Genomic DNA, 60948 nt, shown 5'->3' with positions numbered 1-60948 from the left:
TTGACATATAATTCACATACCATAAAGTTCATCATTTTAAAGTGTACAATTCAATATATTCTCTCAGAGCATTAATGTCTTCATCTGTAAAGAGAACAATTCCATCTCAAGAAATTGTCATTGGGACTAAATGGTATTTTAAAGGTACTTTTGAATAAAAGGACATTGTTAATTGTTAGATAAAGATATCTTTACTTGAAATGAAGATAAGTCATATATTGCCCTAAAAAAAAATAAAAGTGTACAATTCCATGGTTTTTAGTATATTCAGCCATCACCACTATTTAACACCAAAACATTTTCATCACCTCAAAAAGACACGCTGTACTTATTTGCAGTAACTGCCCCCTGCACCCACTGCCATTCCGTTCTCTTCTCCCCTCAACCCCTGGCAACCACGAATTAACTTTCTATCTCCATGGATTTGCCTATTCTGGGCATTTCACATAAACGGAATCATGCAATATGTGGCTTTTTGTGTCTGGCTTTTTTCACTTGGCATATTTTCAAGTCTCATCCATATTGTAGCACGTATCAGTACTTCATTTCTTTTTATGGACAAGTAATATTCCATTGTATGGATGTACCTCATTTTGTCTGTCCATTCATCAGTTGGTAGACATTTGAGTTGTTTCTATTTGGGGGCTATTGTGAAAAATGCTGCTTTGAACATTCATGTATAAGCTTTGTGTGGACTCTTTATATACATTTTGAAATGTTTTATTGATTTTCTTTAAAATATTCAGCTGGGATTTAAATTAAGATTATATTGAAATTATATATTAATTTGGGTATAATTGAAATATTTATAATATGAAATAGTCTCATCCAAGAGCATGAAATGTGTCTTCATTTATTCAGATCATCTTTTATAACTATTAGTGAAGTTTAACATTTTCTCTATAGAAGTCTTTTTTTTTTGGCCACACTGTGCAGCATGTGGGATCTTAGTTCCCCAACTGGGGGTTGAACCCGTGCCCCCTGCATTGGAAGCATGGAGTCTTAACCACTGGACCGCCAGGGAAGTCCCTCTATAGAAGTCTTATTATCCCATTTATACTAGTTTTCTATTGCTGTGTAACAATATTACCATAAGCTTCTTAACTTGAAAAAACATTAACTCACAGTTTCTGTGGGTCAGGAGTCAGGGTGTGGCTTAACTTGGTTCTCTGATTAGGGTCTCACAAGATTGAAATCAAGGTGTTTACCAGGGCTGCAATCTCATCTGATGCTCGACTGGGGAAGGATCTGTTTCCAAGCTCACTCAGGTTGTTGGCAGAATTCAATTCCTTGAAGTCATAGGACTGAAGGCTTCAATTTCTTGCTGGCAGTCAGCTGGAGGCCACCCTAGGTTCCTAAAGGCCACCCTCTGTTTCTTGCTATGTGAGGTTCCCCATAGTGGCCACTTGTTTCATTAAAGCCAGCAAGGGAGTGGGAGTTGCCTCACAAGTTGATCATTTCAACCTCATTTTTAACATAATTATCTACATGTAATCATGTACATCTGGTCACCTTTGGACACACATACACACACACACACACACACACACTCAAAGGGAGGGGATTACCCAAGGATGTGAACATCAGAAGGCAAGGATCATGGGAGTCATCTTAATTGCATGTCCAATACATCATCCCTGGGTATACTCTTCAGGTCCAAAGGGGATGTGTATAACGATTTTCACTGTAAAGTTGTTTGTAATACTGAGGAGATAGAGGCAGTTAGAATAAATGGATTAGATATATTCACAACATAAATGGATCTTTCTTTTCCTCACTTTTGATTTATGTCGTTACCATACTTTGTATTAATTCCAACCAAAATGAAAATATCTTTATTTTTATCTGATTATAATAGTAATACCTATTCATTGAATCTTTTTTTCCCAGACAACTGAGAAAAGTGTAATGGAGAACGTGACAAACCATCAGTTATCTCTCCCTGCCCCCAGTGACATGCCCTTCCATACCACTGACATGCCCTTCCTAACATTTTTCCCCCTATGGATACACAAATTTTACCAAAGTTGTTTCCTTTGATGAAGGAATGCAAAGAAATACTTTGAATCCTTTTGATGCTTGAAATCCTTTTGGAACAATATATGAGTAAAATCTATCAATGTATCTATCTATATATCTATGGAAAAACAAGTAGATACAGACAACAAAATAAAGACAGACAGGAGGAGTGTTGTGGAGATGAAGGGAGAGAAAGAATCAGAGGCAGGGAGAGACAGATGGGAGGGGAAGACAGAGAGAGCTATGGACACATAGGGTCAGAGAGAGAAACACAAAGCCATGGAGAGATGAAGATACTGGCAAACAGACAAGGAGAGGATAGAAAGGAACTTTTATTGAGCTCCTGCTGAATGTCATTAAACCTTCAAAGTCACTCTGGGAAGCAGCTACCAGTAACCCCTTTATGCAGGTAAGGGGCTGCACATTAGAATGGTGAACTGACCTATGTATGGTCACATCACCTGGAATGAACTCATCACCCTGTAAAGGCCCTGGTCCGTAGGGCATCCGTAACTGTTCATCCAATGAACAAAGTCATATATCTCCTCCCCAAGGAGGGAGAGGCGAACACCAGACCCCCATTCCCCTCCACTGCGTCATTTTTTCCTGCCTGTCTGCTGAGGCGACAGCAAGGTCTGTTGCCCTGGCAACTGCCCTCCGACCGCCATGGTAACCGCCATCGCAGTCTCCAGCTCGCCACCTTGCCCCTTGGGCATCTCCATGGCAACGGGCGGGATGGAGGGGCTGCGGGAGCTCCTAGGCTGCGCCTGCGTAGGGTGGCGGGAGGGGTGGGCAGGGTTCCCCGGCGTGCGCAGCCGCAGAGCACCGCATCTGTGTCCCGCTAGCCCAGGCGCTGCGCACTTGCCAGCCAGTCCGCCCGTCCGGAGCCCGGCTCGCTGGGGCAGCATGGCGGGGTCGCCGCTGCTCCGCGGGCCGCGGGCCGGGGGCGTCGGCCTTTTGGTGCTGCTGCTTTTGGGCTTACTCGAGCCGCCCCCCGCGCTCTGCGCAAGGCCGGTAAAGGTGCGACCCGGGTCGGGCGCGGGGTGGCGGTGGGGTGGAGGATGCTACCAGCGAGGGTCGGTGCCCGGCCTCTGGCTCTTCTTCTCGCTGGTCCTGCTCCCGGGACGTGCGGAGAGATCGGCCCGGGTGGCCGGGGGTCCAGACGCCAGTCTGCACCCAGGCCATGCCGGGGTTGGTCTCTTGGGTGTGCGGGTGGCAGTGTGCGGGGCTAGTCGGGCCACCGCACTCTGCTGGTCCGCCCGGGCTCGGCCCGCCCGCCGCCTGTGGCGCTGTCCATGGGACTAGCGCGATTTAAGGCAGGGGCATCGGTTTGTGTGCGCATGGTTTGTGTGCGCATGATGTGATGATAGGGACGTGAGGGTGTGCTCTCCCTGTGTGTGTCTTTTCATGTAAGGGCTTCCGAGCGTCCATACAAAGGTGCCAGTGTGGGTCTGGGTGTGCAGTGTGTGATGCTTCTGCGTGTGACTTTTCTCAGTGACACTCTGTGCTTGTGAATTCTATGGTAATGGCGTGACTTATGGGCGTGTCTCTCTGTGTGTCTGTATGATCTTGTTTTTGTTTGGGAGAGAGTGGTCTTTGCACCCCTGAGTGCATATCCCATTTTGGTTCTGTTGAACTGAGTGACTAGGATTTTGTATGTGTGTTCACGAGGCTGTTCCTCCCTGCTTCTTTGTGGAGCTGTGTCATTGTGGGGAGAGGAGCCATGATGTCTCTTTCTGTGCTGCGTTATGTCTTTAAGGGTGGTGCTTGTTCTTGCATCTGGATGGCTTGGCGATTGTAACCGCGTGAGCATCAGTGTGCATGAACATGTGCAGTTCCTTGCGTGTGGATGTGGCAGTGTTGAGTTGCATATGTGACATCTCAAGGCCTGTCAGTCCAAATGAGTGTGTGTGAGGCCATGATTGTGTGTGATTCCCCGGGGTGTCTGAGGGGTGGTGGGCATCAAGGGCACTTGGAGTACATCCTCTTCATGAAGAGTTCAAGGCTGTCTGTGTCAAGGATGGTGTTTTTCTTAATTAAATATTTTTTATATATGACATAATACATTTAAACATATGTATGTACAATGTAAGAAATAATGATAACCCTCTTGTGTACCCATTACTCAGCTTAAGAAATCGAGCATGACCAATCGTTAGAAGCCCCTGGGTGCCTCTCCCTAAGGCAGCCCCTCTCCTCCATAAGTATTTTCTGTTAATTGATCCCTTACATTTGTTTGCAGCTTATCACATATGTATGTATCGCTAAACAATATCTTGTCTAGTTTTTCCTCACAGAGATGGAATCATACTGGGTGTGTGGCTCCTGGTAGTCACTAGGGGTCACTAGGAAGTCATCAGGGTGTCTAGTAGTCGCAGGCAGTCTGCAGTGGAATTCTGTAACTTTTTTTTTTTTTTTTTCTCTCTACATTGGTTGTGAGATTCATCGCATTGAAGTATGTGGCTATAATTCATTTATTTTTATTGCTGCATATATATATATTTTTTTTTTGCGGTACGCAGGCCTCTCACTGTTGTGACCTCTCCCATTGCGGAGCACAGGCTCCGGACGCGCATGCTCAGCGGCCATGGCTCACGGGCCCAGCCGCTCTGCGGCATGTGGGATCTTCCCGGACCAGGGCACGAACCCGTGTCCCCTGCATCGGCAGGTGGACTGTCAACCACTGCGCCACCAGGGAAGCCCATGCTGCATAATGTTTTATCCCATGAGTATATCATGGTTTATAGATACATTCTCAATACGTCAGCAACAACATTTGGGTTGTTTCCAGCTTTTCTTTTTTTTTTTCCTCCCTTCACTTTTATGTTATTACAAACAGTGCTGCTGTAGTTCTTCATACACTTGTGTCCAGCAGTATATGTGCAAAAGCTAGTCTGAGGTGTAACACCCCAGGAGTGGGGCATAGGATATGTGCATCTTTTAAGACATTGCCAAATTGTTCCTCAAAGTTATCTTAACAATTGAGTTCGCAGCAGCAATGTATAAGAGCTTCCATTTTTTCTATATCCATGTCAACATTTGACATCATCAGACTTTAATTTTGGCAATCTTTTGGACGTATTCTGCATAGTGTATCTCACTGGTGTTTTAATTTGCATTTTTCCTGATTACTAATGATGTTCACTATTTTTCATTTGTTTAGTAACTTTTGTTTTTTTTTCTTTAAAATTTATTTATTTATTTATTTATTTTTGTCTGTGTTGGGTCTTCGTTTCTGTGCGAGGGCTTTCGCTAGTTGCGGTGAGCAGGGGCCACTCTTCACCACGGTGCATGGGCCTCTCACTATCGCGGCCTCTCTTGTTGCAGAGCACAGGCTCCAGACGCGCAGGCTCAGTAGTTGTGGCTCACAGGTCCAGTTGCTCCGCGGCATGTGGGATCCTCCCAGACCAGGGCTCGAACCTGTGTCCCCTGCATTGGCAGGCAGATTCTCAACCACTGCGCCACCAGGGAAGCCCTAGTAACTGTTTTTGGTTCCTCTTTTGTGAAATACTTCATCATCAATTTTGCCTATTTTTATATTAGTTTGCTTTTCTCCTACTGCTTTTTAGGCATTCTCTGTTTATTGGACATTAATCCTTTACTGACTGTGCTACAAGCATCTTCTCCCACTCTGGTTTTACTTTTCGTTCTTTTTAGGATGTCTTGGGATAAAAAGAGATCCTTAATTTGAGTGTAGTTAAGTTTACTTGTCTTTTCCTTTCCATTGTTCCCAAATTTGGATCACTTGTTCTTCCTGCACAGTTTATTGAAGGAGTTGGTCCTGTCCCCACTGCTCTGCAGTGTCTCCTCTGTTGTAGCAAGTGTCAGTGTGTGTAGATCTGTTTCCAAGCTCTGTTCAATCCTATTCCTTCCGCTGCAATCGAATCTGCGGCTTAACTTGCCCATTTAATTTTTGATTTCATTAAAAGTATTTTTCTAGATGTTTCTTTTTCAAATCTTCATGGTTATTTTAATGGTCATTAGTTCCCCTCTCATACTTTTTTTTTTTTTTTTGCGATACGTGGGCCTCTCACTGTTGTGGCCTCTCCCGTTGTGGAGCACAGGCTCCGGATGCGCATGCTCAGCGGCCATGGCTCACGGGCCCAGCCGCTCCGCGGCATGTGGGATCTTCCCGGACCGGGGCACGAACCCGTGTCCCCTGCATTGGCAGGCGGATTCTTAACCACTGCGCCACCAGGGAAGCCCTCTCTCTCATACTTTTGATAGTCTTTTATTTCTTTAAACTTATTGAAATTGTTTCAAAACTGCCTGAACTGAAAATTAGTCACTGGGTAATTTATTTTACAGATAGACTTGCACACATGCCAGATGATATATGGACACGGTTATTCATCCCAACATTATTTATGAGAATAGCAAATGATTGGAAACACCCTAAATGTTCATCAATTGGGGTGGTTAAATAAGCTATTATACATCCATACAAAAGAGAATCAATACAGAAGAAAGGAAGGAAGAGAGAAAGGATGCTCTTAAGGTACTGATCTAAATATAGATTCCAAAAAGCAAGGTGCAGAACAGTCTGCTACCTTTTGGGTAAAACAAGTGGACAATAGGAATCTATAAAATGCAAATATAGGTTCCTGTTGTCCACAGCATTGATACAGAAAAATCCATAGCTGTCATATCTACCATCGCTACTCCTATGAAACAAACAAACAAACAAACAAAAAAACCCAGGTCTTGGGCTTCCCTGGTGGCGCAGTGGTTGAGCGTCCGCCTGCCGATGCAGGGGACACGGGTTCGTGCCCCAGTCCGGGAAGATCCCACATGCCGCGGAGCGGCTAGGCTCGTGAGCCATGGCAGCTGAGCCTGCGCGTCCAGAGCCTGTGCTCCGCAGCGGGAGAGGCCACAACAGTGAGAGGCCCGCGTACAGGAAAAAAAAAAAAAAAAACAATAAAAAACCCTGGTCTTCAACAGCCCTGGGGCAAGTTCTGAGTCACTAGGAAATCGTTAGGGGTGGTGAATCTAGGGGTCTTTGGTGGTCCTAAGAGTGTCCAGAGATATTTGGGGGCCTCCATTGACCTTAGGGGTGTCTACTCATATTTGAGGGGCCACAGCGCCTTTGTTGGCATGTTGGCATCTAGGGATATTTGAGATCCACGGAGTCCCTCGGGTTGGGGGTCCCTGGCCTGACGGGCGCTGACGACCTCTCGCTCCCCACCTGTCTTCCCGCAGGAGCCCCGCAGCCTGGGCGCAGCCTCTCCGCCCAAGGCTGAGGCCAGCGCTCCCCGCCGCTTCCGGCGGGCAGCGACTCGAGGAGAGGCGGCGGGGGCTGTGCAGGAGCTGGCGCGGGCGCTGGCGCACCTGCTGGAGGCCGAACGGCAGGAGCGGGCGCGGGCCGAGGCGCAAGAGGCTGAGGATCAGCAAGCGCGCACCCTGGCGCAGCTGCTGCGCGTCTGGGGCGCACCCCGCACCAACGACCCGGCGCTGGGCCTGGAGGACGACCCCGACGCGCCAGCCGCGCAGCTCGCCCGAGCCCTGCTCCGCGCCCGCCTGGACCCCGCCGCCCTCGCAGCCCAGCTTGTTCCCGCCCCTGCCCCCGCCCCGGCACTCAGACCCCGGCCCCCAGTCTACGACGACGGCCCCACGGGCCCAGATGCCGAGGACGCCGGCGACGAGAAGCCGGACCTGGATCCGGAGCTGCTGAGGTCCCCCCCACAAGGGGTGGTCGGGGCGGGTGGGGGCGCCTATATCCCGGGAGGAGGAGGGCGAGGAGCGGCGGGGGCCTGCTTCACGGGGTGGAGGTGCGAACACCCAGGTCCTGGAACCCTGGGAGGGAATTTTCTAGTCCCGGACCTAGGGTGTGGAGGCAGAGGTGCCTGGCCGGCTTCCTTCGTCCGAATGGGAGGGGGGTAAACTATAGTTTCAGGGATGGAAGGCGGAGACATCTGGCTCCAGGAAGCAGTGGGATGCCTGGGTGGGAGGAGGCTACCAGGTCCCCAGGCGGTCAGGGGTAGCGACGCTGTCCAGGTCCTAGGGCCGGGGCGTTGACGCACGGACACGTCCTCACTGCATTCCACTCTGCTCCCCTGCAGGTATTTGTTGGGGCGGATCCTCGCGGGAAGCGCAGACCCCGAAGCTGTGGCTGCCCCGCGTCGCCTCCGCCGAGCCGCTGACCAGGACCTGGGCCCTGAGGTCCCCCCTGAGGGCGTGCTGGGGGCCCTGCTGCGCGTAAAGCGTCTGGAGACCCCCGCACCCCAGGCCCCAGCGCGCCGCCTCCTACCCTGAGCACCGCCTGGATCCTGCGCATACTCCAGCGGCCCAGGACCGCCCCGCCCCTGACACCCCAACAGCCACTGTTGCTGCCCTGGAACCCCAAGATCCCCACCCCTGACCCCACAATAAATATGATCTGAAGCAACTATGTGCTTGTTTGAGTGGCAGTGTCTAGGGGACCGGTGGACTGGGTGGAGATTGCTGCCCTCAGATGAGGGAAAAGGGGCCCCTGCCCTCCATCCTGCACTTTTGAGACAACCCCTGCCTCAGTCTTCGCCTCTCCTCACTGGGGAGATATCCATATGGACAATGGCAGTGCCCACCCAGATTCTGTGCCGTTTCTAGGCCTCGCTTGGGAATGGGGAGCCCAGAAGGCTTTGAAGCCACTTTCAGCGGCATCTTCTGGGGGTCCATCCTCCTGGGGACCAAGTGGTGGTCAAGGGGTGGCTGTTTGTGAGGCATGTGAATAGAGCTTGGGCGGTGCTGGCACGGCCACTTGCACACATGAGCCCCTGCCTCCTGATACGGGGAGGGGCTACCCGCAGGAAGAGAAACAGAGTGGGCTGCCACTCCCGGCCAGGGGTCAGCCCTCCCAACACTATCACCTCCGGGCATGGAACTCTCTGGGCCTTGAGAAAGTGTATTAGTCAAGGTAGGAAGATAGGATGTATTTTGTTAGTTTGATATGTAATGTTTAGTTATATAGTATAGAAGCTACTCTATCTGTACTCTTACCCCAGCCCTGAAGGTATTGGGAGTTGGTGTGGTAACTGGTTTGTGGTCATGGCCTGTGCACTGGCTATTCCCTCTGTCCCTAGTTATCCACAAGTTTTTGCCCAAATGTCACCTTTTCAGTAAGGCTTTCCTTGACCTCCCTGTCACTCTATTCCTTTGCGTGCCTTTAATACATAGCCTTATGTTGTATCTACAAGTGCAGGGATTTTTAGTGTCTTGCTTGCCTCTGTATCTTTTGTACCCTAAGCAGGGCCCAGTACACAGGGGTCTCCCCCACACTTCTTGAATGAAATAATTCTCACAATTCAAGTAACATTCTCCCCAGTCTCATTCCCACCCACACAACACTTGGCATGGAGGCAGGTTTGAAACCTAAGAACACTATTTAATTTTGCACAAAATCAACTTGACATAATATATAACCAACGCTACGGCCCCACATTGCCAAAAAGCCCATCACCAAAAGAAAACCTCCCCAGGAGAAGGGCCCATCTATCCCCAGTACACCGACAGTGTCCCACACAGCTAGTTGCTGGGGTCGGGGAGCGGGGTGGGGGGGGGCGGGCGGGGGGCGGGTCTCAAGTGAAGGAACCACCACCCTGGTCTGGGGGAGGGTCCACTTTTCTAGACCAAGAACTTCAGGCCACGGAGCAGCCACAGCGGCACATGGCCTTCTGGTGCCGGCCTTTATCCCCACCTGGCCCTGCCATGGCCTCCTTTGCCATGGCCTCCCGGACTCTTTGGATCTCATGGATGAGCAGGGAAAAGGCCTCCTCCACACCTTGGCGTGTCTTGGCTGAGGTCTCCACAAAAGGGGCCCCCCAGCTCTTTGCGAGGGCTGCAGCAGCAGCACGGGCATCTCCGGTGGTGGTCACAAGGTCACACTTGTTGCCCACAAGGACGAGGGGCTGGGTGTGGTGCGGGCCCCAGGTGGCCCGCATCTGCTGCAGCTGGGCTAGAGACGAGGGGTCATCGAGGGCGAAGACACCCAGCACACCATCCCCAATCGCCACACACTGGTCACGCAGGGCCCGATGAGTGGCCTGCCCCGCCGTGTCCAGCACATTCAGAATGCAGCCTCCGTGGTCCAGGGCCATCTCCTTCCAGTAGGAATCCTGGATGGTAGGGTCGTGGTCTTCCACGAAGCACTGGTGGTTCAGCTGGATGGTCAGCGCGCTCTTTCCCACGCCACTCGCGCCCACTACCACGGCCTTGTACTCAGGCAGCTGCTTGCCAACACCCCTGGAGGGTGCCTGAGCCCTGTGGCTCTGCTCCTGGGAGCTAGGGCTCCAGGTGCCCAGGCCCAGATCAATCATGCTAGGCTTTGTTGGCAGCGCCATGGCCCCAAGCGGGCAGCTCAGGGAAGAGATGTGGACAGCAGGCCCTGCAGGTGGAAAGAGAAGACAATGGGGGTGGGGGGTTTGGAGGTTAGGTGAGACCATTTAGGGGCAAGGGGACAGCCGGGTGTCATCGAATCAACATTTATTGAGTGCCTAGTGTGTGCTAACCACCTAATATACTATAATACATTATTTATGTTGTTTATTCTCTCTCACTCCCTTTTACAACATAAACGCTGTGAGATTTTAAAAACAGCTTAAATAATTTATATACCGTAAAGTTAACCTAGCTAAAGTGTACAATTCAATGTTTTTTAGTACATTCACAGAGTTGTGTGACCATCGCCACAGTCTAATTTTAGAACATTTCCAGTCACCCGGAAAAGACACCCCCTGCCCATTAGCAGTCCCTCCCCATTCCGGAGGGAGGGCAGGGATTTCGTCTGTTTTGGTTTCGGATTGTGTCACCATTGGACCCCAACCTGGCACACTGCTAGTCATAGTTTGTGCCGAGCAACATTCCTGCCCCCAGGAGTTTACGTTTTAAAAGATGGAGACAACAAACCAAATAGGTAAGCAAATGATGAGGTCTGTTAGCCATTGTCATTGGAATTTAGTCTTTATTACTTATTCAACATACAGCTGTTGAGAACCTACTGTGGGGCAAGGACAAAGAGGTGGGGAAAAAAACAGATTAAGAAACCCCTGGCCCTCATGAACGTGACATTCTAGTCAGGAAGACAGACAACAACAAAGATAAATCAGTAAAAAATGTTTCAGCAATAGGTGATAAGCAGGCAGAAGGTGCTTGGTTAATGTTAGGTATTTCTATTATAATTTAATTTTCATTCATTAATTCGAGGACATTCCTGCGTGCCAGGCATTGTGATGGGTGCGGGGATGGGGGGTGGGGTGGGGGGCGGGGATATGGCTGAGAACAAAATAAAGTCCCTGCCCTTGGGAGGGTTAGATTCTGAAAGCGAGAAAGAGACAATAAACAAGATAAGCAAGTAAATTACCATGTAGTTAGAAGAGGATGGGCACACAGCAGGTACTCAATTAGCGTTCACTATTAATACTAAGTCACCATTAACCCATTCAATACACATCCTGGTCTTGGTTCGGTGTGTGGCCTCAGGAAATGCATCATAATGGCTGCGGCCCCAAGTATCCCAGGAAGCCCTGGGACAGTGGCAGCTGGGGGGCAGGTGGTGGGTTTGAGGGATCCACAGGGGGTAGGGGTGGAGGGAGTTCTGTGGAGTTTGGGATCCGGGGGTCAGGGCTGGGGGGCTAGGTCCCAGGTGGGGATCCAGCTGTGGGGCCCTCAGCCCAGAGAGGATCCCTGAAAAGAGTTGTGGAATGTGCTCGCCCAGGAAGAAGGGGGCCATGATGAGGAGATGTAAGCAGAGGACAGAGCTGAGGGGAGGGGGGCAGCAAGGAGGCCAGGGCAGTAGTGCGGGCCAGCAGTGGGGGATTTGGACAAGCCGGGTGAGATTCAGAGATGTTCCGAAGGCAGGCCTGACAAGATTTGCTGAGGGACTGGGAAGAAGGGGAGGGAGTCCAGGCGACTGGAGAGGTGGGTGCCGTCACCAGAGGCAGGGCCTGGTGAGGGGGCCCTCGCTCTGGCCGGGGGGTCGCTGGGGCTGACACCGAGAGCACCGGACACTGGCAGCGGAGCGCCGGCCGACCTCCCGACACCTGGCGGGGCGCTAGGCCGACGGTGCCATGGCCGCTTCGTCAACAAGGAGCCGTGAGGCTCGGGGAAGTGAGCCGCGGTGACTGGCCCGAGGTCACACAGCCCATGGCAGGGCGACACGGGAATACAGAAGCACCGCAGTGCCAAGTGCCGTACCCCTTCCTTTGTGTCACCTCCCTGACCTGAGGGGAGCAGGGGGCGCTCCCCCAAGCGCAGTCCCACCTCCTTCCAGGCTGGCCCGGGCCCCATACACGTATCCCCTAAGCCGGGGTGGCTGGCCAGCGTGGGGCTGGGAGGTGGGACCCCCAGTTTCACCCCAAAGCCGTGACCCCGTGCTCGGCCTGGACCTCCCCGCTCAGCTCCCGGCTCCCCGCTCGGCGCCCACACCCTCACCCAGGCCCGTCCTTACAAAGGCAGCCCAGGGTTGCTGGACCCTGAGGATGGGAGGAGACAGGGGAGGGTCCCCGACACCCGACCTCGGCCATACCCCCACAGCCCTAAGTGGAAGGACCTCTCAGGTCGGTGCTGGGGGGCCTGGGCGGCCCGGCTCACCTGTGTCCCGGGAAGGCCGGTGGCGCTGGGACCCGAACCCTCTGCTGCTCTGACAGGACTGACAGGGAATGAGACGTTGGTCCCAGCTGGGGGTATGGGGCGAGGTGGGGATGGGCGGGGAGGGAGTGCGCATGCGCAGCCAGCCGCCCTTGGGCCCCTCCGCCGGCTCACCTCTGTCCCCCGCCCTGGGGTGAGTGCTGGGTCACTGCCCGCCAGGCAAGTGTGCGCAAAGGAGGTCTTCTTGGGGTGCGCTGTGAGCGCTGACCCCCGCTGTGTGCCCCGTGCATCCTGCTGCACCTCTTCCTTACCTTATCCCCACCTGGGACGTGATTTTGTGTTTTTACTGCGTGGGGGGTGTGTCAGATTTTTGACCTGAATGTCCAGACTTTGCCAAATGTTTTGTGAGGGCCTAAGGCCCTGGAGCTTGTGCTGCCTCAAGTGGGCTTTTTGGTAGCATGGGAGAGAGTTGCGTCCGGTCCTGGAGGGAGAGAGTTGCAGAGGAGGGGTTATTTTGTAAAGGCAGAAAGAACCTGATTTGAGGTGGATATGTTCCAAGCGACGCCATTTTGTAGACTCCCTTGCAGCTATGGCGGTCATGTGACACAATTCTGACCAATAAAATGTAAGCAGGAGTTGTGGGGGCAGGGGCAACCACAATGCTCCTTCAAAGAGGATGACTGAGCTGACCCTTCCCTGTCCCATTCTCTTCTTCTTGATTGGGTGGGGCTCTGGTGGCCATCTTGGGGTCAGAGGGTGGCCATGAAGAAAAGTTCAGGAAACCTCAGCCCAGAGTCCTTTGAGTTGCCGAAGCAATTCTCATTATGTGGGAGAAATAAAACCCTAAAACTATCCCACAATTCCCCACCCTTGGTCAGTGGTAGACACTCCTTCCCCCAGGAAGCTACCCATGACCACCAAATCCAAGTATGTTAAACCTGGACCCCCCCACCCCCCAATCAAGACAAAGACAGATGAAGACACTGAGGCCTAATGAAGACACCTCATGATAGTTTTCTTGCCTTCCCAGCCCAGGGTGTAGCTGGGACTGGCTGCGAGGCTCCTATTTCTAAGGCAGGAGCTCATTTTCTCACAGATTCCCACCATTTAATCTCTTATGGAGCCAGCCAAGCTGCTTGCTCTATTTCCAGTTAGTTTTTGGATGAGCAGGGGGTAGACCTGATAAAGATCCACACCCTCATTCCTTCATTACTCATCAGCCCTGTTGGCCAGGAGGGTGGGCTTCTTTACCCACTCAAGATTAAAAGCTTTCTCCAAGTTTTGTAATAGCTTGTACTTTATTACATATGCAACCCCGCCATACCTGCCAGTTGATCCCCCTCCCCTCCAAAGTATCATCATTATATCAGCCCCCTCTTGGGGTCACTGAGCTGCTCCCCTTGCCTTCTGGAGCAGAGTAGATGGAGTCCCTTGAGCAGGCAGTGGGAGATCTATAATTGATCACAGTCCTCTTACAAATATATACACTTAAATCAGCACCCTGGGGGAGCTGTAAAGGGTCTTCAGGATGGGATGGAGTGAGGCTACCCCTCATCAAAGGTATAGCTTGGAATGAACTAAGGCTGGTCTATCTTGGGTCTCAGAAGGTGAAGAAGAGGAGCACACTCTGGGATTTAGTGTGAGTGAAGCATGTTCTCGCCAAACTTGTTCTGGTGGGCGATGTTCTTCACAGCTACAAGAGCCTGAGGAGGAGGCAAGAGAGGGGAGGTAAGAGTGAGCACCCCTCTACCTCAGCCAGGAGGCTGCCCCCACTCCAGCCCTCAACCGCCCTGTCTCTTGGCCTGTCCCACATGCAGAAGGGTCTCCATTCGCCCCTTATGCAATCACAAAAGGTGTGGGGGGGCAGGGGGGAGTGTGAGTGAGTGTGCACACATCAGAGGGTCTGCCCAGGGCCCACCTTGTGGTGAACGTAGGCCTGACAGTGGTAACACCAGGTAGACAGGTCGGCGTAGCTGAGTACCAGCGGGTGTCCCGATCCTTCATGGTGTTGGAGCATATGGGCATTGATGTAACGACTGCAGTAGACCTGAGGTTGGGGAGCGAGCATTGGGTGGGGAATCAGCACCCACCTGTGGTTTGCTCCTGGGCCAACCTCCACCCTATCCCTTTCCTCGGCTGCATACCTGATAGCAAGACAGACACACCCAGTTCTCCTGGAGGGCTCCACAGTCCTGACAAGGTTGGGTCACATCCAGGCCTGCTTCAGGTACAGGGCATACTGCCACCAAATGGGGACACCAGGGCAGTGGTGTTACAGCGTAAAACATGGCCTGGGGGTGGGTGAAACTGAGTAAGGTAGGGACTCCACCTCCCCATTATATGTCCCTATAGCCCATGCTCCTACGTGGAGGCACAAATGGGCATGAGAAGGAAGCCACTGTTCTAGCCTCTCCCAGAACTCACTTGGTCAGTGTCAGCATGGTCTCCAGTGACATGCATCAGTACTGACTCATTCATGTCCTGACCTCCAGCTGCCTCTCCTAGTAGCTCCTCCTCTTCTGGGGGTTCCTATACACACAGAGATAAGAGATGAATCCGGGAGGCCTGATTCTTGTCCCTTCTTCCCCCTACCTGGGCGTGGTGGGCCTTACCTGTGCCTTGTCTAGTTCCAAGGTGCTGAGATTTCCAGTCAGTTTACTGGGGGATATCTGGGTTGTGGCTCCTTGCATGGGTGACGCTGGAGGAGTCTGATTGTCAGTGCATGAGGCTGGAGGGCTTTGGATCAGCTCAGCTCCCCCCACAGCCTCCTCCGAGGTGGTCTGGTCCAGCGTGGCATCCCCTGTGGCTGCCTCTGAGGTGGCCTGGTTCAGCGCAGCAGCTCCTCCCATGGCTGTCTCTGATGACTGGTCCTGAGTGAACTCCATCACAGCTGTCTCTGACGTAGTCTGGCCTGGAGTGGACTCTTTCACAGATGTTGCTGAGGTGACCTTCCCTGTGCCTGCCTCCAGAATGTTCCCTTCTGGCATGGTCATCCCCTTGGCTGACAAAGGATTGGCTGCCTGGGGTGCCTTCTTGGTGATCAACTTAGAACTGGAGGGTCCCTCTTTATCTTTGACCTCTGGAACCATGGAAGGGAGATCCTTGAGTGTGGGTGCTATCCCTTCTCCCACCTCTAATCCCTGCCCTCCCCTGAGCCCCCACTGCCCGCAGTTCCCCTCACCCACTCACTTGTGACCCGCAAACTGCACCAGTATCTGCGATGGACTTGGATGGTCTCGGAGATCGAGGCCAGGGCCCCTGACAGTGGGGGCCGCAGCAGGGTCAGCAGGGGTGGCGGGTCCCCAAGGAGGGAGTGGGTGCAGGCGGCCATGGACTCCGAGATGGATGTCAGGTTATAACCACCCTTTGTTAAGGAAAAGAGGAGGGAAAGGTATGATGGAGGGGGTCCTCAGGGAATTTGGGAGATGAGATGTCCTGCCTCCCAGTCTCCCCTTGGGGTCCTGCAAGTCTGGAGGGTAGGTACTGGGGACAAGTAAGTAGAACCCACATCTGTCAGATGGACAGCACCCACTATGTGAGGTGGTTGTTGAGGGGGATAGAATTGTGACATAAAGTGCAAGATAATAATAACCACAAGAATGACAGTGCTGATGGCAACATTAGTAAGCACTGACGTTCATTAAGTGCTTGCTGTGTGCTAGACCCTATTCTAAGCACTGAATCCTCACAACCGCATGTGCTGAATCCATGCAGGAACCTGCCTTCACAGTATGGGAACCCCTGGCCCCACCCACAGAAGGCGCTGCCCTGCCCTGGTACAGGAACAACTGGTCTTTCTCTCTATGTGAATCTCTATCCTGACTTGGTATGGGAACCCTCTTTTCTCACACTCTATAGGAACCCCAGTCTCTGCTCTTTTTCCAGATAAAGTAACTGCGGCTCACAGTGGTTAGATGACTTGTCTGAGGTCTTAACAGCTGGTAAGAGGCAGCACTGAGGTTGGAACCTGGGCTACCTGAGGAAAGGGTCCACCACCCTGCCCTGCCACAGGCAGGCCTGGGCACACAGTGGGACATCTTACCAGCCAATTAATCTCTCTGTGACTTATTGTCCTCATCTGTGAGGGAGTACAAATGACAGCACAGAAGGTTGCTGAGTGGGTTAAACTAATGTACGAACAACGCATAACCATAAGAAGCCACAGCCCTTGTACAGGGCTTACCATGTGCCAGGCACCCCTCCACGATTGGCCATCCACACCTTACAGACAAGGAAACTGAGGCACGGGGGGTGGGGGCACTGAGTACTTTACAAAAGGTCAGTGAATTTCCTTTGTCTCAGGATTTTGTTGGAGGTAGTTCAAGTAGAGGTAAAAAGTAAAGACTCTGGAGCCAGGCTGCCTGGGTTCAAGGCCTGGCTCCGTCATTATTAAATGTGTGACCTCCGGCTAGTCACCACAGCTCTCTGTACCTCAGTTTCCCTGATCTTGAGAGAGGAAAATGATGAGGTCAGTAGACCTTACCTCATAAAGGCTGCTTTGTTAAGTAAATGCATTAATAATGCACGTAAAGTGCCAAGAAGAGTGTCTTGTACATAGTGAGTGCTCAATTAAAGTTGCTAATGCTGGTGTTATTACTAATGCCCACTGTGTGCCCACAACCCCAGGTGGGGACATCCAAGTCTTCCCGACCACCCTCCCACCGCAGGAAGAGGGACCGAGACAGCTACCTCTAGGATAAGGATAATGCGGCCATTGGCCAGGCCCATCAGCAGGTGGGTGAGGTGGGCATAGCCCTCAGGCGACACCTGGCAGCTGCCCAGTGGGTCCCCCCGGGCAGCATCGAAGCCAGCTGAGACCAGCACCAGTTCCGGGTTAAACTGAGGCAGGGAGAGAAGAGACATGTGAGCATGAGGGTGGGGGCGTGGGGAGGCAGCAGTTCAGGGAGACCTAGAGACACAGACAAGGACAAACGAAGACATGGCAATGCAAGTCAGAGAGATGGAGACATGGGACCTGGAGCCTGGGAGACACAAGACCAGAGCCCTGAAAATAGGGAGGGGAGGACATGGAGACACAAGAGAGATTCAGAGACGTGGACACATCAGACACAGATTTAGAGACCCGAGATACAGAGATATGGAGATGTGAGAAACAGACGGACAGGGTCATGAAGCAGAGTTGTGAGATGTGGAGACTCATGTCAAGAGACAGTGACATGAGACGGAGAGATATGTCCTCACATACACACCCAAGGGTGAGACCAAGAGGCACACACTCCCCTCCCTGGGTCAAACATGGGACACATGGGCACAACACAGGGTTTTATACACATGGTACCAAAGAAAGGTGCACACGTTTCCATCACAGAAGATGACAACACAAGTGCCACACACAGAAGATGGTCACATACAGTCACATACACCCACACACAATCAGACAGTCTCACACAGACCAGACTATACATAGTACTAGTCACACACGCACACACAGTTTCTCAGAGGGCACAGTAATCCACAGCTACCCCTGCACAAACAGTCATACACATGCCACCACCACAGTCACAATAGTCACATGTGCTGTTGTACCCACAGGAGGTGGTCGCTTGCACATGGTCACACACACTATTTCAGAGAGTTACACACACACAGAGACAGTCACAGCCAACTGTGCACAGACACACATACACATCTGAACACGCATGTCTGCACAGAGGTCACAGAGATGGCGCTCACGTTCATCCACCCTCAGAGTTAGTCATGTACACATGATTTGCCACACATACACACAGTTTACACACGGAGGAGGCAGTTACCTACAGCCACTCACAAAGAGTCAGGGAAATGTATATAGGCCATAGGAGAGAGAGATGACTGTCACACACAGCCTTCCACATGCAGAAAGTCACACACTGGCTGTCAGAGAGAGCAATGTGCAATGACGTACAATATCACACCCATCACACAGAGCAGCGGTAGTGACAGATTAATAGCTCCCCGTGCAGAGTTTCACACGTGCTCGAACCCCTCCCCACCTGGCACGTGCAGTTCCACAGAGGTGGCAGTCACATGGGGCCACCATCACACACAGATAGGCACTAGTGATGGTGTACACACAGGACAGGTACACAGCCAGGCACGCCCCCAGGCAAGACCACCCCCACACACTCCCAAGTCCTCACAGTTACACACAGAAGGCAGTCACATACAGCCACTGCACAAACATACCCAAAGGCCATCAGAGTCACATCCCCTCCCCCAAAGCCATCACAGCAGCCACCCGCAGGTCCTCTCACAGGATCAGTCACTGAGACATCGGGCACATGCACGCCTGCTGCCACCCACACAGTCTTATCACGTGCATCCTAAATCGTACCTCATAGGCAATGGGAAGCACCAGACGATGCCAGGCAACCAAGTAGTCGGCGTCACCCAGGCGGGGCCCATTCCAGGCCACGTTGACAGTGAAGCCCGTGCCTGCAGCCTGACCTATCTGGCTGCTGGCGCCCTCGTCCCCCATAGGAAAGAAGGTGCCATGATCATAGCGGTGCAGAGAAATGTACAGCACGCTGCAGGAACACGGTGGGAAGGAGGGATGTGCCTGGTTAGCGAGGCACCCATGAGGCATGGCCCGCCCACCTCCCTGACCACACCCCACCCCCTGCCGCAGCCCCTCACCTGGGGTCCTCCTCAAATATGTGCTGAGTTCCATTACCATGATGGACGTCCCAGTCCACGATCAGGATCCTGAGGAGGGAGGGGACAGCTTCTCAGTTACCCCAGGACACTTGCCCTGGGAGAGGGCAGGGACTAGACCCCTGGAGTCTGTATGCAGGGGCATTTATTGTGGATGGGAAGACCCTGGGTCCCTGGGGAAAGCACTGGGTAGCAGGCTTGTGGGTCCTATCAGAGTACTAAGGGCTTCACTGTGGGCCCGAGCAAGTGCTCAGGGCCAGATCCCGGGCCTTGTGTGGGTAAGTGCCAGGGGCTAGATTGTGGGTCTTTTGAAGGAAGCACCAGAGGCCGGACCCTGGGTTCTGTTGGGATAGTCGTCAGGACCAGAAATTCTGGGGAAGGGGACCCTAGATTCTGTTTTATAAGCACCTGGCTGCCGCAATCTGGGGATCCTATCTGGGTAAGCACTGAAAGGCTAGATCCTTGGTCCTTTTCTGGAAGTGCTGGGCAATTGGACCCTTGGGTGGTTCGGGGTAACTTTGGGGGCTGTACTACAGGGCCTGCCGCGTAAGCACCAGGCGGTAGAGGCAGGGAGCACTTACCGCAGCGCACGCCCACTGACGGCCTGGGCATGGCGAGCAGCCACAGCCACAGAGTTGAAGAAGCAGAAACCGCAAGCGGCATCCCGCTCTGCATGGTGACCGGGGGGACGCACCACAGCAATGCCATTCAAAACCTGGGGGAGGGGCAGGGAACAAAGATTAGACCACCCACCCTCCCCGCTTTCCCTTCCCTTTCCTCTCCTCTTCCATCTCTCCTGTCCCTCTACTATTCCACCAGCTGCTAGGGGCCCCCAAGCCTGTAGCCCCCATCCCGCTGGGTGCACTTCCCCAGGAGCCAGGCCTCTGGTGAGCTGGGATCTCCTCCCATTGCATGCCCCCTTTCCTCAGGCCTGGCCCACCTCTCAGAGCCGCCTCTTTCCCCACCCTCCACCCCCAGGACTTCCTCTCCTGGAGCCCAAGGTCCCCTCCCCAAAGTGCAGGCACCTCTCCCGCCAGTACAGCCTCCACCAGGCGGCAGGCGGCGCCAGCAGCCAGCTGCGCACAGGTGAAGGTGCTGGGGCAGATGTAGATGGAGTCATAGTTGGCGCCCTCGCGGTGCAGCTCCCGGGTCTTCATCTTCTCCGTGGCCCGCAGACGATCCACGTGCTCAGCACTGGAGGCACAGAGGGGGCACTCAAGGGGACAGCCAGGTAACTCTGTCCCCTCCACGTCCTCTCCTGTGTCTCGCAGCAGCTCCACGTAACAGGCAAGCCCAGGCTCCAGCCCCCAGGGTGGCTTGCGTGCTCTGAGGCCCCACCCCAACCCGGCCACAGGGGTCTGACCTGTGGCAGGCGAGCAGCTCAGCGTCCGTGGCTGGACGTGCGGGCAGGGCGAGACAGCGCCCGGCAAGACCCAGCTCCTCCAGGTGATGCATGATACGTTTGATGCGCTGAGGCGTCTCGGGGTGGTGGCTAGGAGTGGGGGAGTCGGAGGCAGGGCTTAGTGCGCTTGAAGTGAGGGCTCCCTCCCCTCCTCCCACTTAGCCCGGCTCTCTGACTGCATACTTGTCCCACAAGTTGTAGTGATCCATCATCTGTGGGTCATAGACCAGCCCTGTGCGAGCCTGCAGCACCGGCCACGTCAGGATTGGGAACTCAGGGGGCTGCCATGGTCCCTCCGCCTCCTTCTCCACATCGTCCCCCTCCACAGTGTCCTCCTCCTCCAGGGTCTCAGCTGCATGGGGAGGCCACATTCACCCTACTCCTACTCCCCCACCCTGGATCCCCTTAATACTCTGGAACTCAGTTTACCCAAACCTAAAAAGGGGTGGGAGGCCTGAAACCAGGGCCCAGTGAGAGAGGGCCTGACCCTCCCCCACCAAGGCATCGAGGAAAGTCAGAGTGGGGTCTGGAGGAGTCTCCTCCCACAGCTCCTTCCCTGCCCAACCCCCCACCCAGCGCACTCCCTGACAACTACCTGATCTCACGAAGACCTCCCAGAAGGGCTCAAGGGCTTCCAGAGCACAGGAGATAGACGCCTGGGCACTGGAGGGCAAGGGAGAGGAAAATGTGACCAACTGGCCCCTGAGTGGGCAATGAGGGGCCTACTTCTCCCCTCCTCCACCTGGGCTCACCTCGGGCAAGGGGCGCCAGGGAACTCCAGCACGGGGCAAGGGTCTCCCAGAAGGGTGTGGAGCGAGGCGCTGACGCCCTCAGCCAGGGAGCGGAGGTTGTAGCCACCCTGGGAGAAGGAGTTCACATGAGGGAGGGCAGGAAAGAACCAGATGTTACCAGAGAAGAGTAGGGTGTTGTCAAGCAACAGGGCATTTTTTTTTTTTTTTTTTTTTTTTGCTGTACACGGGCCTCTCACTGCTGTGGCCTCTCCCGCCGCGGAGCACAGGCTCCGGACGCGCAGGCCCAGCAGTCATGGCTCACGGGCCCAGCTGCTCCGCGGCATGTGGGATCCTCCTGGACCGGGGCACGAACCCACGTCTCCTGCACCGGCAGGCGGACTCTCAACTACTGCGCCACCAGGGAAGCCCAAGCAACAGGGCATTTGAAGGCTGACTTCATTTCATGTGCTGGACAGTATTATGGGATGATTACTGCTATTCTAATGCCCATTTTACATAGGAAAGCAGAGGCACAGGGAAGCTGAGTGACTTAGGAGAGGTTGTCCAGCTAGTAAGTGGAATTGCTGGGACAGGACTGAAAGTTGTTCTTACGTCTTCCAGGATCCACGGGCTGAGAGACGAAGTGAGTCACTCACCTCCAGTGAGAGGATCAGCTTGCCTCCTGCCAGACCCATGAGCAGGTGGGTTAGCTGGGCGAACCCTGCCGGAGTGGCGGCCATCTCGCCCTGGAGGGACGAGGAGGGTCAGCCTTGCTCCGTGCGGCCCCCTTCTGCCCTCCTGCCATCCCAGTGCACCTGCCTTACCTTGGGGTCCCCTTGGAGGGCATCAAATCCAGCAGCTACCAGGACCAGCTGGGGCTGGAACTGAGAGGGAAGGAACTACATGAGGCCACCTGCCCTCACAGCCCTTCCCTCAACATCGCCTCTGCCCCAACACACCCCAGACCCCCAGGACCTCAAGGGAAACTGGCAGCAGGACGTTCAGGAAAGCGGCGATGTAGTCGGCATCTCGCATCCCCACCTGCAGACAGGGAGGCATGATGGGGACGTCCTGCCATCTGCCCTGAAGGGCAGGGGTGGGCCTCATTTTGGGGGCAAAGGGTGGGCAGATACTGACCTGGTTCCAAGGCACATTGATGGTGTATCCCTGGCCTTCGCCAAAACCTGTGGTGGACCAGTTGGAGGCTGTAAGGTGGGGCCAGAACCGACCCTGCTCGTAGCGGTGGATGGAGAAATAGAGGACACTAGAGGCAGAGAAAAAAAAGAGGTGGGGGTTGAGGAATCGGTCCCCCCAGAAACCCCCAACCCACAGCTACCACAGCTGACTCAACCATTCATTCATTCTCTCATTAATTTCCCCATGAATTCTTTAATTCATACATTCATTCATTCTTCCATTCAGCTGCCAGCTTATTCATCCTCTCATGCATTAATTCTTCCATTTATTTATCCATTACCTCACTCACTCATTCATTTGCTCTCTTACTGAAATTGCTCCCTCAGCAAACACTGCTGCCCCTCTCAGTGCCCACACAGTTCTAGCTCTGACACCCTGAGAGCTATCAAGTCTATCCCACCCCCTAGGGCTCCTGACCCTGTGGGGGACTCTAGATCATGCTTGCCCACCCACCAGCAGGACAAACCCTGTGACACTGGAGGCCCACAGAGGCATGAGGCTCTTAGTTGGCGGGAGCCAGCTAAGGCTGAAAAGAATGCCGGGCAAGGCTAGGGAGCTTAGTATTTTCCCTGAAGGAAGTGGGGAGACTCAGGGCCTAGGGGTTAGGAGGGGTGGGACTTGGTTCTGCACGTGGAGCTGGAGTGGGGATGCTGGCTGGGGCTCCATGAGGCCAGTGAGGGGGCAATTCCTTGTCTCCAATACCTTACAGGCTACCTCTACTATTTCTTCTATTTTCTAGGTGAGAAACTGAGCACTCAGAGCAGTGAGGGGGGCTGACACAGAACAGATACTGAAAAGACACAATGGTATATGTTCTGATAGTAAGCCAAGTAGGAGGGCTTGATTCTGACTGAGGCGATCAAAATGAATATCTCTCATCCATCCTTCCATCCATATGTTCATCCACCCCCTGCCTTGTTCCAGAAAGGACTTAAGGCAGCATTTTTTTCCTTTTTTAGGGAAATGCAAGAAATAGTGGTAAGCAATAAATCTAGATAAACTTAACAGTCACATTTTAATAAATGTTGATAATATAGTTGTGAAATTAAATGCAATTGGTATACAAGGATTTTTGGAATTGGGGGATAAAGACCATGTGAAAGCTCTGGTCTTGAGGAGATGGGAGATGACTGTTTTACTTTTGACTCTAACAGATAAACATACAGTAGAACATAAATATTATCATTGGGAAAGATAGGAATAAAGAAAAGATTTGAAGAAAGTCCACCCCACAAGAGAGCCACCAAAGTCAACAAACAGAAGAACTAACACCCAAGGAAATTAAGTTTATAAAGCAAATAGAAGGAGATTTTAAAATAAGTTCAACTGACTTCCAGTAAAAGAATGGTGGACTGATAGCACAGGTATACCTCCTCATTATCGTACAATCCTAGTCAAGAGATAGTAAAGGAATTTTAAACAAGTATCAACCCAGGAAGACAGAAAGTGGGAGAAAGGATGTCAGACAATTAGAGACTTCAACACATCTCTGGAAAGTAGTCTGAGGCTCCAGGGGCCACAGCAGGCCCTCTCCCATGCTGAACAGGTTGGGAAGTCACCCAAGACAATCTGAGGTTTCCCTTCTGGAGAAGTCAAGCACAGATCCAGGTCAATGCTCACAAAATCAATTCTGAATAGCCAGTTCACTAAATTTACTTGTTTCTTTTAACTACTAAGCTTTAGTTTACTAAATGAATTCTTGTTAATTTTCTTAGGCATAATAACAAGGATTCCTTAATATCATTAATCATTCTTTTTTGTTTTCAAAGTGCATTGGAGGCAATAGCTGTGTTATTTTGTGGATATATGACTATATGCATAGATATGAAGAATTGTGAATATATTCAATGCATTCTTCTTTATGAATAAGAATGTATAAATGAAAAAAATCTATCCATGACCTTCAATCTCCCAGCTCCCCATCTCTCAATCTCTTAACTCCATCAGGAGGGTCCTGGCTGGAGACAAACTGGATAGCCCTTAAAATACTATTATGAAGACAAGGAAAACAACTAAACTAAAGCTTAGTAGAGCATAAACACGGAGAGGAAGAAAGTGCTCTTGAAGCTTAAAAGAAGGAATGGAAGGTAAAGTTGAGGAAATCTCCCAGGACACTGAGCAAAAGGAAAAAAGAGACAGAAGACATGAGATAAAAAATAAGAGACACAGAGGATCAACCCAGGAAGTCTAACATCTGACTAACAGAGAGACCAGAGAGGACACAGTAGAAGAAATCATCAACAATCTAATAGAAGAAAACTTCTGAGGATTTAAGAAAGGCATGAGTCTTCAGATGTAAAATATCTACCACCTGTAAGCAGAATGAGGGGCAGGGTGAAAATTCACAATACCAGGGATAATAGAACCTAAAACCTCCCAGAGAGGAAAATATATCGGAAAGGAATGAAAATCAGACTGACATCTAGACATCTGTCAGCAACACTGAATGGTGGAAAATAATAAAGCAATGTCTGGAGAACAACCAACCTAGATTAGATAATGGGCCACAGGAGCTCAGGAACCATGGGAATAAGTGGAATTTATGCATTCAATTCAATAAAAGGCTGGATAAAACAGCAACTATTTAGTAGTGTCCCCTACTGACAAGGATGGGCTCAATCACTTTCTGCAGGAAGGGTAAGGTGGTTCTCTTTCTGGAGGGAAGTCTGGCACTAGATTCTAGACTTTCAAGCACAGTGACCCTCTGACGAATTGGAAATTCATCCTACAGATATACTCAGAGGAGTATAAAATTATATATTTACCAGACTATTCACTGTAGAATTATCTGTAGAGCAAAGACTAGGAAGACCTATAAACATCCTGGGGTTAAATGGCCAAAGGTATAGCCATACAATGGAACACTGTACAGCTCTTACAAAGAACGAGATGCTTTTCAGAGGAACTAACATGGAGAGGTGTCCAAACCATGCTGTTAAATGCAAAAAGCAAGTTGTGGAAGAAAATGTAGTGGTAGTATGTTAATAATAATAATGATAATGATGAATATTCATACATCTACAGGAAAAATTCTGTAACTATCAACAGTTACTTTTGACATGATAAGAATTACAGGAGACTCACTGCTTTAGACGTTTCGATATTTAATTTTTTTGTTTGATTTATGGCCATGCCATGTGGCTTATGGGATCGCAGTTCCCCGACCAGGGGTTGAACCCCAGCAGAGGCAGTTAAAGCCCGGAATCCTAACCACTAGGACACCAGGACACATCTTTTTTAAAGAAATAAAATTTGCAGTATTGTCATAATCGGAAAACATAAAGTAGTAATTTGAGGTTCACTCCAGCTCCAGGATAAATTGGTGAACGAGATCTCCAAGCATTTGTGGGCTCAAATCTCGTCTCTTCAACTTCTTCTCTCTATGACCTCTTAACCTGTAAGCCTCAGTTCCCTGATCTGTAAAATGGGGAACCCAACAGTCCCTGCCTCAGAGTGAAATTAAGAAACAGCAGACACGCAGAGGGCAGTACCAAGCCTGTTGCCAGGGCAGGCCCAACAAATGTGAATGCTTCCCCTTCCCTCCTGGGCCCCTTCTGGCTGCGCCTGTAAAGGTGGCGGGTGGCTGGGAGTCTAGCATCTAGGGTGGTACTCCGGGCATACCTGGGGTCTTGGTCAAAGGTGAACTGTGTTCCTTGACCGTGGTGCACATCCCAATCCACGATAAGGACCCTGTAAGTGGGAGAGAGGGGGGCACTATGTAAGAAGATCAAGGAGCATCTGGGGGAAGTGCCTAGACCAAGATACCCAACCCTGCGCCACCCTCATTACACCCGCCCTGCTGCTTGCTGCTGACCTCTGAATGTCATGCTTCTGTTGAGCATAGCGGGCAGCCACAGCCACGTGGTTGAACATGCAATACCCGTCCATGAGACTGTGCTGGGCATGGTGTCCAGGAGGCCTGGGAAGGGCAGGGAAGGCCACAGATTGATGGTGGTGAGGGGTCCTCCTCTTCAGAGATGGACTCTTCCCTGCTCTCTAATCCTGGACCACCAACTCCCCCAGTGCCGATGCCTGCACATCTGCCAGGAACTGAGTAATTGGGTCCCTCAGACCCTCACCCCCAGTCTACTCTTCTCTCTCTGAAGGAAAGTTGATAATGCTCATTAAAATTATCAATGCATACACCCTCATACCAAGTCCTTCTGCTCCTGGGGACTTAGTCCACAACCTATATAACAAAAAGGGTGAAATAACATGTTTATAAATGGATGATATTTGGTGCAGCATTTTTTGGAAACAGCAAATGATTGGAGAGAACCAAAATGCCCAGTGGTAGCAGGCAGGTTAACTTACTGTGCATTTGTATAATGGCGTTCTACATGGGTCTAGGCTATACACTGTTAAGAGAAAAGCTTTCCAAGATATATAAGTGAAAAACGCATGATACAGGGAGTGTGTCAAGTGCTACCATAATTTGTGGCTAAAAAAGGGGAGGTAGGAGAAAAGGTACATCTTCTGCATTTCATCACTTCTGAGATGCCAATGATGAGAAGATGTACTGTGATTTTACAAGCCAATGACAAAGCAGAAAATGCTGCCAAAGGAATTCTGAGACACCGTTGTTTATAAGATGCATCTGGATTTCAAGATGTTTCAAATATGAAAAAAATATACACCTTAGAATCAACAAAATATGGTATTTATTCCATGAATGGCACAGACTATTTCTGGGAGGACACAAGAGTCGTTGGTGACAGCGACTGCCTCCAGGAGAGGAAGCAGGTGTCTGGAGACGGGGGTGGGGAGGACTTTTACTTGTACCAGATCCCCAACCTTTTTTTAACATTCGATTCTTGAACCATGTGAATATACTTCCCATACCATTACCTTTTACATTTGAGAAAGGAATTTTTTGTAAAGTAAAAAAGCCTTATGCTAGTGGGTCCTACCTGATGATCGCCATGCCATTCCGGATCTCAGCCCTCAGGACTGCATCCACTAGCCTGAGGACGGAGCCTGAGGCTAGGCAGGCGCAGGTGTATGAGTTCTGGAGAGACAGCGGGGAGCCAGAGAGGGAGTAAGGGAGATAGCAGCCCTGTCCACTCAGCTGCCCCGCTCCAAGGTGGGGTGGATGTGGGGATGGGGGACCCCGGGATTGCCACCACCCTCTGCCCTCACAGTTCTCATCCATACCGGATGCAGATAAACTGAGTCATAGGTATCTGCTAGGACACGGAGTTCCCCCTCATTCATGTACTGGGTCGTCTCCATCAGATCAATGTATTCTAGGCTGGGTACATAGATGGGGGATGGGATTCAGGGGCCCGCCTCCCTCCCTGGCCCTGATCCAGGGCCCTATCCCCTTCCCAGCTGAGTCCTCCATGCATCAAACCCCTGGACAAGTCAGGCCTCCTCAACTGTCAATCCAGGGAATAGCTGGGATGTAGGATACCTTCCCTGCTTCTTCCCCAGCCTGCCTCATTTCCAGTAACAACCCTTGCCCTCTACTCTGGCCACATCAAATCCTACCTCCAGGTCTTTTTTTTTTTTTTTTTTTTGCGGTATGCGGGCCTCTCACTGTTGTGGCCTCTCCCGTTGCGGAGCACAGGCTCCGGACGCACAGGCTCAGCGGCCATGGCTCACGGGCACAGCCGCTCTGCGGCATGTGGGATCTTCCCGTATTGGGGCACGAACCCGTGTCCCCTGCATCGGCAGGCGGATTCTCAACCACTGCGCCACCAGGGAAGCCCAGTACCTCCAGGTCTTTGACCAGACAGTTCCAGCTGTCTGCATCTCCCTTTCCTCAGCCTTCTGTTTCATGGGACTCATTCTTTTTCTCCTCTTAAAGCTCAGCTCAGATACCCCCTCTGCCACACTAACTCTCCTTGAGCCATACCACATCAGGACTCTTACTCTGGGTTCCTTCAGCCCCCTGGGGGAACCCCCTGATCACTCTGTCCACATATCCATCATCTGTTTACACATCAGATTATAATAACAAAAAGAGCTCATCAGGGACTGATGATATGTCAGGCACCATTCTAAGCACCCGACACATATCAAGCCCTCCTGAGGAGCTCATGTTTACTAGCCTCCAAGTTACAGGTGATGACACTGAGATTCAGAAAGGCTCAGTGACTTGCCCAAGACCACAGAGCCCATGACATTCCTTCCCAAAGCATCTGGCCTGCCCTGGTTGGCCCAGGGCAGCCTCCTCCCCATCCCTACAAGGCCCCTAAGCCTTCACCTGTGAACCAACATCAGCTCCTCCTTTTCGGCAAATCGGGCCTGGGGAGACATGAGGAATAAAGGGCTAAGGCTCAGGCTGTCCCACCAGCTGCTGCCCTCTGCCCAGGATGTCGGCTGGGGGACTCACCTGAAAGGACACACAGCGATCCAGGAGGCCCTCCTGGATCAGATGCTCCTTGATGGCATGGAGCCGCTCAGGGCCTTCAGGGAAGCTGGGTTGACAGAGATAGAAATACAGATATATATGACACTGGTGAGCACCACATCTGTTTCTGCACATCTTCCCCATCTGCCCTTCCACAGCTGCTGACGCATGAAACTTTGGAGTCATCCCTGGCATCTGTCGGTCTCCGTTCTCATGATATATGCAGAGCCCGGCCCTCTCCTATCACCCCCACTGCTGCTACCATAACCTCTCACCTGGGCTATTGCACTCAGCTGGCCTCCCAGCTTCTGCCCTTGCTCCCCCAACAGTCCTTTCTCTGCACAGCAGCCCAGACACTGGTTAAAACTCAAATCAGGTCACGTCCCTCCTCTACTCAAAAACTTCTCCTGGGGCTTCCCTGCTGGCGCAGTGGTTGAGAGTCTGCCTGCCGATGCAGGGGACAGGGGTTCGTACCCCGGTCCGGGAAGATCCCACATGCCGCAGAGTGGCTGGGCCCCTGAGCCATGGCCGCTGAGCCTGCGCGTCCAGAGCCTGTGCTCCGCAGCGGGAGAGGCCACAACAGTGAGAGGCCCACGTATCGCAAAAAAAAAAAAATTCTCCTGGCTCCCAGCTCACTCAGGGTAAAAGCCAATGTCCTCCCCATGCCCCAGAAGGCCCTTGACGACCTGCCCATCCCCTCTTTGACCCCTATCTCCTACTGCTCTCCCCATCACTCACTGCTTCTCCTACACTGGGCTCCTCCCTGTTCCTCAGTCAAACCAAGTATGTTTCCACTAGCTCTTCTTCCTGCCCAGGACAATCTTCTCCCAGATGTCTCCATAGCTCACTCCCTCACCTCCTTCAGATCCCTGCTCAGATAGTAAGGCCTTCCTTGATCATCGTATTTAAAACTGAAGAGTCCCCTCCACTGCACTTTCTGCTACTCTCCCTCCCGCTTCAGTGTTTCTCCACAGCACTTCTCTTTCTAACACACTTTATCACTTGCTTTTTCCTTGTTTACTATCTGTCTCCCTCCTCTAAAATGTAATCTCCACAAACGCAGGAGTTTTGTTTGTTTTGTGTACTGCCTGTCCCTGGCGCCTCAGGAGACGGTAGATATGTATTCAATAATGAAGTCTTTTGCCATCCTGAGTCTTCCACTGGGATAGGGGGGATAGATACTAAACTAGTAAACACATAAGTATAATAATGGACAAACAACGGCATGGGCTAGGAATATCTTGATGCTCGGGTGTGGGGGAAGGGGAGTGGCTAGGCAAAGCCCTCTCGGAGGGTCTCCTTGAGATGTGAATGTTAACTAGGAGACAAGTAGGTGGAAATGAATCTCTGGAAAAGGGATTGGCCAGGGTAAAGGCCTGAGATGAGAGAGTGCCTGGCATGTTGGAAGAACAGCAAGGGGATCAGTGTGTGTGAAGTGAAGCAAAGCGAATGAGGGGGAGGATTGGCTGACGAGGTCACCGTGGTGATATGGAGCCAGATCACATGGAACCTTATAGAGGCCAGGTTGAAGAATTTGAACTTTACCTTCAGGGCAACACCCTGCCCTTGAAGGACTTTAAGAGAGAGAATATCATCTTGTACATATTTTTTTAGGTTGTTGTGTGAAGAACAGGCAGCAGGGGTGAGGGTGGAAACAGGGAGGCCTCTGCAAGTCTAGGTGAGTGATGATGGTGGTGGCAGTAGAGGTGGTGAGGAAAGGTCAGATACTGAATACATTTCAAACATAGAGCCAAAAGAATTTGCTGATGGATTGTAATGTGTGACTGAATGGGAAGTGTAATTCTTCCATTTCAGCACAAACATCCGTTCTTCAAGGAATCCTTCTGGGAACCCTGGATGCTAGTCTAGGGTCCTCTATTAAACACTCTTGAAAGCTCTGGTCTTAGGTCCTCCTTCATTAAACACCTCACACTGCTGATGGTGGTTTAGTGACCTGCTCTCCTACTCATCTGTCAGCTCCCTGTAGGTCTTGTCTGACACATTTGTATCACCATCTCCGGCACACAGAAGGCACTCAATAAATGTTTGTTGGCTAAATGAAAACAACCCATTCAAGCCTGAGCCCCATCTCCCTAAATCATCTGCTTCCATTCTCTAGGCTAGATTAATACAGGATTCGTTCTTCTAATGGGCTTTAAGTGTTTGTCTTTGTATGGCTTGGGTATGGCCTGGAGGAGCCAGCCTCACCTGTCATCCCAGAGGCAGTGGAATTCATTTAGCTGCTCATCGAACACCAAGCCAGTGCCAGACAGTGTCCTGGCCTCCCGGTTCAGATCCTGCAAGGAAAAAAAATGGGAGAGACTGATGCACTGAGGGCCTGAGTCAGAGGGAGCATCCCACACTGTCCAGGATGGAGAAGCTCAGGGTTTTGATTGTCACAGGAGGTTAAATTGCGGCCAGGCCCCTCTCACCAGCCCTTGCAGCCCCACGACTAGGTCTTGCTCGGCTGCTTGACTAAGCTTCTTCATTCTGCCTTTCTTCTTTACCTCCGCTAGATTGGGGCTGGAGCGGAGTACGGCACCCTTTTTAACACCTCGCTTCTGCCAAACAGAGAGAAGGGTCAGAGTCCAACGCACGGCCCGCTGCTCCCCCTCCCCCTCATCAGGGCAGGTCTGGGGCCTCACCGAGGTCTGGGGCCTCACCGAGGTGACGCTGGAGTCGTGGGCGGGGGGATGGGGATTGTGCCTACTCCTTCGCTGTCTGGTTGTGGTGGAATCCTGGCCGGTGGAGGTCATGGCTGGGGAGACTTCACCCCTCACGCGTTTCTTGGGGGTGGGGTGGAGGTGACTCTGAAAGGGCCCAACGCCCTGAAAACCCTACATCCCAGCCATTCCCAGGCCCCGCCCCCTACGCTAGTCTCTATCCCTTTTGCTATCTATTCCAAACCACCTTCTAGACTCTGTCTCTGAAGGCTCTCTCTCTCCAGCAGGGTGTTCATTCTACCTGGTCCCGCTCATTCCACTAGCCTCCACCCCTTTAACACTATTCTTTCTCCTTTCAAAGTCTTGCCCTTTCACAGAGCAATTAACCCCCTGGCTCAGTCCGTTCTAGAGCCTTCCCTTTCCAGCTAATCACCGCCCTTTCCGCTCTATCAAGCCCCATTCCCAGACCCTTTCATTCCTCAAAGCCTCGCCCAGACCCCACCCCTTCTCAAACCTGCCCATTCCAGCCAATCTCCCAGGATAATCACCCACTCTTTCACTCAGCCAGACCCAGCCAGGGCCCCGACTCCACCCTTAACGATCCACTTAACTCCACCCCTTTTCGGCCCGACCGGCACCTTCCACTTGGCTAGATCCCGCCCCTAACGTTTCAACAAGCCCAGCTCCTCAGGGGACTGCCCCTTTCCTTCCACCAGGCCCCACCCCCTACCCAGGCCCAATCCCTAACGCCTCACCAAGCCCCTTCAGCCAGTTCCGAGCCACCTCCCGCTAGCCCCTCCCCCTTCCCGCCCCCGCCGTCGACGCGGGCGCAGCCCCTTTCTCAAACTCCGCCTTTGGCTTACGCCTCAAAATTCCCTGAGCACCCTCTTTTCCGTTGGGCCGGGGCTCTCTACAGCCCGCCCCAATCCCTCCCACACTGGGGGTCTTGCCGCAAGGCCGCGCCCCTCGTGCGGGCCACACCTCCCGCGAACTCACAAACTGCGGGTCTGCGCGAGAGCTGGCGTCGCAGGCCGTGCTGCGTCTGTATGAAGCGCGCGCCAGCGGCTGGACGATGCGCTCGGGGTCAACCTCGCCCCTCCCCCAACCGCCGCTGTCGTCCTGGCGGCCATGGCCGCCGTCCCTCCGTCCCTGTCCAGTTACCTTAGGAGCCCTCCGGACCGGCGCCAACTGTACCGTGCGATTAACTCAAGAGTGCAAGCAAGCAAGGCCGTTAGAAAGGGGCGTCTTCTCTTCTCCCAGTGGCTTCCCGCGGGACGCGCCGTGATGACGTAGTGAGGGCGGGCTGGTGGGCCTGGAGCGCGGTGGGAAGTGGACAAGGCTGGTGGCGGCCAAAATGGGAGTGGTGATGTTAATAAATGTGAGGATTTTCTGAGTTCATATTCGCTAAGGTGGTACACAGGAAGCAATCACCAAATGTTAGCTATTAATATTCTGCCGGGAAAATGAATGGTGGAGCGGAAGGAGTCTTAGTAGAGGCAAATAACTGTGATGATAGCAAGTAATATGTGACAGGCATTGTCGCAGGCCACAATTCTATGAGGTAGTTCCTTAAGGCTGCTTTGAAGATAAGGAAACTGAGGTTATGCGACTTAGCCATGTGACCTTGAGCAAGTTACTGAGCATCTCTGGGCTTCAGTTTCCTCATCTGGAAAATTGTGGTAATTATAGTGCTGGAGCCAGAATGGACCTCAGGAGGGGAGTTTTTCTTTGGGCGGCGGCTCTCCCTGTCGGCTCCCTCCACTGGGTCACCTCTGTTCCCAAGCTGTAATAGAAAGTGTGTGCCTAGGGGGTAGGGGGAGTTGCCACTGTGCACCACCCCCGAACTACCCCCCACACTGTGTCTAAATGCCTAAATGTCAGACCCGTAGGAGGCCGGTTTGTCCTCCTAATCTCCCTCTCTCATTCTTCACCATTTCCTACCGGGCTGTAGGCTGGGGCGGGAGAGATAAGCGGTCTGGGGTTCAGCATCGCTGACTAATAGATTGACAGCCCCGCCGCCCAGTAGCCGGGCCCTCTTACCCTCTTGCAAACCCCAGTTCCAGCCTTCTCTTCCCTTCCACTCTTTTTCTACCTGAACGTGTCTTTTTGTCCCAGTGGAAGAGGGTCACAGCCCTAAGACTTTTAAACCTCCAGATACACCAAAGAAAACATATATACAATGATACACACTGAGGAACATTCTGAGGTTGTGATGCCTGCAAAGTAAAAGAGTAGGAAGTCTTGTAAAGGCCAAGGCCTATTTTTTCTGTATAGTCAGAAGAGAGGTTCCTGTAGAGCCGAGGTTGGCAAACTTTTTCTATAAAGGGCCAGATAGTAAATATTTTAGGCTTTGCAAGCCACGTACTGCTGCTGTGACATTTTCTTTCTTCCTCCCCTCCCCTCCTCCCTCCCTTTCTTTCTTTGCTTTCCTTTCTTTCTTTTCCTTCTTCTCTCCCTCCCCTTCCCTCCCCTCCCTTTCCTTCCCCTTTGTCTCCTTTATTTTCTTTCTTTCCCTTAAAAAATGTAAAAACAGGCTGTAGTCTAGCTTTGGCCTGAAGGCCATAGTTTGATGATCCCTGCTGTAGGGTGTCAGTCTTTGGTTTCCTTTTTCTGGCTGGGATTCTTTTACAGGTTGAGTGCAGAGGTTACATGTTTCCTGAGGAGAGGTGTGAGGTGTGAGGACAGGGGTTCCTCCTTTTGTGTGAGGTGTGAGGACAGGGGTTCATGGACAGGGTCAGGTCATTTCTGGTGTTCTTGTACTGGGTCAAGCAAACGTTCCTGGACAGAGTGAAGATAGGGATTCCTATAGTTTCTATAGTGTTGTTCCTCTACTGAACTAAGCAGGGGTTTCTATACAGGGCAGACCAGTTGTTTCTAGGGAGCTCCAGACTAGGGGTTCCCATACAAATTCAGGATGGGGCTCCTTAGACTGCATCATGACAGATTCCTATGAAGAATTAGGCAGCCCAATTCAGGGTCAGCACAGGTGTTTCTGTACAGGTTCAGATCTGTGTTCATATAGATATTAGGATTAGGTGTTCATATCCAGTTCAGTCAAGAGGTTGTTATTAATTGGGCTAAATTATGTTAGTTGCTGTAAAACCCAAAATCTTGGGCTTCACAAATACATGTTTCTTTTTTTTATATAAATTTATTTATTTTATTTTTGGCTGCATTGGGTTTTCATTGCTGTGCACAGGCTTTCTCTAGTTGTGTCGAGTGGGGGCTACTCTTCATTGTGGTGCGCGGGCTTCTCATTGCAGTGGTTTCTCTTGTTGTGGAGCACGGGCTCTAGGCACGTGGGCTTCAGTAGTTGTGACACTCAGGCTCAGTAGTTGTGGCTCACAGGCTCTAGAGCACAGGCTCAGTAGTTGTGGCACATGGACTTAGTTGCTCTGCGGCATGTGGGATCTTCCCGGACCAGGGCTTGAACCCATGTCCCCTGCATTGGCAGGCGGATTCTTAACCACTGCGCCACCAGGGAAGCCCCAATACATGTTTCTTACTCGTACAGAATCCACTGTGAATATTACTGGTCATTCATGGACCCAGGCAACTTCCATTTTGCAGTTCTGCTCTCCTCTGAGCCCTTGGAGTTCTCACTATTCAGCAGGTAGATGGGGAAAGAGAAAGTGGGGGACTGTGTGAGAGACTTCTAGGCGCCAGGCCTGGAAGTGTGATATGTCACTCCCACACTCCATGGGTCAGAGCTCTGTCACATGTCCACATCTAACTGTAAGGGAAGTTGGAAAAGTGTGTGAGCTTAGGAAGAAAAGGGACAGGTTTGAAGAGCCTATAGCAGTGCCTGCTACAGGATTCTATAGACTTCACAGAGCTATGCTGTCCTATGTGGTAGCCACTAGCCACATGGGGCTGCTGAGCTCTTGAAATGTGACTAGTCCAACTTGAGGTGTGCTGTAAGTGTAGAATACACACTGGATTTCCAAAAACATTAGTATAAAAATTAAATATGTCAATAACTTTTATATTGATTGCATAGTGAAATGAAATACCATTGATCCTTGAACAACACGGGTTTGAATTGAGTGGGTCCACTTATATGCAGCTTTTTTTCAATAAATACTACAGTACTACATGACCTGAGGTTGGTTGAATCCACAGATGTGAAACTGCAGATATGGAGGAACCAAGGATATGGAAGGATGACTATAAAGTTATACACGGATTTTTCTACTGCCTAGGGGTGTCAGCACCCCTAACCACCCTCTCATTGTTAAAGGGTCAACTGTATTTAACTGTAGTGGGTAAAGTAAAATATATCATTAAAATTAACTTCACCTGTTTTTTTTTTGCTTTTTTAATGCAGCTACATGAAAATTTAAAATTACACATGTGACTCAAATTGTATTTCTTTAGGACAGCGCTGCTATAGAGAATTCTCTTTAAAGTATCAGCACAGGGGTTTTTGTGTAGGTGTAGGGGTTTCTCTATAGGGTCAAGTTAGTGTCTCTTGTCTGGGGTCAGGAGAATGATTCTATTATCTGGTAAGGCAGGTTTGTAGAAAAATATGAAGGTTGGAGACATTGTATAGAGTGAGAGGGAAGAATGTGAACGCATTTTTTTCTCGTGCAGATTAAGATTAGCTGTTCCTTTAGAGGCCAGAAGGGTGGTTTTCTGTAGAGGGTCAGGCCAGAGGATCACAACATACTCAGGCCAGGTATTTCTGCATGGGATCAGAGCTAGGTTCCCAGAGACGCAGATCAGGTGATCCTATTAGGGGTTAGGCCTGGGGTTCTTATACAGGCTCCGGACAGGTGATCATTGTGATTCAGATTCTGGATTGTTTAACAAGGTCCGAGCAGAGGTTTCTATGCAGTACAGGTGTTTTTAATTTTTTTTTTTTTTTTTTTTTTTGCGGTATGCAGGCCTCTCACTGTTGTGGCCTCTCCCGTTGTGGAGCACAGGCACCGGACGCGCAGGCTCAGCGGCCATGGCTCACGGGCCTAGCCACTCCGCGGCATGTGGGATCTTCCTGGACCGGGGCACGACCCTGTGTCCCCTGCATTGGCAGGTGGACTCTCAACCACTGCGCCACCAGGGAAGCTCCAGGTGTTTTTATACTGGTTCATTTCTTGGATGTCTCTCAGGTCAGAGGTTCCTGTGGAGGGTGAGAGCGGGGTTTTCTGTACCAGCTCAGGACACAAGTTCCTGCTGGGGCTCAGAGGGCGGTCCCACGCAGGGTCAGGACAGAGATCCTGTGCAGAGGTAGGACACTGTCACCTTCAGAGATTCAGGTTAGTGTTTCTACTGTTAGCTCAGGACAGTAGCTCCTATGCAGGGCGAGTGTGGGGCTTCTGGGACAAGCCCAGGGCAGGGGCTGTCATAGAGAGTCACAGGGCTTCCTGTGCAGGGTCAGGAGAGTATTTCCAGAGGGGAAGGTTAGGAGTTCCTGTAAAGGATCAGGTAAGAGTTTCCTATAAATGAGTCAAGTTAAGGATTTCTGTTGAGAGTCAGGAAAAGGTTTTCTGCAGAGAGTCTGGTCAGAAGTTCCAGTACAGTTGTATTCAAGGCTTCTTGTAGAGGGTCAGGGCCATGGAGCTAACACAGGATGAGGATGAGAAGCCCTGTACAGTGTCTGGGAAGGAAGTCCTGTGCCAGGTCAGGCCATAGGTGCCTGTATCGGATGAGATATGGGCTTAAAGTAGAGGGTCAGGACAGGCGTCCCTGACACAGGGTCAGGAAAGGGTTTTCTGTGTAAGTTCAAGACTGAGGTTCATGTTGAGAGTTAGTCCATGGGTTCCTTCGTACTCTACGGGGTGGGTCACGAGATCAGGACTGTTGTGCAGAGTGACATCGTCAGGAGTCGTCAACCGTGGAGGCAAGGGCTTCTACACTCAGTCTAGATTTTCTGCACTCACTAGATTTTCTTGTGAGCGAAGTATTTTAAAAATGCTACCTGGAGGGCACGGCTCCAGTACAGTGTGAGGACGAGGTGTCCTGTCCAAGGTCAAGACAGGATTCCTATAAAGAGATTGAGGCTTGGGGAAAGGGTCAAGACAGGCATTTCTGTTAGGGGTGGTACAGGGACTTCCTTACAGTGTGAGCTCAGAGATTCCTAACCAGAGTAAGGCAGAGGTTCCTGTGCCATATGGGAGGACTGGGGTTACTCCTGTGCAAGGTGAGGGCTGGTGTTCCTGTCCGGACTCAGGATGGGTTTCCTGTTGATAATTAGAGAAAGGTTTCCCTTAGAGTTCCAGAACCAGATTCCTGTACCAGGCTAGGGCACCCGTTCTTATAGGGAGTGAGGACTGGGGTTCCTGAACAAGGAGGGGCCAGGCACATTTCCACACAGGTTCTGAGAGGGGTTTCTTTTTTAAAAATATATATTTATTATATTTGGTTGCACCAGGTCTTAGTTGCGGCAGGTGGGCTCCTTAGTTGCGGCATGCAGGCTCTTTAGTTGTGGCATGCGAACTCTTAGTTGCAGCATGCATGTGGGATCTAGTTCCCTGACCAGGGATCGAACCCGGGCCCCCTGCATTGATAGCGTGAAGTCTTAGCCACTGGACCACCAGGGAAGTGCCCTGAGAGGGGTTTCTGTTCAAGACGAAGACAGGGGCTCCTCCAGGGTAAGAGGGCTGGGATTCCATGGGGCAGCCAGGCAGGAGGCTTTTACAGGGCCAGGGCGCGCTCCTGTAAGGAGTGTGGACTACTGTAATTCTCGAGTGGGCTAGTGTGGTGACTTGCTGAAGGGGTGCTGTTCTGTTGAGGACAGCTGCTCACGCATACTGTGTTCAGGATGTGTGGGCCCACAGTCCCCACCTCTGGGGCTTCAGGGGGGAGAAGCTGTAAAGAGAAGCAGCCCAGTTAAGTGTGAGCAAGGCTCACTTTGGTAGGGGAGGGTCGCCCATCTAAAATCCACTTCTTAAACTCAGCGTGGTCAGGGCAAGTTCTGAGCCTCAGTTTTTCATTAGTAAAAGGAGCATGAGTGTACTTTCCTTAGTCTTTTCCTTTTTTCAGGTATTCATGAACTAAAGCAACTGAAACCTCTCAGCCATTGCCGACCCACAGTGAGCACTCAGTTAAAGGCGCTGCTTGCTGTTAGGAGCCGTTGGGAAGCCTGAGCCATGGAGCCTGGCTAACCCTGTGCCATCAGCTGTGTGGCCTCGGGTGAGCCACTTAACCTGTCTGGCTTAGGATGTCACCTGACTGGGTGACTGTTCCTGTGGAAGCGTTTGTTAAATGGAAGTACAGATGCCACTGTGGGGGGAGCAGTTTACCCAGGTGAGTAGGTGCGTTGGGGAGGGAGATGGTACTGTGGGGAGCTCCCCGACCTCCAGGGTCTAAATATCACCCCCAGAGGCTATTTTGTCCTCCTAATCTATCCCTCTCGTTCTCTACCATTTCCCACAGGGCTGCAGGCTGAGCTGGGCTGAAAGAGATAAGAGATGAGTGACAGGAAGGCCCATGGACAACCTCATGGTCCCATACTGGCCTTCTGACCTTCTTGACAGCTACCATTCCTGCCCCACCCCTTCCTCCCTTTCCTGTCCTCAGCATGTCTAATGTCCCTTGGAAGAGGGTCCCTAGCTTACACCGACTGAAACTATACATGTTAACACTTCCATAAATATGTGTACACAGGGCTGCTCCCATTGTCAGCCACTTAGAGACACTGACATGGCCCACACCACACAATACACTCACACACACACACAGACTTGCACAGAAATACTGTGATCACCAGACCCACAGAGACATCCTGACACGCAGACCCTCACGGTCACACTGTTATGCCTCACACACTGTCACACAGTAGTTCTTGTTCAACTTTCCAAAATGTGTATGGATCCACTTCTGTGCCCAGTGCATATGCTGTCGTGCTGTCTCAGAGCTGTCACCCCGAGTGGTGCACAACCCCATGTGTTTCCTCAGAACACGCTGTCACGGGCACACCTCCACGTCTGCTCACACAGTCACCCGTGCCTGGAGTCACACACATCGTCTCATACAGCCTCATCCCTACTGCCCGCTGCACACCAGCTCTCACCACGACGTGTGGCTGCATGTGCTGTCTCATACAGCCTGGACACCGTCACACGCGGTGTCACATATTCTGTTACAGTCGTGAAGTGTTGCGTGCCATCTCACATGGTCATACACGGCAGCCACACACTGTCATCAAAGAATCACGGACACTGATACACAACCCCCCACCACTGTTCTTTATTTAGTCCCACACAGACTCACACATTCAGTTTCAGGACTCTGGTGGTTTTATTTTACAAAAGCTTTGAATGTCCACGCCAAGGCTTGTCTGGGGCCCAGAGGGTTGGGTTGGACAGACATCTGGCTACAAGAGGGGAGGGACACCAACCCCTTCCCTGAGGCCATGCTCTGTGCCCTCATGAGCTGAGTGGGGCCACCACAGTGGTGGTGGTGGTGGGAGGCATGGGGCCTGTGGGGAAGGAGCCTGTGGGTGAGCCCAACAGAGGCCCTGGGAAAGGCATGAGGTGGCTAACAGGCCCTGACAGCACCACGGGGCCCAGGCCTTGGTAGAGGTGGGCAGTGCCAGGTGGGCCCAATGTCAAGCCTGAGGCCACCTCCCCACAATTCCCACTACTGCTGCCCCCAGCCACCACCATGAAGCTGCCAGCTGGCCCTTCAGCTGCTCCTGTACCTCCTAGACTCGATCCCCGTTTCTTTTTTCCTTTTCCAGATGCCTTGCGGTTTCGAGTCTGGATACCATCCTTCCGCATGGTCAGTGGTCGGTTCACCTGCCAAGAGGGAGGCCATGGGTGTTTCCCAACTCCACATCTTGCCTCTATGTCTCCTCCAGGGATGCTCTCTCCACCCCACTTCTTAAGAATAGGGAATTGGTTCAAGGACTAGGGAGTGCGCCCCTGGTGTGGCACAGGTATCGTCCTCAGGACTCCCGAGGTTGTGAGGCCCTGAGCTTGGCAAAGCCTTTCAAGCTAATGGGAGCTGCCCCTGGCCTAGGACGGGGGAGTGGAAGTTAGCTGATGGCCAAGGGAGGAGGAGGGAGGAGGGAGCAGGAGGAAGAAAGGAGATGAAGGAGTGGAGGAGAGAGGGGTGGGGAAGGTGGAGGGGGGATGGAGGAAGAGGGAGGAGAATAACAAACGGAGAAGGGAGGAGCAGAAGGAAGGGAAGCGGGAGGAGAGGAGGGAGGCTCCGAGGGGCCCCGGGGCACCTGGTGTAGCTTGTAGTAGAGGCCGCAGGCATTGCACACAGGGTCGCCACTGGCGTTTCTCCGCCACAGTGTGGTGGTGGTTGTCTGGCAGTTGGTGCACTGGGTACCTGCCCGTTTGCTGACAATCTGGGGGAGAGAGAATGTGAGGATGAGCACACTGGTGGGTGGAGGACTAAAAGAGGTGAGGGTCAGGTTAAGGCAGGGTTTCTGACAGGGCGAGGGCTGGGGGTTCTGTGTGGGTGAGGACAGGACTTCCTGGCCGGGATAGGGGTTTTGGGTATTATATGGGGGAATACACCAGTAGTACCCAACTTTGGCCATCCACTGAAATCACTTGGGGAGTTAGAAACAGTCCTGATGCCCAGACGGCATCCCAGACCAATTAAACCAATACATGTGGGGAGGGCCCCAGGCCCTAGTGGTTTCGAAGTGCCCCAAGGTGATCCCAGTGTGAAGCCGAGGATGAAAACTGCAGTGCAGGGAGAGGATGGGGTTCCTGCTTGCAGACTGTGAGGATAGGTTGAGGATAGGCGGTCCCATACAAAGCTGGCTTCCTTTGTGGATGGGGAAGGGGTGGGGGATGTGGGTTCTTGTAGAGCGTGAGGACTGGAATCCCTGCACAGGGTGAGCACAGCGGTGGAGGCAGGCCTGGGTCTTACCAGGCGCTTCTTGGGCCGGATGAGGGGCCTGTTCTGCCCGTTCATCTTGTGATAGAGGCCACAGGCGTTGCACAGGTAATGACCCGTCCTGTCCCGCCGCCACAGTGGGGTGGCCGTTGCTCCGCAGTTCACACACTCTCTGGCCTCTGGTGGGGTGGACAGAGGGGAAGAGGGAGCCAGGCTCAGTCCGGCTTCGCCCTAGACCACCCCCCCCACCAACCTCCACCTCCCAGTCCCTTTTAGAGAACCTCACCACAGGGGGTTAGGGGCAGAGTTCCACGAAGCTTGGGGGAGGAATAGGCTGCTGGATTGAGGGGGCTCCCAGTGGGAGAAAAGAAGGTACTGGAAAAGTCAGGGCCCCCATAGGCACTGCTGGGGACCGGAATTGATGAAGGCAGTGCAGGCCCCAGTGTCAAGAGGTCTGGACTCAGCCGCTCTGTCTTTAAGGTCTCCAGGAAACTGCCGCCACCTTTCCCATCCAGATCTTCTGGGGCCTGGGGAGGGGAGTCCTCGCGGGTGGGGCATGCAGTCGAGGCAGAGTAGAGCCCGGTCTTGCCATAGGCCCAGCCAGCATATGGTGAGCTCCCTGGGATGCCTTCCATACAGTTGAGCAGTGGGTACACCTGAAAGACTATTGGGGGGTATGGAAAAGGAGGAGGAAAGAAGAAGAGCAATCAGTCGAAAGTCATCTTGCTTTCAGGGTCTAATGATGCCCAAGAGCCCCAACATGGTGGCCAAGTTTCCAGCCTTTCTACAGGTGACCAGAATAGCTACTGGCCATTGGGTGACTCCTGGGTCCTGAGCCCCACTGGTCACTCTGGCAACTGAAATAACCTCCAGCCATTTCCAAGTGGGCTTTGAGGATTACTTGTTGGGATTTGGAGCCCATAGATCAGTTGGCAACTCGGGCCACCACCTACTTCCAACATTGCTTCCCAGTATGGCTATCCCAAGATGGCAGGCTGGGGAGCATTGGCATTCCCAGGTCTGGACTTAACTAGGGGTCCTTAAAAGGCTTCCGGCCATTTTCAGGATGACTTCTTAGTAGGATTCTGCCTTAGCTAAGGGTCTCCATGGCAACCCCAATAACACAGAGCCAGTGCCAGGACAGCTACCCAAAGAAGTTACCTGGGGAGTGTCTGTAGGCCTCAGCATCCCTGTAGTAGGCCAGTGCAGCAGCTGCAGCCGTGGCGGTGCTGGGGGCGGTGGAGGAGGCTGCTGTATCCAAGCCCTCAGGCCCAGAGGGGAAGAAGACCCCCGATTCTGGTGGTGAGGACACCAAGGCAGGGTCCATAAACTGGGGCAGGGGCTCGGAGGTCCCCAGGGCCCCAAGGCCAGGGAACTCCATGGGGCCTCTGGGGTTTGACCTGTGAGAACAGGAGGGGTCCTCAGACACAGAAGCCCTCCTCTCCCCTCTCCACCCCTTCTTCCCTCCTTTCTCCCTCTTCCCACTCCATCCCCTCAATCCTCTTATCCCCCCTTTCCATCTCCCTAGTACCCTCCTCTTGCCGCCTCTCCCCCTCCTCTTCCTCTCTCCCCTCCCTCATCTCTCCCTTATCTTCCACTCCATCCTCTCACTCCCCATCCTGCTTCTTTCCCCTTCTTCCTCATTTATCTTTCCTCTCCTCCTCTCCCTCTTCTGTACCCTCCTCTTCCTCCTCTTCCCTTTCTTCTCCTCGCCCTCCTCCCTCCCCTGTCTCTTCCTCCTCCCTCCTCTCAGCTGCTCTTCTTTCTCCTCCTCTTCCCCTTCTTCCTTCTCTTTCTACTCCTGCCTCCCTCCCTCTTCTCTCTTCTTCCCTTCTTCCTCTCCCCCTCCTCCTCTTCTCCCTGGTCCCCCTTCTCTCCCTCCATCTCTTCCTCCTCCACCTCCCCTTTGCTCAGCCACCTCCCCCCTTCCCCTTTCTATATCTGCTCCACTCCTCTCTCCTTCTCCTCCCTTTTCCTCACCTCCCGTCTTTTGTCTTCATCCTTCTCCTCTCCCTCCCCTTCTGCTCATCTCTTTCTCCCTTTCCTCATTTTCTCCTCTCCTCCTCCTCCTCCTCCTCCTCCTCCTCCTCCTCCTCCTCCTCCTCCTCCGCTTCCTCTTCTCCCTCTGCCCCCACACTTTCTCCCCTCCGCCTCTAAAAGAATCGAGGTGGGGTGGGCTGGGGTGTGGAGCCAGAGTCCCTTGAACTCCTTGGTCACCCCCCTGGACCTTGGGGTTCACCCTCCTGTGCTCCCCAACTTCATCCCTATCTGTTGCATCTTGCCTTCTGACTTTCTCAGAAACCCCATGGTTTCCGGCTTGACTCTCCCCTCCCCCACCTCCGTTGGGTCTGCAGACGGAGGGCCCCTCAGTTCCTCCCTGCTCCATGGGGGGGGGTCAGTACCCCCACTGCTTATCTCTGCCATCCCCGCCCAACTTTTGAAATCACCCCAAGGCCACTGGCTTCCTCTGAGGAGGGGGACAGGTGGGAGGTGTTCTCTCTACCCATACCCTGTCCCCTGGGGAGGTCTGCCATAGTTCTGCTTTCAAGTTCCTTCAGTCTCCACCATCCTCAGGCCTCAGTTTCCCTATCTGCCGGATAGGAGGTGGTGACAGGGCTCGAGCTAAGACTTAGGAGAAGGCAGCTTGGTCTCTCTGCCCGTTTGCCTCTGTCCTTCCCTGTGTGTATCTCTGTCTCCCTGTGTCTCTTTTTTCCTGACCCTGTTTCTTCTCAAGTCTGGCTCTCTGTATTTCCCTCCCATTTTTCTATGCTACCATGATACATCTTGCTCTCTCTTTCTGTGCTTTTATAAATGTTTAATGTTTTTCCTCCTCCCTTTCTCTGTCCTCCCATGTCTCTGTCTGATTATCTCTCTCCTTCTTTATCTCTTTTTATCTCTTTGTTTCTCTATCTCCTTCTTTGCTCTCTGTATCTTTTTCTGTTTCTCTTTTTCCCTCTCCATTCATCTCTCTGAGTGTCTGTACATCTCTCCCACTCTGTTTCTTTCTGCTTGTTTGTCTCTTCCTTAGTCTCTCTCTCTGGGTCCTCTGGCCTTATTTCCATGTCTGTCTGACTACTCACGTACCCATGAACACACCCTCCTGCACACAGCCCCAGATGAAGAGGCAAGAAACCTACCCCTGCCCCTGACTTGCCCAATGAATCTGAAGGCCTTGGTCTCCCTGTCTGTAGGGTGGAGTGACAAATATAGAGAAGACCATCTTCCCCCGCTTACGTGACCCATTGTATAGACAGGCTAAGAGTTGGGCCCGGGGTTAGGGGTTGTGCTGGGCTAGAGATGGATCTGTCAGTGTGCCCACCACCAACCTCCTCTAGGGTCCAGGGCACCTGCTGTCTCTCCCTAGGGAGAGTGTCTTGCCTCCTCATCTCATCCATCTCTTTCCTCTCTGTCTCACCATGATTCTATCTGTATCTCTCTCTGAGTTCCTGTCTCGCTCTCCTTTTCTGTTCCTGGGTCTCCCCCTCTTTCTTGTCTCTCTCTCTCTCTTACTCTTTCTTTGAGTCTCTGTTTTTCTTCTTTCTCTTCATGTCTCTGTCTTTTGCTTCTTTTCTCTCTCCATCTCTCTTTGTTCTTTCCTCCCTTCTCTCTGTCTCTGTTTGTCTCTTGCTCTTTTTGTCTCTATCACCATTCTTCCTTTATACCCTCATTCTCACCTCACCACCACCCCCAATCTCCCTCCAGCCCCACTGACCCCCGTCCCTGCATCTTGTACCTTGGTGGGTCCAGGACTGCCCACCCCTCCCATGGCAGGGGCCCAGCCCCGCCACCCCCAGTTATCACTCTCCAGACAGAGATAAAGTTTATCTCGAGGCTGGGGGATATGAAAGCTCCTTATCAGCTGCCCCACTAGAGTAAGTGCTGCCCCAACGGGCAGCAGGCAGCAGGCCGGCACCCTCAACTCCTTCCGCCCAGCCCCTCACCCCAGGTAACGTCCCTATCCCAGCCCTCAAGGGAGGGTCCCTCGGGACTGAAGGGAGCAGAGCTGGGATATGGGGGCAGATAACTCTTGGGAGAGTTTGAGGTGGAGTTTGAGGATTAGGTATGGGGGTGAGGAGTCAGAGGTTTGGAGAACAGCTGTGGAGTTTGGGGTAAGCAGATATGGGTTTGAGGAGCAGAGAAGGGTCTGCTTGAAAGGTCCCATTTGGGGATCAGAAATAAGTTGGGAAAGCAGAGACAGGGTTGGGGATCAGAGCCAAAGTTTGAGAGAGAGAAAGTTGAGAAGCTGGAGGTGTAGTTTAGGGGTCTGGGTGGATTCCAAGAGTCATGGAAAAGTCTGAGGGTCCAAGTCTGAGGGGAGCGGAGGTGGAATTTGGACAGGCAGGCAGAAATGTGTCTGATGATTAGAGATGGCTTATGGGAGCACAGGAGGAGTTTGAGAACAGAGATAAAATTGGAGTACAGAAAGAGTTGGGGCCAGAGAGGACACCTGGGGGGGACACAAAAATATTTGGGGGCTAAGATGGGGTTTAGGGAAGGCAGACATGAGGATTCATGTGACAGAACAGATTTTGGGGGGTAGACTTGGTGTTTGGAGTGACAAAGGGTTGGGGCAGAGAGATGGTTTTAGGGGATCAGAGAGAAGTCACAGGGAACAAATATGGGGTTTGAGAGGTGGAGATGGGGGTAAGAGTGTGGAGCTAGGGTTTGGCAGGCCAGAGACAGGTTTGGGGGGTCAGAGAGAGGATTGGGGGCAGAGACAAGGATGTTGTGGAGTAGACAAGGGCTTGGGGAGCAGAAATAGGTATGGGGGGACAAGAGTGAGCCTTTGTGGAGAATTCAGAGACAGAGACAAGTTTGGGCGAGTGAAAGTCAGATTTGGGGCAGAGGTAGGATTTGGCAGGATGAAAGCATGTTTCAGGGGGCAGAGGTGGGGTATGGTGGGCAGAGTTAAGGGATCGGGGGAGCATAGATATCTTGGAAGGAGTAGATGGGAGGCAGGGCAGAGAGAGGTGGGGTTTGGGGAGTAGATTTGGGGTAGAGATGGGGATTGGAAAGACAGAGGTGGTCTGGAGGAGCTGTCAGGGGATTCAGGGGTGGTAGACACTTTGGGGACCAGTGGTGGGTTGGGGAGCCTAGAGCAGGCTGGGGGAATAGCCTTGAAGTAAGGGGCAGCAGGCCCAGGCTTTGCCTTGCTGGGGGCTCTTGAAGGGCTGAGACTGACCTGGGCTGGTTGGTGCGGAGGGTTCAGCTGCTTTGGGGATGTGGCGAGCTCAGTGTGATCCCAGGGGGTGTCCTGGCTGGCCTTGGCCTTTGAGGCTCCCTTCCTCCTTCCCTCCCTCCCTCCCCTCTCCCTCCTCCCTCCTCCCCAGGGAGTGGCTGGTGCCCCAGTGGGTGGGGCGGGCCAGGGGAGGGGGCGGGCCCCCCTCCTGGTGGGGCACCTCTTGGGCAGTGGGGGCCTTCCTCCACCCCACCTGCCCACCTCATGGATTCTTGGACCCTGTTTGACTTGGGCTTCTGTGGATTTCAGTGTCCAGCCAAACAAAATGGGCTGAAGCCAAGATAAAATGAAAATAGCAGATGTGGTTTCATGACCTCTCTGGGTTTTTCAGTGAATGTTTGTAAAGCCCCTACTGTGTGCTTAGCCAAGTGTGGGCTGGGCCCTTATGTATGTGTCTTCCTGGCCAAAGGGAGAGGAGGTATGTGACTGTACCCATTTTGCAGGTGACAAGAATGAGGCTCAAAGAGGTTTGGTGGGAATTTGAATCAAGTTGTCCGTGGGACATCTTCAGGACCCAGGCCCACCCTGGGGACCAGGCCAGGACTGGCGGGAGGCAGAGGCACATTCACTCAGCGCCCCACTTGGGGCTTACGCCAGCTCCGGCCTACCCTGGGGCAGCAGATAAGTCTTATCAGATGGAGGCCAGTGTGGCTGTTGGCTCCGCGGTGGTAACAGGCTGTCTTGGGATGGGGGGCGGGGCTCGGTGGGGGACACCCAGGGACAGCGGCCTCAACTTCTTGCCCGCCATGCGGCGTTGGAGGCGGGAAACAGGTGGGACTTGGGGCTGGTTCCTCTGTGGGCCCTTGAGTAGGATAGGGTGGGGGAAGGGAAGGAGGATTGAAGGGATAGAGAAGGGAGAGAGGCAGAGAGACAGAGAGATGGGAATGGGGAGATGCAGATAAACAGAGAGAAAGAGACCTAGAGCTGGGAGGAGACAGAGGGCACAGAAAGGAATGAGAGACAGAGGGGTGAGAGATGCACAGAGAGAGCCGGAGACAGTTACGGACAGATAGAAAGAGGGGCAAAGAGAGCGGGAGGCAGGTAGAGATGGACAGAAGGGGAAAGATAAAGCCTGAAAGTGACAGAGGCCAAGGATACAGGTGGAGAAACTGAGAAGGGAGAAAAAGATGATGTAGAGAGGGGGACAGAGACAGAGATTCAGAAACAGAGAGTCTGAGAGGAAGTCCATGAGACCCCAGGTAGCAGCCTGGGGTATGCCCTGGGCAGGTGGTGCCAGGGTGGGGTGGGGGGGGTGTGGATTGATGTGGACCCATGTGGCCTGTGGCTCTGCCCTCAACTTGCTGAGAGGGACCTCCAGAGAGTCACTGGGCCCCTGCGCCTCAGTCCCCACCTTGTTGCCCTGTCCTACCTCCCCCAAATAGTAACAACGGTGACAAGGACCAGTGTCTCATTGCTGACACAGACCTGTGCCTGGCCTGTTCTGGGCACTTTCCCCATGTAAAATCATTGACCACACATGTATGCAGTAGGTGTCCAACTTGGGTCCCTGTAGTGGGTAAGACTAACCAGTCAATGGCCCTGGGACTCCATGGGACAGGGAGCTCCCCTGACCACCCATTCTGTAGATGAGGAGACTGAGACCCACCAAGGGCGGAGGGCAAGGATGGAGCCCTGGGTCAGTAGGGTCTGCTCAGTCACTGGCCCACCCCAGAGGGAGTTTACCATCCTCATCTTACCTCTCTGGGCCTCAGTGTCCTCATATGCAAAATGGGAGATTTGAGGAGGAAAGAGAGCAAGGCCATTTATTGAGCTCCTGCTCTGTGCCCCAGTCTGTGCCAAGCCCTCGTCAGTAAGAACAAGGACAAAGACTCCTCTGACTCAAGTGGTGATGGTTTCAGGACATCCACTCTGGAGCCAGTCCACCCTCATATATAGGCTGCCCTTATCACCGACTGGCGTGTGGCCTTGGGTGAGTTACTGTCCCCTCTGGACCTCAGTTCCTCATCTGAAGAGATGGGGTAATAATAGCGGCTACTCCATAGGGTGATTAGGGTGACTAAATGAGATTTAATCCATTAAGTGATTTTAACTCATTTGATTCTGAAATCTCAATAAATATTAAGTATTCTTATTTATTCATTGAGTACCTACTGTATACGAAGGATAGTATTTGGCCCTTTTTTATCAGCACTACTACTAATTCTAGTACTAATGCTAATAATATGCTGACACCAATACCAGTCCTAATTCTAATTACTACTATTCTAATATTGATATGAGCACTAATGCTAGTTCTCATTGTGACAGTAATAATAATACTAACTGTAATCTAACACAAGTACTTTATGAATATTAATTCTAGAACTAATATTCATTTTAATTCTATCAACAACGCTAATGGTAATAATAATAATAATTCTGATACTAATACTTTTCCTAGCATTAATATAATAACAACAGCAGCATTATTTTGCCCTGCCACCCCAGACACTGTGCTAAATGTTCTTCATGCATAATTTTATCCTATTCTCACCAGGTCCTTGTGGTATAAGTGCATATAATTGCCCCCATCTTCTAGACTGGGAGTAGGTGCAGAGAAATGATGTTTGTCTAAGGCCCTGGGTTCTTGTCTCAGCTCTGACTGATTTGCTGCATGATTCCTGGGGAGGCCACCCTCTGAGCCTTAGTTTCTTTGCCTGGAAAATGGGTATAATCATAGAATCCACCTCAAATGTTGTTGAAAGGCCACTCAACACAGGGCCTGCCTGCACGCCATAAATGGTGAGCTCTGTAGTGGTAACTCTCCTCATTGTTACTATTACTAGAAATAGCGGTTGCAATGTTGGGATGAGGTAGGGAAAGCTGCCCCCCCTTGGGAAGGGCAGGCTGGAGGCATGTCTCAGACAAGGGTTTGGCTGCTGGACCTACAGTCCATTTCTTCATAACTGGAGCAGAGAAAGGGCTCAGGAAGGGAAGTAAAGGGTGGGGAGTGGGGGCCTCAGGGCTCTGCCTCCATCAAGGGCCAAAACCCTGTGGCTCTGAGGCCAGGCCTCACCCCATTCCCTCCCCCATCCCTGTGGAGGGGGCATAGGCCCAGAAGCCTGTGGCGGCAGTTCAGCCAGCAGGGAGGCAGCTGGGAGTGGGCAGATAAGGGAATCGGCAGGGCCAGGCCAGGCTTTGGGGGAGACCGACGAGGGTGGGGGCAGGGGTGGGTGTGGGTGTTTGGGCCAAGCATCCTTTCCATCAGGCCTCCATTTGAGACTCAGCCCCAACGGCCTTTCTTCCCCTCTCTTCCCGGAAGCCTTCCCTGACTTGTTCCCTCCCTCCTGGCATCTTCTGGGGCTCCAGAGCTTGGTCCAAGCCCATGGCATTTGGATTATTCTTGTCTAAATCCTACTTGGTCATGGTGTATAATCCTTTTATATGTTACTGAATTCTATTTACTAGTATTTTGTTGAAGATTTTTATATCTGTATTCAAAAGAGATACTGGTCTATAGTTGTCTTTTCTAATTATGTCTTTGGTTTTGGTATGAAGTAATGATGGCCTCATAAGTTCATTCCCTTTTATTGCCAAGTAATAGTCCATGGAATCGATATACTATAGTTTGGTTAACCATTCGTCTGCTGATGGACATCTGGGTTGTTTTCAGTCTTTTTCTTATTACAGCAAACCTGTAACTTACAAACTCATATGTCTTTCTCTGTGCACACACACGTGGAAGAGTTTTTTGCTGGGGCAGGGGATACCAGTCTATCCATCCATCCACCTACCCAACCATCTATCCATCCACCCATCCACCTACCCATTCATTTATCCACCCATTTGCTGCCCTTCCTTCTTTCCTCCCTTCCATTCTTTCCTTCCTTCCTTCCATAAATCATCTATCTCTAGGCATATAACATCTGGGTCCAAGACAAGCTGTTTTGTAAAAATAGGCAGGAAACCTGCTACAGCCTTTGGCAAAGCCTTTCGTGTGCTGAAACTCACATCCTTAACCATCCTCTATTCCCAACATTTTGGGGGCTCCCTGGGAGTTTATTCATAGGGCATGACTGAACTACCACCTGGAGACTGTTTAGAGACCAGAGTCCACAGAACTAGGGGCTCCCTCACCTCCAGGAGATCCTCATATGTACTCCTTCATATCCATCTCTTATTTGCTCAGGGACCGTACTCTCCCCTTTCCTCTTTTCCGGCCTCATTTGCTGTTTCCTCCTCTTGTTTCAGAACTCTAAATGTCCCTGGGCCTCTTCTCTAGTTGACATTTTCTCTCTTGGTGAACTCATCCAGTCTCCGTCTTCAGAGTATCTCCAGAATCTAACCATTTTTTTTTTATCACCTCCCCTGCCAGCACCAGCATCGCTCACCTGGACCACTGCAGTGGCCTCCTCCTCAGGGTCCCCCAGCTTCCACCCTCAACCCTGCAGTCTATTTTCCTCACAGCAGCCAGAGGAAGCCTGTTAAATCCTAAGTCAGATCATGGCCCTCCTCTGCTCAAGACCCTCCTGCGGCTCCCCTGTCATTCAGAGTAAAAGCCAGAGTCCTCTCCATGGCCCGTGAGGCCCCACGTGATCTGTGCCTCCACTTCTCCCACCTCACCTCCTGCCGCTCCCCCTCACTCACTCTGCTCCGCTGCAAGGCCTCCTCCTCGCTGTTCCTCACACATACTAGCCATGGCCCCTTCATGCCTCAGGGCCTTTGTACTGGCTGTACTCTCTGCCTGGTATGCTCTTCCTCCAGCTATTAGCGCGGCTCCCTCCCTCATGTCTTCAGGTCTGTGCTCAAATGTCTCCTTAGTGAGGTTTCCCCTGACCATCCCATTACACATTGGAAACTGCCCCAGTGATTTTTATCTGTGTCACCACTTTTCCATATTTTCTTTTTCTCCAAAGCACTTAATCCTCTAACACCCTTGATATTTTCCTTACTTAATATTATTTCTTTTCTGTCTCTCCCACTAGAATGGCAGCTCCACAAACATAGATGTGCTTATCTCTTCTGTTCAACACTGTGTCTCCAATGCCTGGAACAGGGCCAAGCATGCAGTAGGTGCTCAATGTATGTTTATTGGTTGGTTGACTGAGTAAATGGTGGGGGAAGGGGACAGAAACAGAGGAAATTTGTTCTTGTCCCATCTGTCTACTCTGTCAAGAGCTGAGCCTCAGTTGAGATGAGTCTGAATGTACCAGATCCAAAGGCAGAAAGTGCCACATTCCCCGGGGATGAGACCAGCTAAGGCGTTCCAGGACGAGGTAGTATCATCTGGGCTGTGAAGGCCCCATGGGAATCACAGAGATCTTGGGGTTCAGTCAAGCCAATGTGGTGGAGGAAACAGCAGGCAGCACTTGGAAGGAGTGAGGTGAATCAAAAAGGGTGAAAAAGGATGGGCTCGCTGACAAGGAGAAATCTGTCAGGGGCCTTGAATCCGAAGGCGATGACCCTAAATTTGGTCCTCAGTGATGTCATACCCTGGTCACTGACCCCCAAACAGCTCAGAGACCTCACGTCCTGGACAAACACCCATACATAAAGCTGAAACAGTAATTAATGAAGAGCTCATATTAATTGAAAGTTATTAATTTATTGGGGCAGCTTGGATGGGGGACACTCAGACATGTTGGTCCCAAACCTGCCTCAGATCTTCCAGCAGGATGTGTGAAGTGCCTAAGTCCTCAGTTCTTAGAGGTTTCTGGGCCTGGGCGAGGGTTTGCAGGAAGGAAGGGAAAGGGCGACATAGCAGGGGACAAGATGGCGGGGAGCTAGCCTCCATCACAAGGAGATGTAGTTGGACACCTCAGTGAGGTTTCTGTCAGGGTCTTGGAAGTAGATGGACATACTTTTGCCCCCTTTTTCCCCCATTCTGGGGACTGGACCCTCCTCAATGGGGACATCACAAGCCTGAAATGGGAGGAGAGAACAAAAGTCATTCATCACAGTCCATGTGTGGGACCAAAATTTCATTCTTTACAGTGGTCTAGAAGACCCCTCTATCTTTCTCACTTCATCTCCTACCATTCTCCCCTCCCTCACCCTGCTCCAGCTACTTACTAGCTTTATGACCTCAAGAAGAGTACCTAACTGCTGTGTACCTCAGTTTCCTCATCTGTCCAATGGGGATGATAATGTACCTAGTGTTATCTAGTAAGTGGCAGAGTCAGAATTCAAACCCAGGCAAGTCTGGGCCAAAGTCCATACCCTCAATCCCGATGCTTTACCCACTTTCCTTCCAAACCAGACTTTTTCACTGATATTTTTCAAAGCAGTCCAGGTCAATTTGCATGAAGTGTATTTAATACCTCAATCTGTGGTCCCCAAAAGGAGAACAAATGACCCCTTCAAATGAAATCATTTTAAGTATTACAAGGACACTAAATTAAATAACAGTGAGTCAGAAATTATTCCCTCTTCAATCCTCTTTCAGTCCTCTGATTATACAAAGAAGAAAGTCTCCGGTGGATGCGAAGTCCTTAACTACTTGCCAAATCTAAATTTGTCAGGCCCAGAGAGTGGGGCAATGGAAGTGGCTATAATCTAATGGCATTGTGATGCTTTTATAGCTGTTTGTTTTTACAGTTACCTCCCCTTTATGCCAAGATATAATGGGTTTTCATTTACTTGGTTGAACATTTTCTTTTTACATAAATGTATTTATATAAATAGAGTTTAGGTATAATTTTTTTTCACAAGGGTGATGTAAAGTTTTCTTTTAAAATACATTTGTGGGCTTCCCTGGTGTCGCAGTGGTTGAGAATCCGCCTGCCAATGCAAGGGACATGGGTTCGATCTCTGGTCTGGGAAGATCCTCCTAAGCCTGTGCTCCACAACTACTGAGCCCGTGCTCTAGAGTCCGCGAGCCACAACTACTGAGCCCGCGTGCTGCAACTACTGAAGCCTGCATGCCTAGAGCTCGTGCTCTGCAACAAGAGAAGCCACCACAATGAGAAGCCCGCGTGCTGCAACGAAGACCCAACACAGCCAAAAATAAATAAAATAAGTTTATTAAAAAAAATACATTTGCTTACAGGGAAAAATGATGTCAGTAAAAATAGTGAATAAACAATTGTGCATAGATCTTATCTGGATGTGATGAAACCTGTTATGTCTGAAGTTTGAGTCATGCTTCTGTTTTCACTGCATCTGCAGCAGCTTTCTCAAAAGAGGATGGAAGTCTGACTCACCGCGAGGTGCTGGACCATTTCCTTCAAAGGCTGTGATCAAGCATATATCCAGGGAGCCAGGGACTGGGTGAGCGGCTTTGGGTTCAAATTCCTTTCCCACCTCATGGAGGTTAAATTTCTGGTCTCCCAAACAATGCTTTCCGGTCTCCCTATTTGGGGGAGAAGACAACCTGGAACTAAACCTCCAAGATGAGTGTGAGGCAAAGCCCCCTACCTACCCCAACAAGGTTAAAAAATAAAAAGTAGAACAAGGTTTTTGATGAAAAGCAGCAGCCCGTTGCCCCACGCTTGTCTCATTCCCTAGAGGCAAACTGCTTTCAACGTGTGTATATGTTTCTTCTGGAAATTATTTCCATACCTCCAAATAATATGTTTATACTACCCATGGCAGAGACTGCAATCTGTCTACTTAATATACATTTCTCCCCTTTTCTTTTAAACACAACCCAAGTTTCAGTGGGGTTTATTGTACACCCAGCTTTAAAACCTGCATTTCCCAGCATTCCTTGCTGGGTGACCATGTAAGACGAGACGATGAGATGTCCGCAGAGGCTGTGAGCAGTGCATCTGGGAACCTCCCCACCCCACTAAGCTGATACTTTTTGCCCACTCACTTCCTCCTTCCAGCCACTGCCTGAGCCCTTCCTGCCTACCTCTGGACTGATTGTTGAATGAGAGAAAAAGAAAACTCTATTTTATTTAACCCGCTGGTAGTTAAATTTTCTCCCACATGCCTCCAAACAATCCCTAACTGATGTGCCACTATGTCTTGATTTAGCAACTTCAGACATTTTCTATCCTTTCCCTGTTAAGATAAATGAGAATTTAGCTCATCCACATTACTACCCCTCCCAACGAAATTCTGTCATCGGTTTTAGCTCCTCTTTTGGTTCCTTTACAATTTTAAAATAACCCACTTTCATCTTTATGTTTTGATGGACGAACATAGTATCTCATTGGCCCTACTATCCTCTTCATCCTGCCTCCCTCTCCTGTGCCTCTTAACTTCTGCCATTTTAAAAAAAATCATTTTATGTCCCTTTCATCTCACCATGATGGATACTACATCCATTCTATCAGAAAATAACTTTATTTCACTTGAATGATAGTTCGGCTGAGTATAGAATTTGAGGTTATAGGTTATTTTCCTGCAGCCTTTTATTTTTTATTTTAAAAATTTTAATATTTTACTTTTTAAAATAAATGTATTTTATTTATTTATTTTGGGTCTTCATTGCTGTGTTGGGGCTTTCTCTAGTTGTGGTGAGTGGGGTCTACTCTTCTATGCAGTGCGCAGGCTCTAGGCACGCGCAGTAGTTGCAGCACGCAGGCTTCAGTAGTTGCAGCACTCGGGCTCAGTAGTTGTGGCTCACGGGCTCTAGAGCGCAAGCTCAGTAGTTGTGGTGCACGGGCTTAGTTGCTCCGCGACACGTGGGATCTTCCTGGACCAGGGATCGAACCCATGTTGCCTTCATTGGCAGATGGATTCTTAACCACTGCGCCACCAGGGAAGTCCCTATTTTTTTATTTTTTAAAAAAATATTTATTTATTTGGCTGTGCCAGGTCTTAGCTGCAGCGTGCAGGATCTTTTTTTTCAGTTGTGGCATGCAGGCTCTTAGTTGCGGCATGCATGTGAGATCTAGTTCCCTGACCAGGGATCAAACCCAGGCCCTCTGCATTGGGAGTGCAGAGTCTTAACTGCTGGACCACCAGGGAAGTCCCCTCACAGCCTTTTAAATATGTGGCTTCGTTGTCTTCCTGAATCTGGTATTGCTGATAAGAAGTCTGATGTTAATCTGTTTTTCATTCTTTTTATAGATGATGCACCCACCCTCCACTACTGCAGCTCTTAGGACTTTTCTTGATCCTAGATGTACTGAAATTTCACTCAAGTGTGTCCAAATAACGGGGGTTGAGGCTTCATATGCCTCACTATCATTGTTGGGCCACGCAAGACCCTTCTCTAGTTTTATTTGTATGTTTAATCTTTTTATCTCCATTCTTCATTCCTGTCCCCACCCTGGGCAATGATTTTAATGTGTTTGATGTTCATCCTTTGGTTTTTCATAAGTTATTGTAAAAAGTGTATTTTTTATGTGTGTATGTTATAAATGGTACCATGCTATAGACCTGATTTGGCTTCTTCGTTTTTCATTCAGCATGATCTTTTAAGAGCTGTCTGTCTTGCTATGTATATATCCAGTCTGATACTGCATAATTCTATTTTTATGCATAGCATTCTGTGTTAGTTTTACATTTTTTACCCTGTTTGCCATTCCATGGGCCCCTTCAGTTTAAGACACATTCAGTGTCTGTGCATCTCCCACTTTTGAAGTTCCAAATTCTCAAGGATTGTAGTCAATCTCTGGAAACCTCCTTTTTACCTTGAAGCTCTTTTTCTTGAGACCTTTCCTTCTGATCCAAACTGGACTGATTGTTTTCTAGGTATCTTTCTGGATCTTCCTCTTGGGATCCACGGTGTCCTGACTTTTATGTCTTTCTTTTTCCTGGATTAAGCACTCATTTTGATATAGCATATTCTCAAGTAATTTTCAAAGCAAGTAGACAAAGTTTCTGCATCTTTTTATGTCTAAGAATGTTTCATTCTATACTCACCTTGATTAATAGCTTGGTCATAGAATTCTAGGTTGAAATGTTTTCCCTCAGAATCTTGAAGTTGTTCTTCAATTGTCTTCTGGTCTCTGACTCTTGGGAAATCTGAAATCTGCATATTTCCTTTTCCTCTGTAGTTGAACTACTTTTCTTTTTAACCTCTCTGAAAGCTTCTAGGAGATTTGTTTTTATTTTGATGTTCTGTAATTTCATAGGAACATACCTAGGTGTCAGTGTGCCAGATACTCAGTTAACCCTTTCCATATAAAGACTGGAAAGTTTTCTTGCATTATTCTATGGTAATTTCTTCCCTTCCTTTTTTCTCCATTCTCTCTCTGGAAGTCCTACTATTCAGAGTTTGGAATCTCCTCCATTGATCCTTTAAATTTTTCTCACAGATTCTCGTGTGTGTGTGTGTGTGTGTGTGTGTGTGTGTGTGTGTGTGTGTGTGCGCGCTTTGGAGTTTTAAGTTACTTTTTTAAATAGTATAATCAAGTTTTACTCCACCTGCAATTTGGCATTTGGGGAAGTGATTACCTTGAAAGTCATGACCTCCATGCCCAGGTTCTTAGAATAAAACATAGAGGTGTCTTTGATGCTCTTTACTGTCATCACAATGTGGTCAAGTTTGTGGATAAGACACAGGGAAGGGGTCTGACTGTTGTCCCTCCATGACTAAAAAAAGAGAAAAAAGAGAAGAGACCACACTGCCACTAGTCACACCCATGTTTCCTGTGTTTCCTTCTCCCCACCTCCTCTCACCTCCTCGGTGACTATACTTCCTTCTACCCCCGTTTCAAGGGGAAAGTCCTGGGAGGAATCTTCAGTACTTATTGCTCATGTGTAGATTCATAAGAGTCCATGTGTCTGCCATGACCACTCTCCACTGTTTTCTTGTTCTTTTCCTCCTTCCAGAGGGATAGAGGTGAAGATAGGGGAGTGGAGACCAAAACCAAACTCTCCCTTGTTTTCCCTGAGCTGGAATTAATCTCTTTTGTAAGAAATGATAAGACACAGAGGAGGCCCAACCCCATGAGTACAAGCCCTTTATTGGCCAATTTAACCCAGTCCCCTCCTTTCTCACTCTACAGTTACGATAACAGAGGACAGGACAAGAAGGGAGCATCTCAGATGCAATAAATGTTTCCGGGCATGTGTGCCTACAGATCAACCTTGACACCCAGTGGGAGGGCACACCGCCCCACCCCTCACTTCCTGCCTTCAGCACACCTCCCATCAGATCTTTCTCTTGATTCGCATTCTTTAGTAATTTGTATATTTACATTTCATCTGCTACAGGATTATAAGATGCCTGTGCACTATAAGTTGCAGAGTATAGTGGTTAAAATAACAGATTCTGGAGCCAGACTGACATTTTACTCTCTGTGCCTTGGTTTCCCCTTCTGGAAAGTGGGCATGATTTTATATGTGTTTTATAGGACTGCTGTGAACAATTTTAAAAAAACGAGTTGGGGGGAATTCCCTGGTGGTCCAGTGGTTAGGATTCAGCGCTCTCACTGCCAGGGACCCAGGTTCGATCCCTGGTCGGGGAACTAAGATCCCACAGGCTGGTGGGTGTGTGTGTGTGGGGGGGGTGACCAAAAAAAAGGGGGGGTGCTTAGGACAATGCCTGACATAGCAAGTGCTGTAAGAGTTAACAATGATGATGATGATGTCATGGTCATCTTGTTAAAATTCCAGACTCTCTACCATGACCCCCAATCTCTACGGCCTCATCCATTGCTCTTGAACTCCAAGCCACATTGTCCTTTTGCCTGTTCCTCATAAAGGCCATCCTTGTACCTTTAGCCCTCAGGCCCTTATTTTTTATTTATTTTATTTATTTATTTTTGGCTGCGTTGGGTCTTCGTTGCTGTGCGCGGGCTTTCTCTAGTTGCGGTGAGCGGGGGCTACTCTTCGTCGCGGTGCACGGCCTTCTCATTGTGGTGGCTTCTCTTGTTGCAGAGCACAGGCTCTAGGCACGCAGGCTTCAGTAGTTGTGGCACGCGGGCTCTAGAGCGCAGGCTCAGTAGTTGTGGTGCACGGGCTTAGTTCCTCCGCGGCATGTGGGATCTTCCCAGACCAGGCCTCGAACCCATGTCCCCTGCATTGGCAAGTGGATTCTTAACCACTGCGCCACCAGGGAAGTCCCAGGCCCTTATTTTATTTTTATTTTTATTTTTTTGCGGTACGCGGGCCTCTCACTGTTGTGGCCTCTCCTGTTGCGGAGCACAGGCTCCGGACGCGCAGGCTCAGCGGCCATGGCTCATGGGCCCAGCCGCTCCGCGGCATCTTCCCGGACCGGGACACAAACCCATGTCCCCTGCATCGGCAGGCGGACTCTCAACCACTGCGCCACGAGGGAAGCCCCCAGGCCCTTATTTTTAAATTAATTTTTATTGGAGTATAGTTGCTTTACAATGTTGTGTTAGTTTCTGCTGTACAGCAAAGTTAATCAGCTATATGTACACATATATCCCTTCTTTTTTGGATTTCCTTCCCATTTAGGTCACCACAGAGCACTGAATAGAGTTCCCTGTGCTATACAGTAGGCTCCCATTAGTTATCTATTTTATACATAGTAGTGTATATATGTCAATCCCAATCTCCCAGTTCATTCCACCCTCCCTTTCCCCCTTGGTATCCATACGCTTGTTCTCTACATCTGTGTCTCTGTTTCTGCTTTGCAAGTAAGTTCATCTGTACCATTTTCCTAGACCCCACATATAAACAATATTATATGATATTTGTTTTTCTCTTTGTGACTTACTTCACTCTGTATAACAGTCTCTAGGTTCATCCATGTCTCTGCAAATGGCACAATTTCGTTCCATTTTATGGCTGAGTAATATTCCATTGTATACCTGTACCACACTTCTTTATCCATTCATCTGTTGATGGACATTTAGGTTGCTTCCGTGTCCTGGCTGTTGTAAATAGTGCTGCAATGAACATTGGGGTGAATGTATCTTTTTGAATTATGGTTTTCTCCAGGAATATGTCCAAGAGTGGGATTGCTAGGTCATATGGTAGCTCTATCTTTAGTTTTTTAAGGAACCTTCATACTGTTCTCCATAGTAGCTGTACCAATTTACATTCCCACCAACAGTGTAGGAGGGTTCCCTTTTCTCCACATCCTCTCCGTCATTTATTGTTTGTGGATTTTTTGATGATGGCCATTCTGACCAGTGTGGGCCTCAAAGCCTTTTGCGCATGCTAATATCTGTCTCCCTGATTAGAATATCAGCTTCGTAAGAGCAGAGATTTCTGTTTTGTTCCCCACTGAATCCCAAACAACTAGCAGATGTTCAATAATATTTGTTCAGTTAATGAATATCTACTACAATAATTAGGCCCAGTGCCTGGCACAAATCTGACTTCTATTCTATTCTTTCTATTCTATTCTATTCCATTCCACCATGCTATACCATTCCACCCTATGCTATTTTATCCTGTTCTATTCTACTGTGTTCAATTCCATTTCAAACCATTACATTTTAAACAATTGATTTCACTTGAGCCCCAGCTTTAAAAAAGTACTGTGCTTTTCTATTTTCATGAGTGAAGGAGGCATTAGCAAAATTCCTGAGTTCTGCTGTCCTCATGGATATAGAGGATCCATATGAACACAGAAGCAGTAGAATGAGAAAATGACTGATGTTTGGGCTTCATTGAAAATAAAGTCATATGTTTAAAAAAGTCTTATTAACCTTTTAATGTCTGTAGGATTCGTAATAGCACTCCCTTTTCAGTCCTGATATTGGTAGTCTATACTTTTTCTCTTAATTTATTAAGAGGAAAAAACAGAAATTACTAATAGGTTATTAATCTGTTCAAGGAACCAATTTTTGACTTTATTGATTTTCTCTGCTGTATGTTTGTTTTCCAATTTACCAGTTTCTGCTCTTATCTTTATAATTTCCTTCCTTCCACTTTCTCAGGTTCAATTTGCTGTTACTTTTCCAGACTCCTGATATGAAATCTTAGGTACTTGATTTTCAACTTTTCTGATCTATAGGCATTTAGAGCTACAGATTTCCCCTAAGCACTGCTTTAGCCACATCCCCCAACTTTGATCAGTTTTTGGAAATCAGCTCAACCTACTCCTCCCATTATTCAATGCCCTGCTAGCTCACATTCACTCCCCAGATTCTGCTTTGCAGATGCAGAGCTCCATCCTTGCAAGTTCAAGGGTAAGCAAAGCTGGCTCTCTTAAGGAACTGGAAGAAGGCCCATGTGGCTTAGAATCCAAGAGTGAGACAGGAGGAGAAGGGGAAGGCAGGACCAGATCATGCAAGGTTTTCAAGGCGAGGTTAGGGAGGCTGGTTTTGAAAAAGATGACTGAAGAAAAATGCACAGCCTAAAAGTTGCGAGTTATGCTTTATCTCAGGACCTTACTGAGGACTGAGGACTGTAGCCCAGGAGACAGCCTCGCAGATAGCTCTCAGGAACTGCCCCAAAGAGGTAAGGGAGGAGCCTGGATATATAAGAGTTTTTGCTGAAAAAACCCCCCAAAACAACCATGTAGTCAAACATCAAAAGATTACTGCTAATCACAAAAAGCAGACATTCCA

At 50.7% G+C, this 60948-nt stretch overlaps 5 protein-coding genes across 5 annotated transcripts in view; 1 reads left to right on the top strand and 4 right to left on the bottom strand.

Moving 5' to 3' along the window:
• Window positions 1–2867: 2867 nt before the first annotated feature.
• PCSK1N (proprotein convertase subtilisin/kexin type 1 inhibitor) lies at window positions 2868–8404 on the top strand. Its single transcript, XM_065901289.1, has 3 exons — window positions 2868–3039; window positions 7219–7691; window positions 8079–8404. The coding sequence occupies exons 1-3, from the start codon at window positions 2926–2928 to the stop codon at window positions 8269–8271; spliced, it is 780 nt and encodes a 259-aa protein (XP_065757361.1). The 5' UTR covers window positions 2868–2925; the 3' UTR covers window positions 8272–8404.
• A 1228-nt stretch (window positions 8405–9632) lies between these two features.
• ERAS (ES cell expressed Ras) lies at window positions 9633–10334 on the bottom strand. The gene has a single exon (XM_065901303.1). The coding sequence runs from the start codon at window positions 10332–10334 to the stop codon at window positions 9633–9635; it is 702 nt and encodes a 233-aa protein (XP_065757375.1).
• Window positions 10335–14213: 3879 nt separating this feature from the next.
• HDAC6 (histone deacetylase 6) lies at window positions 14214–31674 on the bottom strand. Its single transcript, XM_065900412.1, has 28 exons — window positions 31582–31674; window positions 31351–31479; window positions 31127–31215; window positions 28901–28985; window positions 28772–28812; window positions 27718–27814; window positions 27474–27571; window positions 26378–26482; window positions 26185–26253; window positions 22504–22630; window positions 22342–22407; window positions 22191–22250; window positions 22023–22112; window positions 21388–21494; window positions 21231–21298; window positions 20819–20987; window positions 20597–20725; window positions 20259–20427; window positions 19815–19948; window positions 19216–19284; window positions 18914–19106; window positions 17269–17418; window positions 15769–15943; window positions 15192–15658; window positions 15004–15108; window positions 14724–14870; window positions 14498–14626; window positions 14214–14282 (listed from the first exon to the last, which is right to left on the bottom strand). The coding sequence occupies exons 1-28, from the start codon at window positions 31672–31674 to the stop codon at window positions 14214–14216; spliced, it is 3429 nt and encodes a 1142-aa protein (XP_065756484.1).
• Window positions 31675–39800: 8126 nt separating this feature from the next.
• GATA1 (GATA binding protein 1) lies at window positions 39801–46625 on the bottom strand. The gene is made up of 6 exons (XM_065900780.1): window positions 46562–46625; window positions 42541–42779; window positions 41666–42043; window positions 41413–41558; window positions 40754–40879; window positions 39801–40319 (listed from the first exon to the last, which is right to left on the bottom strand). Exons 2-6 carry the CDS (start codon window positions 42758–42760, stop codon window positions 39948–39950), a joined length of 1242 nt encoding a protein of 413 aa, XP_065756852.1. The 5' UTR covers window positions 42761–42779; window positions 46562–46625; the 3' UTR covers window positions 39801–39947.
• Window positions 46626–52351: 5726 nt separating this feature from the next.
• The window catches only part of GLOD5 (glyoxalase domain containing 5), a 9490-nt gene continuing 893 nt past the window's right edge, over window positions 52352–60948 (bottom strand). Inside the window, 5 exon segments of the mRNA XM_065900164.1 lie at window positions 52352–52480; window positions 53761–53791; window positions 53793–53894; window positions 53896–53909; window positions 56912–57049. Coding sequence (XP_065756236.1) covers window positions 52352–52480; window positions 53761–53791; window positions 53793–53894; window positions 53896–53909; window positions 56912–57049 — 414 coding nt within the window.

Source organism: Phocoena phocoena, chromosome X, assembly GCF_963924675.1.
Source record: "Phocoena phocoena chromosome X, mPhoPho1.1, whole genome shotgun sequence".
NCBI lineage: Eukaryota > Metazoa > Chordata > Mammalia > Artiodactyla > Phocoenidae > Phocoena > Phocoena phocoena.
The sequence above is the reverse complement of the archived record's forward strand: the minus strand, read 5'-3'. Positions and strand labels throughout refer to the sequence as shown.

Coding starts and splice junctions, on each gene's coding strand:
- PCSK1N (XM_065901289.1), top strand. CDS start 2,926: ATGGCGGGGTCGCCGCTGCTCCGCGGGCCGCGGGCCGGGGGCGTCGGC. Junction 3,040..7,218: donor TCTGCGCAAGGCCGGTAAAG/GTGCGACCCGGG, acceptor GTCTTCCCGCAG/GAGCCCCGCAGCCTGGGCGC. Junction 7,692..8,078: donor CTGGATCCGGAGCTGCTGAG/GTCCCCCCCACA, acceptor GCTCCCCTGCAG/GTATTTGTTGGGGCGGATCC.
- ERAS (XM_065901303.1), bottom strand. CDS start 10,334: ATGGCGCTGCCAACAAAGCCTAGCATGATTGATCTGGGCCTGGGCACC.
- HDAC6 (XM_065900412.1), bottom strand. CDS start 31,674: ATGACCTCCACCGGCCAGGATTCCACCACAACCAGACAGCGAAGGAGT. Junction 28,986..31,126: donor CACTGCCTCTGGGATGACAG/GTGAGGCTGGCT, acceptor CTGTCAACCCAG/CTTCCCTGAAGGCCCTGAGC. Junction 26,254..26,377: donor CAGAAGCATGACATTCAGAG/GTCAGCAGCAAG, acceptor TCCCACTTACAG/GGTCCTTATCGTGGATTGGG.
- GATA1 (XM_065900780.1), bottom strand. CDS start 42,760: ATGGAGTTCCCTGGCCTTGGGGCCCTGGGGACCTCCGAGCCCCTGCCC. Junction 41,559..41,665: donor TCTGCCCCTAACCCCCTGTG/GTGAGGTTCTCT, acceptor CCACCCCACCAG/AGGCCAGAGAGTGTGTGAAC. Junction 40,880..41,412: donor TCCGGCCCAAGAAGCGCCTG/GTAAGACCCAGG, acceptor TCTCTCCCCCAG/ATTGTCAGCAAACGGGCAGG.